The following is a 72089-nucleotide window of genomic DNA, read 5'->3' as shown; positions in this document are numbered from 1 at the left end:
GAAGCCCTAAAAGCCAAGGGTACTATGAACCTCTGAAGAGACCAGGATACTCTGCCTCTCTGAATGGCCTAGGAGATACCTAATCTCTGCAGGCCCAATAGGCCAGGGCAATCTTTCCTCCTAGTGGCCTAATATCCCAGGGCATTCTGACTCTCTATAAAGCCCAGGGCAATCTAGTCCTCCCAATATCGCAGGTTAATCTGACCAACTGCATAGCCTAAATTACACTGATCCTGCGCATTACACTGGATAGTCTGAACCTCTGCATGCCCAATGACTTAGGTACTCTTACCATCTACATTATACATAGCCCAGGGTAGCCTGACACTGTGTATAGACCAGGATACGCTGACACTCTGTGTAGGCCAGTTTCCTCTGAACCTATGCAGACCCACAATTCCACGGTACTCTAACTCTTTTTAGCCCAAATTCCTCTGCCCCTCTGCTTGCTCAATCGCACTGGATAACCTGACTCTTCACAGGCCCAATAGCTCAGTGTACTCTGTTGCTCAACTGGCCCTTTAGACTTGGATGCTCTGACCGTCTACAGATCTAATATATATATCCCAGGGTACTCTGGCCATCTACAGATGCATTAGCTCATGGTACTCTGACCCTCTGTCGATTCAATAGTCCAGGTATTCTGACCTTGTACTTAATCAGCAGCGCAGTTACTCCAACCATGTACACGCCCGACAGTTATGTTAGTCTGTCCCTCTTTATACATAAGTGTACGCTGATCATTTTCAGGCACAATAGCTGGGGTACTTTGACTTTCCACAGGCTGAAAGTTGAGGGAACTCAGATCAGTAAAGACAAACTTTCCCAGGCCCCCTGACCCGCTTAATGCCCAATATCCCAGGCTCACTGACCTGCTTAGTGCCCAATGTCCCAGGCTCACTGACCCGCTTAATGCCCAATATCCCAGGCTCTCTGAGCAGCTTAATGCCCAATTTATCTGCGTACTCTGACTTTGTAAGACTCCAATATCCCTGCGTACTCCTATCATGTGCAGGCCCAAAATCCCAGTGTATTCTGACCCTCTACATATTCAATTCCCAATGTCTTCTGGTCCTCTGCAGATTCGATAGCTCAGGGTACTATGAACCTCTACAGGCCCAATAACGGGATACACTGACCCACATAGGCTTATTTGCCCGGTGATCAGGCTCTCTACTTATTCAATCGCTCAGTGAACTCAGAACCACTTCAGTCCCAGTGTGCCTGGTTCTCTGACACACTTAATGTCAAATTTACCATGCTCTCTGAACTGCTTAATGCCCAATATTCCAGGCTCTCTGACCCACTTAATGCTAACATCCCAGGCTCTCTCACCCACTTAACGCTCAATATCCCAGGTTCTCTGGCATGCATGATGCCCAATTTCTCAGCGTTCTCTGACCTTCTACAGTCTCAATAGGCCAGGGCATTTGACACTAAAAGCCCAGTAGCCCAGGGTTCTCTGACCCACTGATTTACCCAGAGTGCTCAATGGCTCCATAGTCCAAAAATCCAGGGTACTTTGGTCCTCCAAAGGCCTAATAGCCCAGTGTAGTTTGGGCCTCTGATGACACTATATCCCATATAACAGAAGAAAGAAGAGAATCCTTTGTGACTCAGCTTAATTGCCCAAGAGGTTTATTTATCAAATCATAATCTTCCTACTGTCACTGTGGGGAAATATTAACTTAAAATTAAAAAACTTAAATGTAATAATATCCAATACCTTTAAATTTCATTCAGTAATATTAAAGTTGTTAATTGGTGAACTTAAACAGCTGTCAGTGGAGGGAATTATCTACTTTTCAGTTTTTTAAGAAGAAGGAGCGCAACCTTGTCAGGCGCTCGCAGTTGCGTCACTTCACGTAAATTAAAAAAAAACTTTCCCGATCGAAAAAGTTTTCATAATTTAATAGGTGAGTTACCCTTAATACTTCCAATTTAATTCAGCTCAATATTTTATTAACTAAACCCGAACAGAATAGATAAAACAAAACAAATAGCACATGCTTGCAGAAACAGTAAATTACGTCATATTTCATACTGTCCTTTCTTCACATATTTTCCAAATGACTGTAAATAAACTTAATACAAATGGAGAAAAAATAATTTTTCACATTTTATCAAATCAAACAAAGCTGCTTTAGAAAATTTCACCATCGCAATCACGATTCCAAGTTTAACACTTTGACTGAAACTTAATCTTTTATTAAACAAAATTTTAGTTTTTCTTCTCTGTTTATACACACCTGATTAACTTAAATTGTAGTTCAAAGTTGTTTTCTCAATTCTGGGTGCACAATCTTATTTGCACATTCTTAAAACTTCCAAAATCTAAGACAAGACAAAAGGGTTAAATACTTTTAACACAGGGAAGTGGGTGGAGCTAAGACACACATAACAGACACATTTTTTTTTAAAGACAGACTTTCAGAGAAAAGGGATACTATAAATTCTTCAAATTTCATAGCCAGGAAAACTTCTACACTTTAACACACACTTTCACACAAACTGAAATTCCAGCATTTTTTAAGGTTCCTTTCATTCAGCAAATCTTGCGTTTTTTGTGTCTCAGCACTGATGTTAATAACTTCCACGTTGTTAAAATTTTAATTTTCTACTTTTTTTTCCCTTTTTTATAAAATCAGCGTCTCAGCAGCTTTTCCTGGTTTTCTGAATCCCTGTTTTTTCCTTTTATTTGCTGAGTTTTCAGCTTGATTAGTCTGGGTCTTGCTCTTTCTTTCTCCTGCACTTTACGCTTCACCTCCTTCAGGCTATCTATCAACTGTTCCCGGTGATATGCCAACGCCATTTTATTTCTGGTTCTACTTTTTAACACGCTCTTTCCCACTCGCTTCTTTCAGAGATAAAATTACCCAGTCTAAGCAATGATCACGTGCATTTGACCAAGTCCCTCCGTTCCCCCCAACTGGAACCTTTCAACGGCCAACTCATTTGTTCCCCATCCTATTGTCCAACTATGATGTAGTGGCTACTTATGACAGCCCTCTCACAGCCTAATGAGGTAATTTTCCTCCTTATCTCTGTTCTAATGATCTTGCTGCCCTCCTGTAGACAGCTTGTTTATCCTACAGCTCCTTGCTGCATCGTTTATCAGGCCTTGTTATGCCCACTCGAAGGTCTGTTTTAGTGTTCTGACCTTGTAACTCAACTCTCTGTACACCTAGTTTTCTGTCATGACTGAAATCTTTCTGTGTCATCAACTTAGGAAAACTGCTGATCTAGCGAACCCTTAACAGACTGTTATTTCTTTCAATGCACGATTTCTTTCAAGGCCCACTATCATTTCATTACTCGAGGCTACTTTGACACTTTGCTTAGCTGAGTGTACTCTGACTGCTTACAGGCACAACAGCTCAGGTACAGTGACTTTCTACAGGCTCAATAGCTGACAGAAATCTCGCCCACTTAGTGTAAAGCACAGGGTAATCTAACCCACTACAGACTCAATAGCCCAGCGTACTCTGTACGACTGCAGGGCCATTAGCCCAGCTTACACTGTCACTCTACAGACTCACTAGCCAAGATGATCTGTCCTTCTACAGGGCATATAGCCCAGGTACTATGATCCTCTATCTAGCCCAGGGTACTTTGACTCTATTCAGTCTTAATATCCCAGCGGTCTCTGAAGCTTTTTAGGCCCATTAGCCAAGGCTACTCTGAGAGTTTACAACACCAATAGCCTAGGGTAGTTTGAGTCTCTACCGAATCAATAGCCTAGGAAATCTGTCCCTCTATAGATTTCAACAGTGCAGTTATTCTGAGCCTCTATAGAATCAGTAGCACATGTATTCTAGCCAACTGCACGTCCATTAGCCATGTTAGTCTGACCCGCTTCATAGTCAGTGTATTCCGGTCCTTTACAGATAACAATGACTGAACCTCTGAATTGAGCAAAGGAACTCTGATGTTCCACAGGCTCAAAGCCTAGTTTTCCAGATTCTCTGACCTTCTTAACGCCTGATATCCTAGTGTAATCTTATCTTCAGTATAGCCCAGGTTACTCTGATCCTCTGCATAGCCGAGAGTATGCTGACCCACTACTGGCCCAATATCACACGGTACCCTGAAACTCTGCAAGCCCATTATTCCAGCTACTCTGACCCTCTAGAGAACCAATAGTCCACGTTATCTGTCTCTTGACAGACCCAGCAGCGCAAAGTAATCTGAACGCTGTAGGCCCAAAAGACCCAGGGTAATTTGACAGGCTACAAATGGAAATATGCAGGAAACTCTGATCCTGTAAAGACCCAGTTACCCAACTATTATGAGTCTAAACAGAATGAACCTCCCTGGGTATTCGGACAATCATCGTTATCCAATTTATGCTGGCTCTGTACAGATTCAATAGCCCAGCAACACTGAACCTCCAAATTCCCAATTGCGCATTGTGCACTAACCCTTCACAGATTCACTAGCAGTGGAGCACTATGAACCTCTGCCCAGCCTAGGTTGCACTGACCCTTTGCTGGCCAAAAACAATGGTGCTTTTAACTTCTGCACAGCCCAGCGCACTCTGACATTCCACAGGCCCTATAGGTCAAGGTAATCTGACCATTTGCAGGCCTAATAGTTAAATAATCTGACCTTTTACAGGCTCAATGGCTTTGGGAACTCAGATCCTCCAAAGGCCAAAAGTCCAAGGGTCATTGGTGCTCTAAACGACAGCGTTATCTTATTTTTTTATAGCCCAGGATGCTCTGACACGCTGTATAGTCAAGTGTAATCTGACCATTTACTAGCCCAATTTGGCAAGGTACTCTGACCCTGTAAAGGCCCAATGTTCCCAGTGTGTTCTGAAAGTTTGAATGCTCAATATCCCAGGATAATCTGACCCTCTAAAGTCCAAATATCCCAGGATTACCTGAGCCTCGGTAGAACAAATAGCTCAAAGTGTTCTGACCCACTCCATGCCCAATAATACAATGTACTCTGAACTGTTGTAGGCACAAAGGCCGTGGGTATTTTAAACGTCTACAAGGCAAATATCCCAGGACACACTGAGCAAACATATTCTGACCTTATAGAGACTCAATAGCCCAGTGTTCTCCGACACTCTACACAGACCTGTATATCCTCTCCCTCTATAGATAAATAGCCCAGGAACTCTAATCATCTACAGATTCAAATGCCCAGGGTACTATTAGTTGCTACAGATTGAATAGATCAGATACTCTGGCCATCTACAGGCCCAATGGACTGGTTACTCTGAGCGACTGTAGGCCCAATTTCCCAGGGTACGTTGACCCTCTGCAGTCCCACTAGCCCAGTGTAATCTGCGCCAGGGTATAGCATAGGTTAGTTTGATCCTCTGCAATCCCAATATCCCAATGCACTCTGACCCTCTGCAGTCCCAACAGCCCAGGGTACTCTGATCCTCTGCATCCCAAATAGCCCAGTGTAATCTGGCCCTCTGTATAGCCTAGGTTACTCTGACCCTCTGCAATACCAATAGCCCAGGGTACTCTGACCGTCTACAAACAAAATCGCCCAGTGCAGTGGCTGTGGCAAAAAACTTCGATGCTTTGAAAAAGGAAACTAGACGAGTAAATGAGATAACATGGAATAAAAAGATATGCTGATAAGATACGTTAAGGTAGATGGAATAGGAAGAGACTCGTGCGAAGTTGAAACACTCGCACAGACTAGTTGTAATAGAGAAAACTATCTGCCCTGGTGGGAGAGTCCTGAAGAACGGGCAGAACCTTAAAATTAGAGCTAGGCCGTTGAAATACGATGTCATAAAGCACGTTGTCACACAAAAGCTATAGGAAATATGGAACACTCTCCGGAAAACATTGTGTTGAGGAAAAGTCAATTGAACATTTCAAAACTTAGCTGGTGATATTTTAGTTAGGCAAGGGTATTAATGGTCACAGAACCAAGGCGGCTAGATAGAGTTAAGAGACAGATCAGTCGTGATCTAATTGAAAGGGGGAACAGGCTGCAGGGGCTGCATGGTCCCCTACTGTTCCTATGTTCCTGGATCCGAATGTGTTAAATTTAGAAAGAGGTAGATTTGGTTCAAAGGTGCCATTAAATGCTGGAAAAGGACAATAATTGCAATCAGTTAACGTGTTAGCTTAGAGAGTTCACTGTGTACTTCGCTCTGGTGTTTGTTCCAAATAAACTAATAGCAATCTTTGTCCTTTGCCTTCTGTGCCTTTGTATAGATCAGTAATAAACAGGTTTAACGATTAGTAATTAAATGGAATTGAGAATATGGAACTGATTCTATCAACACAACCAAAATTCTAGGTGGAGTATTCTGAATCACAGATGTTAAAGCCAGTGAACATATTACAATTAGTCCCACACAAAGGGACAATGTTTCGTGTAATACATCCCTAATTGATCAGATCATTTCAATTGTACAGGCGGTGTATGATTCAGATCCAGGCCTGTACCAGAGAACAGGGCGGAGAGGGGATGTACTGATCAGGCTGAAGCTCAGGTTTATGACTGTCATGTGTAACTGATACTTACCCAGGGTATGTTGATTAACCCGCAGAAATCACAACGCTAATTTACCCAGTCTCTCTGGAAACAGAATCAGGAGCCGGAGCACAAGGTAAGGACCTGGATTACACTGAGTACAATTATCGTGGGTCCAGAGTGGAGCCACCGCCAATTATTACTGCAGTGGTGCAACGATATTGAAAAGATCAGGTAACATTCATGGATAAGGTCAGAATTTTCTTTTAGAAATTAACTTATTTATAGCAGCGGCATTTTACAGAATGAAACTTCCAAATGTAAACTCACCCGTTAAGATTCTGCAGTTGTAAATAGGATTGAAATCTATTGGTCATTTATGACATGTTTACGTAGAAAGAATTAGAGATTGATAATTTTCAAAAAATAACGTAGCCCCTCATTCTCACAGAACCCAATTTTTCTAGCCATGATGCAGCTAATCCTTTGACCTGCATTGATCTCAGATTACTAGGACTGCCTGGTACTCTAGGCCAGCCAACCATGCTCTGTGCTCCGTCAACATGGGACGATCCAAAACTCGGTTACCCGTGTCCTAACTCGCACCAAATCCCGTTCACCCATCATCCCCGTGTTTGCTGACCTACATTGACAATCGGTTAAGCAACGCCTCGATTTAAAAATTCACAACCTTGCCATGGCCACGTCCCTCCCCATCTCCGCAACATCCCCCAGCCGTAAAAATATCTGAGATATTTGCAATGCTCTAATTTTGGCCTCTTGAGCATCCCCGGTATAATCACTCCATCATTGGCCGATGAGCCTTCAGTGGCCAAGGCGTTGACCACTGGATTTCCCGCCCTTAACCACTCTGCCTCTCTATCTCTCTTTCCTCCTTTAAGAAGCTCCTTAAAACCTATCTCATTAACCAATCTTTTGGTCATCTGCCCTAATATATCATGTGGCTTGGTGTCAAATTTATTTGTACGACACTCATGTGAAGCACCATGGGACGGTTTACTATGTTAAAGGCGCTATATATAAACAAGTTGTTGTTGTACTAAAACGAGTCAAATGCTGCATTGTCATCTCTTCACTTGCATTTAACTCTTGTATCTGTGAACAATTCTTGGTCCGAGAATTTCAGGCATCACACGAACAGAGCATCTTTGAGCAGATTGTTAATGAGTGAGTGTGGCTTGTTGATGCTAATGATGAGTCCATCCATCATTTCCTGATAATTGTGAAGTGGCTCATAAAGCTATAATTACTGGATTCAGACTGTCCTTAATATTGCAGGTAGGACATGTTTGGACAACAAAATCATATCAGTAAAGCGCAGAAATTCCACTTGTACAGTCAATCAAAAATGAACAACCTGTGAGATAAGACACAATGGCCTAGAAATTCCCTTGGGTTTGCGCCCATTTAGGGGTGCAAGAGTGGGTTGCGCCGGAAGTTGCGTCGCCGCTGAAATTAGGTGGGTATTTAAATCGGCGTAAGCCGGTAGCGCTGCGCCGGCACCGATGACGTCATCAGTGTGCGCAGCGCCCCAGTACCGCCCGAAACCACGCCGATCCCCATCTTCAGTAGCGGCCGCCTCTTCCCTGGCGGCCGCTAACAATGTTTTGAAAACCTGGCCGTCCTGCAGCCTTAGCGGCGCTAGTTAAGGCGGAGGTGCGGCCGGCCGCTTTTTCGGCGGCCGCCTGGCCGCACCTCCTTCCCCGGCCTCCTCCACCCGCCCCCCCCGCGGCATTGCCGGCTGGTTTCCCTGGAGCCCGGCACTTCTCCGTTGTGCCGGGCTCTTTTGCCGGCACTTGGAACGGGGCTCCGGCCGTTGCAGGCACCTCCCCCTTAAGAGAAGGGGGAGGCCTGCAGTACAGCAGCCTGCCACACCGCATCGGGAGGCGCAGTGGGACCGGGAGCGCTGAAATTCACTTTCAGCGCCCCAAGCGGGGCGGGCACACCGTGTTCCAGTGCCCGCTTCCGCTTTGGGGCGCTGAAAGTGAATATGGGGCGGGCATAACTGGCTCCGCGGCGGGCGGTAAATTTCCAGCGGAAACGTGCTGGCGGGCCGAAACCCAATTTCTAGGCCAGGCCTAGAAATTGAGTGGGCTTAGCGCCCATTTTGCGGCACTAGAGGGCATTGCACTGGACTTACAGCCGGTTTTGAAATTGACTAGGGCCCAACATCGGCGTTACACCGGTAGCGCTGCGCCGGCACCGATGACGTCATCGGTGTGCGCAGCGTCCCGGTTGCCGTGGTGACGGGCCCCAGCGCCGAAATTCAGTTGCGGCCGCCTCGCCCGTGGCAGCCGCAACTAAGACTCTGGCAACAGAGTCTTGCACGACTTTGCGCCGGCGCATAAATGTGGAGCGGCGGCCGGCCGCTTTCCCGCCGGCCGCCTGCCCGCACCTCCCTCCCCGGACTCCCCCACACCCCCCCCCGCGGAACAGATGCTTCTCAGCTGCGAGCCCGGCACTTCCCCGAGGTGCCGGGCTCATTTTTGTGGCGATTTAACCGGCCAACGGGCGGGTGCAGGCAGCTCCTCCTTAACTGAAGGAGGAGGCCTGCACTTCCCGAGCCTGCCGCACCGCATCGGGCGCCGCAGCGCCGGAATAGCGCCGCAATGCGGCGCGTAGCGCCAGTTTTCAGGCGCAAACAGCCTTCAGTAGCGCCGGCAGCCGTTTGGGCGCGGCGCTACTGAATTTTTGGCGCGCACAGCGCGACTTAGCACCGGCGCTAAATTTCCGGCGTTAAGCCCCGGCGCAGCGCAAACTCAATTTCTAGGCCAAAGAGTACAAAAGCAAGGAAGTTATGCAAAATCTTTATGAAACATTGGTTATGCCTCGGCTTCAATATTGTGTTACATTATGGACACCATACTTCAGGAAGACTGTCAATGTGTTAGAGTGGGTGCAGATGCAATGTACTAGAATGTGACCAGGGATGAGGGAATGTATTAATCTGTAGAGCAGGGAGCAGCTGGGGTTGATCTCCTTAGTGCAGTGCAGGTTGAGTGGACATCTGCTAGGATTGTTCAAAACCTATGTTTTCATAGAGTAAATTAGGAGAAACTGATTGCAGTGCAAGAAGGGTAGCTAACCAGAGTACACAGATTAAAACGTAATTATAATTAGAGGGGAAAGGAGGAGAAGTTTTTTCACTAATATTGTTGTCATGATCTGGAATGCATTAACTGCAATGCTGGTAGAAGCAGATTTCACAGAAACTTTCAAAATGTAATTGGATAAATACTTCAAGGAGTAAAACACGGTTTGAGGAAAGAACATGGGAGTGGGATTCATTTGGACAGATCTTTCAAATAGCCAGCACATGCACGACGGGCCGAATGACATCCAAATGTGCTATAACTGTCTATGATTCTATGATTATCACTTGGGTATCGGTGGCATCTGTGAACAGGGAAAGCAACAGCGAGCTTCTTCAAACAATTAGGTTGAAATATCCTCACTGAGCCACGACATCCAAACTAGTTAGCAAAACCAGGAAATATAAATTACATTTAAATCATGTACTGGAAGCGAAATAAAGATTGGAAAATAACAAATGTTATGCTTTATGTGTCTATGGAATACTTAACTTTTTATTTTCATGTTCTTTAATAATTTGATTTCGGCATTCCTCTTTTCTTCATTTTTTTCCTAATATTTTCCTAACCTATTGTCTTTCCCTTTTTGCGCTCTATTTTACCATTTATATACTTAGTCCGCCTTTAAATTTACTTAAAGTTTTAACCTTATCTACTTATTAATTACTGGTATCTCATTATTGGCTAGCTTGTTCTTTTTTAGCGGAATGTATCCCTCCTGAAATCTATTTATCACTTCTTTTATAAACAAATTCCTATTGTTGCTCTGGATCTTTTTTTGTCAAGTTTGTTTTCCAGTTGACCTTCTCTGGTTCCATACACGAAGACTCCTCCCCCTTTATTAACTTTCTACTAATGTATTTATTTGGTTTCTGTCTGAGTTATGTGGCTCTCAGTCATTATTTTAATTCTTCTTAATTTGTGATTGATTTTGCCTGGGTACTCTCCTAAGCACTTACATCTGATTTTTCCAAAGGTTCCTGTTGTTATTTCGGATTTCCAGCATCCATAGTATTTTGCTATTGTACATCTGATACCTGCTCTGTTTCACTTCCCATTATTAGATCCAGCGGTGATTCCTCTCATGTTGGGCTTCTTACATAATGGTTACGAAACGCAACCTTTGCACACTGTAAAAAATCCTTTCCCATTTCACAATTCACTATTTGTTCTTGCGCCTGTACTTTGTGTGCTTGAACATTGCACAACTGTATTTTACGGGACTTCACCCTGCCCGCTTGTATATTGTGTTCCTATATGTTGTGCACACTTAATATCCTGTGGCGGAGAAATTCGTTGGAGCCGCAAACCGGGCGGCAAGCTCGCCTGTGCACCGGAATTAGCGCAGCGATCGGAGCAGTTGTGACCGCTGGAAATTCAGTTTGAACGCAGCAAGAGGGACACGGGGCGAGGCGCGAGGCGCTCCGCATCCCTCTTAGGGTGCTGAAACTGAATATTGCAGTGCAACGTGCCGCAGCGCCACATGCTGCAGCACAGCGCACTGCAGTACTGCAGGCCTTCCTCCCATTCTTAAGGGGGAGGGGCCTGCACCAGCGCGATTGGAGATCGCGAGTGCTGGCAAAAGAGCCCGGCACTGAGGAGAAGTGCCCGGCTCTCGGAATAGAGCTGGCACTGCTGCAGCGGGAGAACAGGAGGCTGGGGACGGAGGTGCTGGCAGGCGGCCGCCGAAAAAACGACTGCCCCGCAAATCCACCTTAATTTGCGCCACTGCCGCCACAGGTGGGCCCCGTGAACCAGGCGCGAGTTGCGAACAGTGCTACAGAGGCGGGCGCTACCGAATATCGAGATCTGGGTGGTAGCGGGGCGCTGCGCACACTGATGACATCATTGGTGGTGGTGCAGCGCAACAGGCTAATGCCACCATTAGTGCCCCAGCTAAATATCGTGGGAGGCGTGGCCAGTGGCGCTAAAGCCACTGAGTGCACTCTTTAGGCGCTATCTGGTGGCGCAGCCCACCGAATTTCTAGTCCTGTGTCTCTACACTGTGCAGATTTATATTGTGTATTGTGTGCGTGTGCATTGTGCACTTGTACGTTGTGTGTCTGCGCATTGATTACCTGCACATTGTGCGCACTAGCATTGTGCAGTTATACATTGAGCCCCTGTATACTTTTCACCTGTATAAGGTGTGTGATTACATGGCACACCTCAAAATCATAATCATAATCAACTTTATTGTCATTGTCAGTACACAAGTGCAGTAGAACGAAATGTAGGCTTGTGGCTCCCGAGAGTGTAAATTTTGATTAAGACATTTAACATTCAACATTCATTTGGCTTGTAATACATAAACATAAACATAATAAAGTGCATTGGCAGATGTGCAGGCTTTAGAGTTTATTCGTAGAGTTCAGTAGGATGACAGCCCTGGGAAAGAAGCTGTATATTTGCTCAAACTGACAACCACTGTAATTAATAAATGAGTGAGGCCATTAAGGTTTAACCTAACTTAATTTAGTGTCCAATGTAGTATTACAGAGTCAGAATCACACAAGCGGTAGTAAATGTAATTTAGCCGCCAATTATACACCCGCCCTATTTTCCTTTCCATTCACTTCAATCGGGCAATGTGCATAATGAGTGGACAATTCGAAATCGCCGGTTTTAAACAATTGCTGAACATTAAAATGACGCTCACGGATATCGTGTTAGGTGCATGTGAGTAGCAGGAGGTAGCTTCGATATATACATGGGATGATACATTTGTTTTTTTTTACCAGACGCCCTTCATCACACAGATAAATATTCCTTGTTGCTGATGAAAAGAGATGGGCTGTGGGATTTTCAATAAGGTTACATTTCTACAATTTCAGTGCTGGAGCCCTCATCTCCAGCAACAAGAGCGAGGAGCTCATGAACCTCTTTGTTGCAAAGATTGAGACCATCGGTTGAGCTGCCGCTGCCGCTTCCCTCCCTTCCCCTAGCCAACCAACCGAAACGTCCTCTAAGATTCTCCCCTGCCCTCAACTCGTATTTGTGTCTGTGTACTCTCCTATCTAGCCCCTCGCACTCTCCGAGGTCATCTTGTCCATGAGACTTAGCTCCTGCTCCACCGATTCTATTCCCACGAAGCTGCTCACCACCCAACTTCCATTCCTGGCCATCATGTTAGCTGATAATATTCCCAGTACTCTCTTCTCTGGTACAGTCCTCCTCCCCTTCAAACCAGCCGCCCTCACACCTTTCCTCAAAAAACAACTCTCTATCCATCTGTTCTTGCAAACTACCGCACCATATCCAATTTCCCCTTCCCCTCCAAAGTCCTCAACATGCTGTCGCCTCCCAAATTCTTGCCCATCTTTCCTGGAACTACTTGTTTTAATCCTCAAATCAGGATCCCGCCCCTTCCACAGTACGTAATCGGGGCTCTTATCAAAGTGACAAATAACATCATATGTGATAAAGTACAATTGCTTGTCCGTATCGAAATTTCTGCATCCTTTGAAACCATCCTCCTCTAACGCATTTTCTCCGTCATCTAGCTGGGTGGACAAGCCCCCACCTGGTTCAAATATTATCTCTCCAGTCATAACCACAGAAAGGCCTGTAACGGCTTCTCTTCCCACTCCCGCACTGTTGCCTCTGGTATCCTCAAAGGATCTATGCATGTGCTCCTCCTACTTCTCAACTATATACTTCCCAGTGGCGACATGATCATAAAAAAACGTCAGGTTCCACATGTACGCTTATGGCACGCAGTTCTACCACACCACCACCTCTGTCGACCACCTGCACTCCCCACCCCGCCCATTGTCTCTAAATTGGCATGCTACATGTCGCACATCAATACTGGATGAGCAGAAATTTCCTCCAACTAAATATTGGGGAGATCAATACCATTGTCTTCAGTCCCCTCCACAAACGCCATTCGCAAGCCTCCAACTCCATCATTCTTCCTGGCAACTGTCTGAGGCTGAAGCCGACTTTTTGCAAACTTGGTGTCGACTGTGACCCCGAGATGAGCTACCGACCAGATATCCACACCCTATCTAAGTCCGCCTATTTCTAGCTCCATTATTTCGACTGACTCTGCTGCTGCCTCAGCTCATCTGCTGTTGAAACACTCGTCGATGACTTGGTTGTCTCTAGATTTGACTATGACAAGGCACTCCTGTCCGGCCTCCCATCCTTCATCACCCTACATAAATTTAATATCATCCAAAACTCTGTTGCCTGTATTCTAACTCGCACCAAGTTCTGGTCAACCATCACCCAAGTTCGCTGATGTCCATTGGCTCCCGGTTAAGCAACGCCTCGATTAAAAGAGTCTCATCATTATTATCAACGCCCTCCATGGCCTCGCTCTTCCATATATCTGTAACATCCTCCTATCCCACAACCCTCCGAGATCTCTGCGATTCTTAAATGCTGGCCTCTTGTGCATTCCCAAATTTAATCACTCCACTATTGTTCATCAAGCCATCATATACCATGGCCCTAAGATCTGGGATTCCCTCACTAAACCTCTCTGCTTCTGTAGCTCTCTTTCCTCCTTTAAATCACTGCTCGAAACCTAACTCTTGGAGCAAGCTTTTAGTCCTGAAATCACCTGTGAGCATCGGTGTCAAATTCTGTTTGATAATGGTATACAGTCTGGAAGGAGTGGCCTTGGGAGAGTTCAACATTAAATCCGGACCCCATGAATTCTCATGGCTTCAGGTCCAGCATGGGCAAGAAAACCTACTGCTGATTATCACCTAACGCCCTCCCTCAGCTGATGAATCACTACTCCTCCATCTTATCAACACTTGGAAGAATCAGAGTGTAGCAAGGGCACAGAACTTACTCTGGGTGGTGGACTTCAATGCCCATCACCAGGAATGGCTCGTAGTGTCACTACTGACTGAGCTGGCCGAGTCATGACGGAAATGACTACCAGTCGGGGCCTGCGACAGGTGGTGAGAGAACCAACATGAGGGAAAAACCTACTTGACTTCGACCTCACCAACTACCTGTCACAGATGCATCTATCCATGACAGCATTCGTAGCAGTGAAGGCCACACGGTTATTGTGGAGAAGAAGTCCCGTCTTCACACTGAGGCCATCCTTCAACGTGTTGTTTGGTACTACCAGCGTGCTAAATGGGATAGATTCAGAACAGGAACAGCAGATCAAACTGGACATGCATGAGGCGCTGTAGGCCATCAGCAGCAACATAATTGCATTCCAGCACAATCTGAAAGCTCATGGCCCGGCATATCCCTCACTGCCACTCCCATCAAGCCAGGGGAACAACCCTGGTTCAATAAGAAGTGTAGAAGAGCATGCCAGGAGCAGCATCAGGCGTACCTAAAATTGCAGTGCCAATCTTGGAAACCTGCAACACAGGACTACATGCATGCTAAAAAGCAGATGCAGCAGGCCATAGACAAGAGTTAAGCGATCCCATAATAAAGGGAAAAGTTCAAAGCTCAGTAGTCCTGCCACATCCCGTGAATGGTGGTGGACCATTAAACAACTAACGGCAAAGGAGGCTCCATGAATATCTCCATCCTCAAAGATGGTGGAGAGCAGCGCATGAGTGCAATAGACAAAGCTGAAGCATTTGCAACGATGTCCAGCCTGAAGTGGCGAGTGGATGATCCATATCGGCCTCCGCCTGATGATCCCAACACCGCAGAACCCCGTCTTCTGTCAATTCGATTCATTCCATGTGATATCAAAAGGACTGGATGAGGCAAAGGCTGTGGACCCCGACAAGATTCCAGCTGTCGTGCTGAAGATTTGTGCTATCGAACTCGCCGCTCCTCTAGCCAAGCAGTGTTCGTACATCTTTAACTCTGGCATCTATCCGGCAATGCAGAAAACAGCACAGGTATGTTCTGTCTGCAAAAAGCAGGACAAATCCAATCCAGCCATTTACGATCCCGTCAGTCTACGTTCATTGATCAGCTAAGTGATGAAAGGTGTCGGCGACAGTTCTATCAAGCATCACTTACTCACCAATAACCCGGTCACTGATGCCAAGTATGGATTTCGCCATGACCACTTGGCTCCAGACGTCATTACAGCCTTGGTCAAAATATGGAAAAGAGCTGCATTCCAGAGCTGAGGTGAGAGAGACTGTCGTTGAAATCAAGGTAACTTTTGATCGAGTGTGGCATGAAGGAGCCCTAGTAAAACTAAAGTTAATGGGAGTCGTGGGGACAAATCTCTCACTGGCTGGATTCATACCTAGCACAACAGAAGATGGCTGTGGTGGTTGCAGGCCTATCATCACAGCCCCAGGAAATCTCTGCAGGAGTTCTTCAGGGCACTGTCCTAGGCCCAACCATCTTCAGCTGCCACATCAATGACCTTCCCTCCATCATAAGGTCAGAAGTGGGGATGTTCGCTGGTGATTGCACAGTGCTCTGTGCCATTCACAACTCCTCAGTTATGACGTAGTTCATGCCCGCATGCAGCAAGGCCTGGATGACATTCCGGCTTTTTGCTGATGAGTGCCAGGAAATATTCGCAACACACAAGTGCCAGGCAATGACTATCTCCATAAAGCAAGCATCTAACCACCGTGGCTTGACATTCAACGGCATGAAATCGCCGAATCCCCCACAATCAATTCATGATTTTTGCCACCGACCAGAATGATTACTGCAACAGCCACATAAATACTGTGGTAAATAGAACTGTTCAGAGGCTAGGTATTCTGCAGAGAGTGTCTCACCTCCTGACTCCACCATCTACAAGGCATAAGTCAGGAACGTGTCGGAATATTCTTCACTTTCCTGGAAGATTGCTGCACAAACAACACTCATAAGTTCGACACCATCCATCACAAAGTAGCCCGCTTTACTGGCACCCCGTCCAAGATTTAAAACTCACTCCCTCTACCACGAGCGGTACTGGGTGCGGTGTGCACCATTTATAAGCTGCACTGCAGCAACTCGCAAAGGCGACTTCGGCTGCATCTCCCAAACCCCAGAACTCTACCACCTAGAAGCACAATGGCAGCAGGTGAATGGGTACACCACAACCTGCGAACTCCCTGCAAGTAACACACCATCCTGACTGGGAAATATATCGCTGTTCCTTTATCGTCGCTGCATCAACATCCTGGAACTCCCACCCTAACCTGAAGTAATCCCGTTAAATTGTGATTTCCCACACACTCTTGGCAGGATCGTGATAATTTGTGAAAACCCATATACAGCTGCATGAAATGTGGTACACTCTGAATTCCCATTCACATCTGCCAGGATCCTAATTAGCTGTGAATCTTTGGATACACTTGGCAGGATTCTGATAGATTTCAAAAACCCATACATATTTCGCCTGGTTGCACTGCACTGTGAATCCCCATACACATATGCCATGGCCTCGATATGCTGCAAAATCCCATGCCCACCTGGCAGATTCACGATACATTGCGAAACCCCATACATATCTGGCAGAAGCCTGTTAGACCACAAAACCCCATACACAACTGGTTAGATCCCAATACATTGTGAAACCCCATGCATATCTGGCAAGATCTCGATACACTGTGAAATGACATATACTTGTGGCACGATTATGATAGACCGTGAAACCCCTTGCACAGCTTGGAAAATTATGGTACATTGAAACCCCATACACCTCTGGCAGGATCTGATATATGGTTATACATGACACAGACCTAGCAGCATCCTGAGTAACCTTGGAAACCAATAGAAACTTGGTAGGTTCCGGGAATACTTTGAAGCTCGTTACATACTTGGCAGAATCCCGATAAACAGTGAACCCATATCCTGGCAAGATCCAAATATAATACACGTTGCCATGGAGAAGCTGGTGTTTATTCTCCTTAGAGCAGAGACGGTTAAGAGGAGATTTGATAGAGGTGTTCAAAATCATTAACGGTTTAGACATTGTAAAGAATGATAAAGAGCTTTTCGTGCCAGCCGAGTCGGTCACCAGATAACACATATTTAAGATGATTGAAAAACGAACCACAGCCGACATGAGGGAACTTTCTTTTGATGTCGTGAGTTGTTCTGATCTGCACTGCACTGCCTGACATGGTGGCAGAAACAGATTCAATATTAACTTCCAAAATGGAATTGGATAAATACTTACAGGGATTTTACAGGTCCACGGAGAAAGAGCAGGCCCGTGGAACTAAATGGATAGCTCTATCAAGAGCCGGCACAGGCATGGTGTGCTGTATAATTCTATAATTATCTGATAACAACTTGAAATGGCATTATAGGTTAAGTGTAGGAAGTGTGATATGCGGGAATTTTACAAAAGTAATAATGCATATGGGATCATGGGCTTCACAAATAGAGGCATCAACTGCTGCCGCTTGAAAAAAACAGGGGCAGAGTTTATGGACTGCAATTGTGGAACTCAATTGAGTCCAGAAGACTGTAGGGTTCCTAATATAATAATGAAATGCTCTTCCTTGGAAACGTGTAAGAGGCCGAGGACAGAGAGGTGAGAGTGGGAGTGGAGTGGAGAATTAAAGTGACAGGCAACCGGAAGCTCAGGGTTAACCTTACGAACTGAATGGAGGTGTACCGCAAATCGGTCACCCCATCTGCTTTTAAATTTCCCCAAGGTACATAAAGAAGCTGGGGTTGTTCTCCTTGGAGCAGAGAAGAATAAGAGAAGATTTGATAGTGGTCTTTCAAATCATGAAGCGTTTAGAAAGAGTAAATAAATGGAAACAGTTTTCAATCGCTGAAGCATCGATAAAAATGGTAACGCCTAGTATTACTTAAATGATGTAAAGCTAGAAACGAAGTGGAGGTCCAAAGAGATTTAGGTGTCCATGTACATAGTTCATTAAAATGTTGTCGTCAGGTATAAAACAATTTTAAAAACGCAAATGGAATGGAATAGAAGTCTAGAATATAAATGGAAGGAAGCCCTGTTTAGAACACATTTGGAGCATGGTATACAGTTCCGGGCACCAAAAATTACGAAGGATATATTTGACGTGGAAGGGGTGCTGTGCAGATTCACTTGAATATTACCAGGCTTCCAAGGTTTGGATTATGTTGAGAGATTGCATAATGTAGGCTGGTTTTCCTTGAAATTTGGAGGTTAAGATGTGATTTGATTGAAGTCTTTAGGTTTCTGATAGGGGTTGATACGGTAGAGAGCGAGAAACCTTTTGCGTTGGTGCAACAGTCTAGGAAAAGGGTACATAACCTTAAATTCAGAGCCAACGCATTAAGGAGTGAAGTTAGGAAACAGTTCACGTGAAGGGTGGTAGGATTGTGGAACTATCGTGCACCAAAAACATTAGTTGCTGGTTCAAGTAATAACTTTAAAAGGGTGATTTTTTTGACGGTGTCTTAGACTCCATCTGAACATGCGCTCAATTTCATCATTGCGCATGCGGTCTCACATGCGCACTCGATATGACCGCGCATGGACAGTACTATCTATGAAGGCGGAAGTGGGGTCTGCCGAACCACTTTGCCCACCCAGGAGGCTGAGCCTGAGCCAGTCTGGAGATTGAAGCATGAGCTTGAGACTGAGTCTGCTAAAGCATGCTCAAAGTTGCTGAATCATGACACTGCGGGATCCTGCTGGGGCCTAAGGACAATCCCCCCTCCCAAGAATCTGTCTGGTGAACCTTTGTTGCACTCTCTCTATGGCAATGATACACTTCCTTAGGTAAGGAGAATAAAACTGTACACAATATTCCAGGTGAGGTCTCAGCAAGGGCCTATAAAGCCCAGTAAGACGTCTTTACTCTTATACACAAATCCTCTTGTAATAAAGGCCAACATATCAGTGGCTTTCCTAATTATTAACTTCCAGTGATTTGTGTACAATGATATCCATGTCCCTCTGAACAACAACATGACCAAGTCTCTCACCATTTAAAAAACCTCATTAAATATGTTTAGGTTTTCTTCTTCTTTGCCAGTCCCTCGGAACCGAAGATGATGTGCTTTGACACTAAAAATGAGTTCTCAAATGACTGATGAGTCCAATGCGGGACCAACAGTCTCTGTCACCGGTGGGGCAGACGTAGGTTGAAGGGGAGGGTGCGTGGGGTGCTTGGGTTGACGTGCGCTCCTTGTGCTGTTTGCGCTTGGCTTCCACTTGCTCCCGGTGAAGAGTCTCCAGCTGTTCGGCGCCTTCCTGGATGCTTCCCCACTTTGTGCGGTCTTAGGCCAGGGATTCCCAGATGTCGCTGGGGATGTTACACTTTTTCAGTGGAGGTTTTCAGGGTGTCCTTTAAGGGTTTCCTCTGCCTATCTAGGGCTCTCTTGCCGTGTCGGAGTTCTGAGTAGAGCATTTGTTTTGGGTGTCTCAAATCGTGCATGCGGACGATGGAGCTGATGAAGCGTGGTCAAAGCTTCGATGCTTAGGATGTTGGTCTTAGCGAGAACACTGATGTTGGTGCGCCAACCTGCCAATGGATTTGCAGGATCTTGCAGAGGCAGCGTTGGTGGTACCTCTCCTGCACGTTGTGGTGCCTGCTGTACATGGAGCACGACTCTAAACTATATAGGGGGGCGTGTATCTCTACTGTTCTGTAGACCATCAGCTGGTTGCTGAGTTTGAGGTCCTGGCCTTCAAATATTCTCTTCCTCAGGCGACCGAAGGCTACAATGGCACACTGAACACGGTGTAGGACTTCGTCATCGACATCTGCCCTTGTTGACAGTATGCTCCCGAGATATGGAAAGTGGTCCGCGTTGTCCAATGCCTCGTCAAAGATTTTGATAATCAGGAGCAGTAACGTGTGGTAGAGGACCTTTGTCTTACGGATGCTTAGTGTAAGGCCCATGCTCTAGTATGCTTTGGTGACGTTGTTCATGATGTTTTGGTGTTCGACCTCAGAGTGTGTGCAGACGAAAGCGTTGCCTGCATACTGCAATTCGACGACAGAGGATGCAATTAACTTGGATCTAGAATGGAGGTGACAGAGGATTAACAGTTTCCCCTTTGTTCTGTAGACTAGCTGCAATGCAGCGGGGAGCTTACTGAGGGTGAGATGGAGCATTGCAGCCAAGAACATCAAGAAGAGTGTTGGTGCGATGACACAGCCTTGCTTGACCCCATTCCGTACATGAATTGGGTCTGTGTTGAATCCGTTAATCAGGATCATGGCTTGCAGGTCGCCGTGAAGCAGATTGAGGATGGTGACAAACATTTGAGGGCAGACGAATTTGAGGACGTCACTCCATAATCCCTCATGGTTGATGGTGTCCAAGCCCTTGGTGAGGTCAAAGAAGGCCATGTACAGCGGTTTGTGCTGCCCCCTGCATTCCTCTTACAGTTGCGGCGTGGTGAAGATCATGTCCATTGTGCACCTTAGTGGGCGGAATCTGCATTGTGACACTAGGAGGAGCTCTTCAGCCAATGAGGGAAAGCGATTGAGGAGATTCTTGCGATGACTTCCCCTGTAGCAGGCAGCAGGGAGTCCTCAATAATTACTGCAGTCGGCCCTGACACTATTCTGGTAGATGGTCACGATTTCGACCTCTCTGAAATCCCCTTGTATGCTCTCCCCTTTCCTAGTAAGAGAAATGAGGTCATGTATTCGTGCCAATATTGCTTCTTCGACATGTTTTAGCACCTTGGCAGGGATTCCATTAACTCCTGAGGCCTTGTACTGCTTCAGTTGTCGGATGGCCTTTTCAACCTTATGCTGGGCTGGGTTTGTGCTGCGGTGGTGGCGGGTAGCCTGCTGCAGGATGGAGTTGAGGACACTCACATCGAAGACAGAGACTCAGTTAAGGAGTTCTTCAAAGTGCTCCTTCCAGCGGATGCTGACTGCCTCTCTTCCTTGATGAGTACCTGTCCTTTCTTGGTTCATAGTGGGGTAGCACCTTGGGTGCTTGGGCCTTAGGTGGTCTTGACTGTGCTAATGAATCCACGCATGTCGTGGTTGTCGGCTAGTTGCTGGATCTTCTGCGATTTCTCCAACTACCATCTGTTCTTTAGGTCACCAGTTTTTTGCTGGACCTCGGCCTTCAGGTGTCTGTAGAGATCCTTTCTTGCTCTCGAGTTCTGTTGCTGTTTCCAGACCAGGAATGCCTTGCGTTTGTGGCTTATTAGCTCCTATATCTCCTGGTCATTCTCGTTGAACCACTCTTGGTGTTTCCTGTTCGAGTGACCGGGTATCTCTTCACAGGTGCTGATTATGGAGGCCTTGAGTGCAGACCAGGCGCTGAGGACACTCTGTGTCTCTGAGTCACTGGGAGTCGTCAGGTTGGTTGTGAGGCGCAGACTGAATAGAACTTTCTTAGCAGAGCCTTTCAGTGCTCTAGCATTCATTTTCCTGCGGCACTGCTTCTGTTGCCACCGCTGTTTTGCGGCTACATTGATGGAGATAACAGAGCGGATTAGGCAGTCGTCTGCATAGCAGTCATCAGCTCTTGTCATGGCATGGGTGATGCGGACGTCCTTGCGGTTCTTGCTTGGATGATGAAGTATTCCTGCAGATGCCAGTGCTTGGAGTGTGGGTGTTGTCATGAATCCTTGTACTTTTCTCTCTGATGGAACATGGTGTTGGTTATGACAAGGCCATGTTCTAATCCTTTCATCAGGAGGAGGGTAACGTTGGAGTTGGCTTTCGCTGCCCTCTCTCTGCCGATCACATCTCCGCGGAGGTCTGTGTCCTTTCCAACTGTGGCATTAATGTCACCAAGGAGGATTAGCTTGTTGCCCATTGGGACTCGGGACAGGGATTGTTAGAGGCTGGAGTAGAATTCCTCTTTTGTCTCATCTGTGGTTTGCAGTTTTGGGGTGTACGCACTGATGATCATAGCGCACTGGCTCTGGGCTAGTGTGTGCCGTAGAGTGATGAGGTGTTTGTTTATTACACAAGATGTGTCTCTGAGATGTTCAACTAACCCATTTTTTACGGCAAAGCCTACCCCAAGGAGGCGGCATTCTACTTCAGCTTTGCCTTTCCAGAAGAAGGTGTAACCAGCGCCTTGCTCCTTGAGCTGGCCTCCCCCTGCCCACCGCATCTCGCTTAGGGCGGCAATGTCCATGTCAAAACTTCTGAGCACCCGGGCAACGATAGCAGTATGGCGTTCTGGTCTCTCACTTTTTTGATGGTGTCCATGAGGGTCCTTAATTTCCAGGTGCTGAACTTCATTTTAAAGGGTGGAAGATTCCTGTGTGTGAATTATTTTAATGAGAATTGGTTGTTGCACACCAGCTACCACACGGGCAAGACGGAGCAAGTTCTTGGCCAATGGCAAGGGGATCACTGCTACATCGGCATAGCACACACACACAACCATACTCCTACTGTCCTCCCCCCTCCTTCCCGCAGTTACTGTCTGCCTGGATTTCATAGGTTTCAGTGTGGTCCTCCTGACACCGCTGCTGGTCCACGCTGCGCAACTCCTGGGCCTGGAGCTCGCTGCTGGGTTTGCTCACGCTCCTGGGTCTCGTCCTGCCTCCTGGGTCCTGAACTCGCTCCGAGGCCCCCTCCTCGCCCCGGGCCTCGTCCTCGCTCTTGGGCCTCGACCTCTGTCTCATGAGTGTGTTCCGTGGTGTCTCCTTCCCGAGAGTGTGTCCCACGTTGTCTTCTTCCAGTGAGTGTGTACCGCGGTATCTCCTTCTAGTGGCTGTGCCCCGCATTTGTGTCCTTCCAGTGAGTGGGTCCCGCTGTGTCTCCCTCTAGTGGCTGTGTCCCGCAGTGTGTCTCCTTCCAGCGAGTGTGTCCCGTGGTGTGCCTCCTTGCAGTGAGTGTGTCCCGTGATGTCTCCTTCCAGTGAGTGCGTCCCATTGTTTGTCTCCTTCCAGTGAGTGTGTCCTGCCGTGTCTCCTTATAGTGAATATGTCCCGCGGTGTCTCCTTCTAGCTATTGTGTCCCATGGTGTGTCTCCTTCCAGTGAGTGTGTCCCGCGGTGTCTCCTTCCAGTGAGTATGTCCCGTGGTGTGTCTCCTTCCATTGAGGGTGTCCCGCGGTGACTCCTTCCAGTAAGTGTGTCTTGCACTGTCTCCTTCTAGCGAGTGTATCCCGCCATGTGACTCCTTCCATTGATTGTGTCCCATGGTGTCTCCTACCAGTGAATATGTCCCAGGGCATATCTCCTTCCGGTGAGTGGGTCCCGCGGTGTCTCCTCTTAGTTTAGATATTATTACTGTTATGAATAGGAGCATTGTATGTATTCCAAATTAAACTTTTAGGCAACCGTGTTACTGATAAACATTAGTAATTAAACTGTATCTTAAGCATGGTGCTTACAATGCAAATTCGTTTAATGATACTGTTTTAGTCCACACGAATATTTGTGCACCACAAAAAGTTAACAAACTTGAACAACTGTATTTTTAGATTACTGAAAACCTACAATTAAGATATCCTATGAACGATGTATATTCCTATTCAACTCAAGTGTAAAGTATTCCATTTCAATGTAAGATACCACGCCAATTCGAGTATTTCAAAGGGAAAATATGCTTCTGGCAATCTAGCCTAGACAGACACACACATGCACCCCCCACTCATGGACTTCACACAAACACGACCCTTCATTTGGAATTAAGGAATCCCTGCCTCACCAGAACCACGCATGCGCACCTGACTTTGCGGCAGCTGCAGAATGCAGCCTCAGCAGGCAGGCTTCCCTCGGCTCCCTGTGGAGAACTTCAGAGATCGGATGGCGGGCTTGTGAATGTCAGGAACTCAAGGAGGAAAGGTCAGAAGCATGGGCGGGGTTGTGGTTTGGATTCAGTAATCCGGGGAGTGAAGGTGTGGAATTCGGCCGGAGAGAATATCAGGAACACTTTGGGGGGCTGTAGGCCAGGGAAACTGGGAGATGGTCAGCAGATCGCAGTGGTTGGGAAGGTCAAGAATTTGATGGGAGGAGCACTGTGAGAATAGTGAGGAGGGTGAATAATGTGATCCAGGTCAAAAGATAGAGGATGAGAGCAAATACGTGATCCAGATGGGAAGATGGATCTCGTTCTCCCGCCCACAGTTCGGTCTGGATCACAATCTGCATGTCCCACATAGGCCGCAAATTCCCTTAAAGGAGCCGCGCACCACAAAAATAGCGGGGACATTGATTGGCTTATGGCCCACCAACAAGTTGATTTTAAAATTCTCATACTCATTTTGAATTTCTTCCATGGCCTCACACCTTCCTCTCTGAACTCGGCCGTGTGCACGATGTGAGACCTCGTAACTCTGTCTGTTAGTTGCAAACAGTAGTGTTAGTAGTGTCTGCACCCCGATTGTCACAGTGAATTGATCAATTACACATTGCAAAGATGCCGATTACTCTGGCAGGCAGGATCTAATTACAAATTCCAGGTAAACTGCTGGGTGTGTCTTGTCCTCCCAGGTGACCAACCAGAAATATGGTCTTGTACTCCAATGGTCCAATCAGAAATTTGGTGTTGCAAATACAGACGACCTGATACTAAACCTGATTTCGATAGATTTTTGCAAGCCAAGTGTATTAATGGATTGAGAACAACGTCGATTTTAATGAGTTAAGATACAAATAACCATGACCTCATTGAATGGCGGAACATGCACGAGATTCTGAAATGCCTACACCTGTTAGAAAATTGACGTTAAATCGCAGGATATAATCTTAACATCGAGGGAGGCCTTTCGAGCAATCGTTCCTCTGCTGGGTTATAGGAAGTGCTAGACAATTAGTAACACTCCACTGCTATTTCTGCAGATCCATCATTTTGCAAATCAGGAAACCAAGGCTAAGGGTTAGCTGAGTCTCTCCGTGAATGCTAAAGCATTATGATAGCTTTGAAATTCTATCAAGCCACATATTGCCAGATGGCGCAGTCTCTAAGGACACGTTTTCAACATCCCATATGAATTCTCATAACGGGATGGATCTATCTGTAACTATTGGGGTTATCTTCAGCTTATGGAGCTAGTGTAAAATGGATGATATGCAATATCGATAGGTTTATCTCTGGGTCACTATCGCCCATCTTAAACGATCGGCAAAAGCTAAAACTACCCAAAGTTTGTGCTGGCACAGTTCCCTCACTATTAGAAGGCTACGGTCAAGGGGGTACGTGACCACATCCAATTTCCGTTTGAGCAAGAGACTTGTGGATATATGGGAAGGAATTTCGAGCAGATATCAGCTAATTTTGCAGACAAGTTTAGGCTGGATAAGTTCACAATCCAACTTGCTCACCCTCTTCTTCATTCATTTAGATGTTAAATGGTTTTTCTTCAATTTTTGGCCATCTGCTTGATCATGGCGCTATGGGGAAATAATGCGTATAAATTTGTCAGGTGGTGGATATTGATCCTGCCGCTGCAGTAGACGGCCCCTGCCACATTACTGTCAATAAAGGGAAGAGATTACTTTTATTAGCTGACAAATTAAGTCCAGTTAAATCACAGCAGGATCCCGGTTAATTGAGGAACGTCAAGAGGAAGCATCGGTGCCGACATTGAGAAAGGAGGGAAAAGCAAAAACAACGAGACTTATAAGGAGGGAGTGAAGCATGGGATGTCAAAAAGTAAATAAGATGAAGTGGGCAGAAATCTGGAGGAAGCAGAGTAAGGAAGGGAAGATAATTGTGAGTGAAGTTGGCGTTGATCATCTGGGAGTGGGATTGAAAAGACAAACGGAATAATGAGGACCGTGGTTTATTGCATAAAACCTGAGTGGTGAAAAAGGTGCTGAAGCATGAACGGAGTGACCGAATAACCTTGCAGGTAGTAAAGGCCTAATGTGGCCTCTGATTCCAAAGGATGCTACTTTCTGTATTGCGGTTGAGGCAATAACTAACAATGAGAAATCACAATAAGTACCTGACACAGCAAATTGATGAAAATATGATTCATATCTGCAACATTAATTCTTTATTTTAGAGTGTTTATCTGCATTGTATTTTAAAGATCATCTTCAGCTTCCACCCATTCGGAGTCAAAGTATTCCCCTACTTCTCAATTGCACTATTCCCGTTATTTTTTTGTAAACTTGCTTCCACTGTTAACAGGATCGGCGTTGTTTGTTGTGATAACATTTCAATTCGTATATTTCAAACACGGATATTTATTCATAAGTCGTAGGGATATCGAATGAACAAGGTTTAGCCATCTGAACTGTTCCTAAAAATGCTGGTAAAACCGCGGATTTAAATATAATAATATATTTAGTCACAAAATAAAGATGCACAACTAAACCACGAAAGATTGATACATTTACAAGTGTCACTGAAGAGACATCATTTTAATAGCCGATTTCAGAACCGCTTCCGGTTAATTCAGTTTTTTAATCAATGGTTCATAGATTTCAACCAGCTGTTATATAACAATGTTAATTTGAATTAGTGGGTCTTTCGTGGGGAATCAGGAGCAAGCGCATATCTCTAAAAGTACATCCTTCTCTTGTAGGAATATAACTTGGGAAAATGCAGTTTCTGCCTTTAAGCAGACCAATCTTGTAGTATTGTTTCGATTTCAATTATAACTGGAAAATCCCAAACGAGTCAGAACCCAAAAGAAGAACTAAATGGCGATCAGTATTGGCTCGAATATATTACAGAGTGTACATTGTTGTGTGACAATAATGCTAACTTTTGAACTAATAGATGGAAATAAGTGCAGAGTAAACTCAGCCACAATTTGCATTCGTCTCTGACAAACCTCTAGGCAAAACCTTATAATCCAGTTTTTTAGGCAAAGTGTAGAAATGCACAAGATTGAGATTATCTGACAAAGAGAAACTGTAAATACAGCAGAGGATATTAAAAAGTAAACTGAACAATGTGGTACGCTAAGGATAAATGGAATTAAATGCACCTGCAGCTTTTAACATTTGTTTAGATTGTTTGGACTGTCAAAGAATACTTGAATAACAACAGCTCGATACTTGTTCTATAATTTACAGTGATTGGCAATAAAGCAATAATGGAAGAACGATGCATAATTCCCGCCGTATGTACAGGCATCACTGCAACAGTGTTGGGAGCAGTAGCAGTCTTTCTAACTTATTGGTTGTCAAACCGGAAATATCATTGCAGAAATGATAACACACAGCTGGGTAAGGAAAACAATGCGGGCTCTTGGCCGGGCATTAATGATGCAGGAAATACAAATAGTGAAGAAGAGAGCTACGTATTCGATGCAGGTAGAGGTACATGCCTCGCACTCTGTTATTCCCTCCCTAAACATCGCCTCCTCAATAGCCCGGTTAATCCCTTAAGGGTCCGCTTAAATCCCACTTTTTGACTACAATTAATGTAAGTCTTCCTGAACTCTTACAATCTCTTTGTTCGGCAAGCATGCGTGTGTCCATGCCTCATTAAAAGTTCCTTAAGCGCCTTGGAATACTTTTTTTTCAAGTTAAAAGTGTTGTTGTTGTTGATGATGAGGTATTGTCTTTATTTAGTAGAGCTACCTCTCACGACTTACTCCAACAAGCTCCCCGCCCGTATCTTTAATGTTTTATGCTCGGATTCATTTAATTTTGGCTTTTGGCTTTACAATAATATGATTTCTCAGTTCCTGCTTCACAATTTAGTTTTCCTTGAAATAAAGGAAGAAAATGGAAGCACGAATAAAGTTGCATTTAGTGTTTCATATTAATAATCTCTGTATATTATTTATTAGCTCTTCAGGCAAACGTGTGAAAGTCATGACTATGTCTAATTGCTCAACAGCATCTGCTGATTCCAAGGAATTAAATCTAACCTGGAGTCTCAGATCACCGTCAGGAACAATTACAGGTTATTTTTTTGGACTTGCACTTCCATATGAATGTTTGCTGCTACTTTATCCATGCTTTTGTGTGATTTAGACTCGATTCCGCAATTGACAGTTTTGCATAGCCCGTTATAATCTCCAGCTTGTCCACATCTCTATTGTTTGATTCAATAATTCACCCTCTGTTCCACTTATCCATAAACCATTTGGTCACTGATGTATATTCATTTCTTATCCCAAACTGCTAACATGTAAAATTGTCCTACTAATCATTAGCCAAATCTACAGTGCAGCCCACCTTATCCCTACAGTCTTAAGATCCTTTCTGTTAAACACCTCTCCCTCGCTTTGGTCTCCAGTGTTTCGGTTCTTCTGCGCTGCACCCCAGGCAAAAACGGCAATCCCAAGGACACTCTTCATAAGTACCCCCATCTTACTACTTCTTACTTACTTTAGCCACCTCCGAATATTGCAAGGCCTGCATCGTTCCTCCTAACTATGCAAAAAAGATGTGGAGATGCCGGAGTTGGACGGGGGGGGGGAAAAATGTGAGAAGTCACACAACACCAGGTTATAGTCCAACAGCTTTATTTGAAATCACAAGCTTTCGGAGCGCTGCTCCTTCATCAGGTGAAGTGAAGAGATGCATATATGCACAACATATATAGTCAGAGAAAACTGCCAGATGATTACAGGTAATCTTTCTAACTGCCCTTTATTACACCTCGGCGGAGAGAAAATCACAGCAATCAAAGGTGTGAATGGTGTCCAAACAGGTCAGTCAGGAAAACATTATATCAAAGAACAATGAGGTGGGGTCACAAGGGGTCAAATGTTGCAGATGCTGGGGTCTGTATGAAAAACAAACAACAAACAAAAAACAATAACACTCCTGCCTGGCGATTGTTGTGCGGTGTCCGTTTATCCATTGTCGTAGTGTCTGCATGGTCTCGCCAATGTACCATGCTCCGCGGCATCCTTTCCTGCCATGTATGAGGTAGACAACGTTGGCCGAGTCACATGAGTATGTTCCATGTACGTGGTGAGTGGTGTCCTCACGTGTGATGATGGTATCAGTGTTGATGATCTGGCATGTCTTGCAGAGGTTGCCTTGACAGGGTTGTGTGGTGTTGTGGTCACTGTTCTCCTGAAAGCTGGGTAATTTGCTGTGAACGATGGTCTGTTTGAGGTTAGTTGGCTGTTTGAAGGCGAGTAGTGGAGGCGTGGGGATGGCCTTAGCGAGGTTTTCATCATCATCGATGACATGTTGAAGGCTGCGAAGAACATGGCGTAGTTTCTCCGCTCCAGGGAAGTACTGGACGACGAAGGGTACTCTGTTGGTTGTGTCACGTGTTTGTCTTCGGAGGAGGTCTATGCAATTTCTCGCTGTGGCCCGTCGGAACTGTCGATCGACGAGTCGAGCATCATATCCCATTCTTACGTGGGTGTCTTTCAGCATCTGTAGGTGTCCATCACATTCCTCCTCGCCTGATCAGATCCTGCGTATTCGCAGGGCTTGACCATAGGGGTTGGCTTCTTTAACGTGGTTAGGGTGGAAGCTGGTGAAGTGGAGCATCGTGAGGTTGTCCGTGGGCTTGCGGTAGAGTGAAGTGCTGAGGTGTCCATCTTTGATGGAGATTCGTGTGTCCAAGAATGAAACCGATTCTGAGGAGTAGTCCATGGTGAGTTTGATGGTGGGATGGAACTTGTTGATGCTTTCATGTAGTCTTTTCAGTGATTCTTCACCGTGGGTCCATAGGAAGAAAATGTCGTCGATGTATCTGGTGTATAGCGTTGGTTGGAGGCCCTGTGCAGCGAAGAAGTCTTGCTAGAACTTGTGCATGAAGATGTTGGCGTATTGGGGTGCGAATTTGGTCCCCATGGCTGTTCCGTGTGTTTGGGTAAAGAACTGGTTGATGAAGGTTAAGACATTGTGGTCAAGGATGAAGCAGATGAGTTGTAGGAAGGCGTCTGGAGATTGCCTGTTGTTGGTGTTGAGTACTGAGGCTGTCACAGCGATGCCATCTTCGTGGGGGATACTGGTGTAGAGTGCCAAGACGTCCATCATGGCGAGGAGTGTTCCTGGTCCAACTGGTCCGTGGTTGCTGAGTTTCTGTAAGAAGTCTGTAGTGTCGCGACAGAAGCTGGGGGTTCCCTGTACGATGGGTTTCAGGATGCCCTCGATGTATCCAGAGAGGTTCTCACACAGGGTTCCGTCGCCTGATACGATAGGACGTCCGGGTGTGTTGCCTTTGTGTATCTTCGGGAGGCAGTAGAAGTCTCCCACGCGGGGAGTATGTGGGATGAGAGCACGTAGGATGCTTTGAAGGACTGGATCGAAGGTCTTGTTCAGTCTGTTGAGTTGGCGGGTATGTTCTTTGGTCGGATCTGTGGGTAACTGTCTGTAGTGGTCCTGGTTGTCCAGTTGTCGATATGCTTCTTTGCAATACTCCATTCTGTTCTGTATGACGATGGCACATACGTTGCAGGAAAGAATGCCACGGAGTATGGTACATCAGCGAGACCATGCAGACATTGTGACAACAGATGAATGGACACTGCACAACAATCGCCAGGCAGTAGTGTTCCCTCCCAGTTGGGGAACTATTCAGCAGTCAAGGACATTCATCCTCCGATCTTCCGGTAAGCATTCTCCAAGGCAGCCTTCGAGACACATGACAACGCAAAATCCTCGAGCAGAAACTGATAGCCAAGTTCTGCACCATGAGGACGGCCTGAAGCGAGATCTTGGATTCACGTCACGCTACATGTAACTCCACCTGACATAGAATCATCCGGACTCGAGTCATCGCTGGCTTGTTCTCTCTACACAGAGGTGGCCGGACCTGCTGTGATTTCCAGCAATTTTTTTTCGTTGTTTTATGTTTGTATTGTTTTTCATACTGACCCCAGCATCTGCAACATTTGACCCCTTGTGACCCCACCTCATTGTTCTTTGATGTAATGTTTTCCTGACTGACCTGTTTGGACACCATTCACACCTTTGATTGCTGTGATTATCTCTCTGTCGAGGTGTGATAAAGTGCAGTTAGAAAGATTACCTGTAATCATCTGGCAGTGTTCTCTGACTATGTATGCTGTGCCTATATGCATCTCTGCACTTCACCTGATGAAGGAGCAGCGCTCCGAAAACTTGTGATTTCAAATAAAGCTGTTGGCCTATAACCTGGTGTTGTGTGAATTCCCACATTTATGCCAAAAGGAGATAGCATTAATTTTTAATTCCTCACTGTGAGGCGCCATTGGCGGTGTCACTGAATGAAAGGCTTTATTAAACACTGTTGCTCTAGCAGTTAATTCAAATTATGCATTGCTTCTAAAGTAGCACTGTATTTTAGTCTGTTCTCATTTACAACTTGACTTCACATTCAGATATTGAAACCGTTCCAATTCTGCAGAGACGCCTGGAGCTGCGGAGAATTGCCGAGTGCTACCGGCAGAGACTAGAACATTCAATTGAAGAATTTCTGGAGGATATTAGTCAGACGCTTTTGGATGTAAAGGTGTTTACTGAAACAGAACATGAGGTATGCAACATATATGGGTGAATCTTATAGTATTAAATGAGTCATACGATTGGCTATTTTGATTAACTCTATTCCGAGCAACCCAACAATATAAGCAGTAGTCCATAGTGACGCTGAAAATCACTCCTATGCCAATGTAAAAAACATTTGAACTACTCCTCTGAGATAACTCTGTGGTAAATTAATTTGCTGTATAATTTTCAATTAAAGCATTAAGTAATAAGAGAACAACATCTTATGGTATAACTATGTTTGCTTCATGGCAGTGCCATAGGCCCAACTATCGTTAAGTGATACTTCAATGGCTAGCCCTAATAAGGTCTGTATTGGGGCTGAACTCTGATGATTGTACAGTGTTCAGCTCCATTCCAAATTCCACCATAATGAAGTGATCCATCCCTGTATTTAACAACAACTGGACAACATCCAGGTTTGGCCGGATAACTGGCAAGTAACTTTTGCGCAACTCAAGTGCCAGGCAATGACCATCTCCACCATGAGAGAGTGTCATCACCTCCCCTTTACATTTAATGACATTACCATCGGCGAATCAGCAACTATCAAAATCCTGGAAATCAGGACTAAAACCAACTCTGTGAATTCACAGTGAAACGTCTCGGCCTAAAGGGATTTACAATGGCCGCATTTCTGCAGGGGATGGGTTTACTCTAGTTTCTGAAAGCGCACATGAGGGCGTTATATCAATTCATCAATTACCCCAAATTACAGGACTGCCCGGGCCAAGCCAAGACGAATCGAATTTAATAAGTTAATAAGTAACCACTAGCAGAACATTCATCATCCTTCCGCAGCACAGCACCAGTGGAAACCCCGGAATAAATAAAACATTAATAGCGACATACTTCCAATCTCACGTGAAGAAATTAAATGATATATAAAAGGTAAGGTGTCGGAATTAAAGCCCTTGTGTTTCCGTCCATTCTCTATCAAAGCAGCCCTTTGTTTTCAGTGAACCATCTGATTGGTTTCAAGCACTGCCGGTGGTGTGGATCTCTAGAGATTTCGAGTGAACGTATGCAAATCGGTATGTCAGTCCTCTCCTCCTTTGCTCTTCACAGCATGGCTGCCTCTCTCTGCCTTTCTAACACCTTCCCTGCCGCTATTTTTACATCGAGCTAAACACTTCCTTAATTTCTAAACACTCACAACCTGCATTATCTCACGTATCACCAAGGACTCGCAACATTAATCCAGTCTATGGTATATGCAACCTACTGCCTCGATTCCTGGCCAGCTCAGATCATGTACATTCTTCGGTTCACTGCTCAGTGTCATCACTAATACTAGCCTCCCCCCAGTCATCATCGTCTGATGTCAAGATTGCCATAATTCCCCATTACTTAAAAACAATCTCTGGACGCATCTATAATATCCATATGCTTGCTTTTCTGAATCACCTTCTACAATTACCTCACACATGTATATACAAAGTATTCCGAATATAGTTGCTTAGTTGAATGCGCAGCTTTACTGGGGATAGTCTTTAAATTAAGATATACAGATGTTAATAGCTATCTCGCTTATGTAAGGACAGAATTAGCAGCTAAACTGTCATTATGCTAATCATTAATGGGGCATAAATATTTAAAGAAAACAGGGAAAATATATTATTAAAAGATTCAATTGCAGCAGGGGAAATCAGGAATGATATAAGGAGTGCTTCGCAAAATTAATCTGTATGTTTTGGGTTACAGAATAATAAAGGAGCTATTACAATGCATTGAATATTGGGAAATGGATCAACGTAGATAAATAGAGGAAAAATGGAGAAAGTGCAGCAATAACATTAACAGAGAGATTGGTGACTTTAACTATCCAAAGGATAGAAGTAACATAAGTGTGTGAGAAAGGGCGTGGTATTTGAAGCCTGTCCGGTATGTTGTTAATATTACTACAGTTTTAGGCAACAAGGAAGAAATGAATATTGGATCACTTTCTAGAAATGAGGAGGGACTAGTAGATAATCTAATGGTAGGGGAACATCCAGGAATATATGATAACATTAGGATTCATATGAACTCTAATAGTTAACGTAACAATCAAAGCAATTTACATTTTACAAAAATAAAATAAATGTTAACGATATTATAGCACTAGCCCAAATATATTGGCATGTTAATGATTAGAAAAGGCCACGGAGAAGCAAGAAGAATCTGCCAAATGGGAGAAGATTGCCGTAGAAATTACACAAATTACACGAGAATAAAAGAGGTGCAGCACAAACGAGAATTGCTTGACCGTGCAAAGAAAATGAACTAAAATGAGATTTTAAAATAAAGATAGTGTAGTAGGCATGATTAATTAAAACAAATCAAGGAAACGTTCAAAATATATGAAACAGGTGTCAGAAGTAGAGAAAATTATCATATTTCATAAACTCCTAAAAAATTATTAATCCAAGGACAGAGCTGTTTAGAGATTAAAACTACTCGGTTCATATAGAGCATGAAGGAGTGATTGATAAGCTTTTGCTGCTGATGCGACGAATAAAAGTGATACTTGGAATGAATGAAAGGCTAATTGAATTAAATAGAATGAACATCGGACGCGGTATAAATTGGGCCATGGATTCGCTATCAGCCCCCTTCCTGCTGGTGGCCAACAAAAAAATTCACACACCAATTGATGTTTTTCAATTTCTGCAATTTAAGTTTCTGAAACCACGTTGTGAGATTTCCAATATAATAATTTCATTAACAACCAATAATACTTGATTTTTGTCGAATCCTATTCCTGCAAAATTTATTTTCCCCCTTTTATTCAGAACTTTACCCTTTTCAATCTATCATCTGAGAAGTTAAGATTTTCCTTAACTAGCTCAACGATGCTCCTCTCTGTCTCTGCAACTCTAGGTGATCTCTGTGCTCATCAAATTCTGTGCATTTGCTCCTCTCCGATTTTCTTCGCCTCACCATTGGCAGCAGAGCCATCAGCTGCCTTGGCACTAAGCTCTGAAATTCCTTCGCTAATACTCTCCTTTAAGAAACTCCTTTATCTGTCCACTTTGAGCAAGCTTCTTGTCACATGATTGTGAGATTTTCTATTCATTCATCTCATAAATAGAGGGCGAAAGAGAAACGATTTTCCTTATTTCGTTATTGTGTTACATGGCTCAATATGATTTCATCTTTTAGACAATCAATACCTTTGTTGAAAGACACCGCAGAGAAGATGCATCTCGATATATTTTAAATACTGTGCTGGGAAAGGGAGCTCTGGTACTAAGAAAAATCTGGAACATATTTCATCAACTGCAGGACACCAAATGCCGACTGAAAGAGATTCTTTCAGAAAAACAGAACAGAGGTACAGGGTTAGAAAGTAATTTGGAAGGTACGTGGTGTCCAAATTTAACTTGCAAAAGATCGTGTTTTCTGTTAGAGAAACAAGGTTCATTATTAATCGCAAAAACTTTATTTTAACTTTGTCTGTGAGGATGAAATTCTACATGGGCAGGTAAACAAAACAGGTGGATTCCCATTTGCCGACCGTTATAAAACACACCCGGTACACAGTTCTATTCAAGGTTAAGAGGGGAAGTGGCAAAGTAAATAGGAGGGGCAAAGGGAGAGGATTAGAATTGACTGGCAGCTAACATAAAAGGGAATCAAAACGGCTTCTATAGGCATTTAAATAATAAAAAGGTATTAAGAGAAGGGGTGAGGCTGACTAGGGACTAAACAATGAGTCTAGACATGGAGGCAGAGGGCAGTACTCTGGTAATAAATGAGTACTTTGCATCTGAATTTAACAAGGAAGATGATGTTGTAAATGGCATGCTGAAAGAGGGGGTAGTTGCAATACTGGATGTGATAGACATTGATAAAGAGGAGCTACTGGAAAGGCTGGCTGACCGGATGGGATGAAACCTCAGATGCTGAGGCAGCTAAGCATGGAAATTGCGGAGGTACAAGTGGCCATATCTTTCCAATCATCCTGAGAACGGAGGGTGGTGCTAGATGACTGGAACATTGCAAATGTTACACTCTAGTTCAAACGAGTGTGTAAGGGTAAACCAAGCAATGACAGAACAGTCAGTTTAACCGCGGTAATGGGAAAGCTTTTAGAAACGATAAATTGGGCCAAAATTTGCAGTCACTTGGACAAGTGTGGATTGATTAAGGAACGACAGCGCGGATTTTTCAAAGGTAATTCGTGTTTAACAAACGTGATTGATGTTTTTGATGCGGTAACAGAAAGGGTGGGGTAGGGTGGATGGTGAGGGCAATGCAGTTGATGCGGTGTACATGGACTTCCAAAAGTTGTTTGATAAAGTGCCACTTAATAGGCTTGACAGCAAATTTGAAACCGAGGAATAAAAGGGACAGCGGTAGCATCGATACGAAATTGGCTAAGTGACAGGAAACAGAGAATATTGGGGAATGGTTGTTTTTCAGACTGGAGGAATGTGTTCCCCAGGTGATGGTACTAAGCCTACTGCTGTTCTGGATATATAGTTATGATTTGGACTTGGGTGTACCGGGCACAACTTCAAAATTTGCAGATCGTACATTACATGGAAGTATAGCGAACTGTGAGAAGAAAAATGATAGACTTCAAGAGAACATAGACCGGCTGGTGAAATGGGTGGATACATGGCAGAATAAACTTAACGCAGGAACTTGTGAAATGACACATTTTGATAGGAAGAGCGAGGAGAGGCAATATAAAATAATGGGTACAATCCTAAACGGGCTGCACGATCAGAGAGACCTGGGTGTATATGTGCACATATTTTGAAGTTATCAGGGCTGTTTGAGAAAGTGCTTCAAAAGCATTTGGGAGAATGGGCTTCATAAATAGAGGAATAGAGTACAAAAGCAAGGAAGTTATAATGCAACTTTATTAAACACTGCCTCGACCTCATCTGGAGTATTGTGTCCATTTCTGGGCACCGTGCTTTTGGAAACATGTGAAGGCCTTCAAGAGGGTGCAGACAGGATTTACAAGAATAGTTCAAGGATGAAGGAATTTGGTTATGTGGATATACTGAAGAAGCTGGTTTTGTTCTGCTTAGAGCAGAGAAGGTTCAGAGGAGATTTTATTGTGGAACTATACTAGCTACATTCCTGTCTAAGCTAAAGTATTTGTCAATGTGTGATTATTTTCTATTGATAATGGAAACTATTTTCCCAAAGTTTTGTATCCTGTTCTCGGTGTATTGATATCCATAAAGTTTAGTGTGACTGCCTATTGGCTTCACAATATTTCCATTTCTCAGGTCCTGTGTCACAATTTAGTCTTTGTTAAAAAAAGGGAAAATGGAAGCACGAATGAAGATGCATTTAAAGTTTCTCACTATTAATCACTATGGCCTAAAAATTGGGTATATGCCCGCTTGAGGCGTTAGAACTGGCGCTGCGCAAAGTTTATAGCCAGACAAAACTTATCACCGCCTGGCACGATATTGGGTTGCATCACCCCCAAAGTGGATTGAGGCGTGAATTCAGACATTGCACGGGCCTCCTAAGGTGCAAAACTTCCAGCGCTATCCAATATCGGCGCGGACGGGTGCAGCGCATGTGATCTCAATTACCGATAAGCACAAGACTTCCAGGCGCCGGCCGGCTCTTAAAGGGGTGGGTCAGTCAGCCAAAGCTTCCACACTCATCACCCTGTAGGCCTCAGAATCGGCGCTCGCCTTTCTCTGGCGCAAAAACCTTGGTCAAGATGGAGAAGGTGAGACAGAGAGCAGAGCGCGTCAGCACTGAGGCTCTGGAGTAGTTGGTGTCTGCAGTAGAGCGCCGTCAAGATGTTCTCTATCCTGACAATGGCAGGAGGCCGAATCAAAATGAGTACCGCCGAGCTTGGAGGGATGTTTGTCAGAGGGTCAACTCCAGCAGCATGGCGACCAAGAGCCCTGTTCAGTGCAGGAAGAAATTCAACGACCTCACTCGGGTCGTTACAGTGAGTGTTGTTTAAGCAAACTTCTGATTCCCTCCATCTGCACCTGAATTCGTGCACACTGTAGCCATGATGCCCCAATAGCCATCTGTCAGCAAGCACGCATGGCCCTTTCTGGGCACACACATACACATTTGACTCAAGGCATCATGTAAGGGCTTTTGCACCATGGGGGGCATGAGATGGTCACTCAGGGCATCATTTAAGTACTCTTGCACCATGGGGGGCATGAGATGATCACTCAGGGCATTATGTAAGGGCTCTTGCACCATCGGCGCATGAGATGATCACTCAGGGCATCATGTAACAGAACTTGGCCTTCTTTCCCCTGCAGTCCAAGCTGGCGACGATCCGCAAGGACCAGCTTCGAATCGGTGGCGGACCTCCACAAGTGGTCACTCTCACGGATCTCGAGGAGAGAGTGCACCAGATTCTTGGAGGACGTCTGAGTGTTCCTGTTACCACTGCAGCTGCCGACCACATTGTCGACAGCGATGGTAAGGTTCTCCCCTTTTACACCTGTCTCCTTCCACTTGGTCCCCCCGCAAGCATGCTTTCTCATTGTGGAGCCATGTCAGAGCCTTGCTGCAATCTGGCATGCCTTGCCGCCAACCTGTCCTTTTGCTAAAGCCACTCTTTGACCTCCCTGCTTTCAGATGCTGCATCACCAACTCGGGATCCACGCACTGAAGCTGCCAGTGCCAGTGCCTCCAGAGGCGAGGATCAGGAGGAAGCCGAACCATCTGTTCCAGCCTCATGGGAGCCTACACATCTGCAAACTGGGGATAGTAGCTCCCTGGAAGGGAGGGGTGGGCTCTGATGAGGAGCCAGTTGCTGGAACAACCGGCCTGCAGTTACGCGAGGGGGGTAGGCAAGTTCGGGTGCGGGCTCCCGGAGGGCAAGGCAGGGAGCGATGACTGCTGCACAGAGTGTAGAGGAGGTGCGTAGTCTGGCTGAAATAAGCACCCACGCCCGGCTCAGGCACACTGAGCTTTTGGCTGCAGTGGGGAGGATGCCTCAGTCGATAGAAACACTGGCAAAGAGTGTGCTGGACTTTGGGGCAGCAATGGGGAGCACTGTCCTGAGATTCGGGCAGCAATAGAGAGGACTGTCCAGGGCTTCGAGGCCGCTATGGAAAGGACTGTTCAGAGCTTCGGACAATCCCTGGAAAGGTCTGTCCAGGGCTTGTCCGAGGCAGTGGAACCGACTGCTCCGGCATTGTCTGAAGCAATGGAAAGAACTGTCCAGGGCCTCTCCGAAGCACTGGCACCTGCCACACAGGTCCTTACTGCTGCCACGCAGTCACTTGCTGGCCTCGTCAACACCCAGATTGAGGCAACGCGATCTTTCACTGCTGCCACCTTATCTGCATCAGCTAGGATCACCCCGGGCCCTTCCAGTACCACATGAGGCCAGGAATCAGTGAAGCAGTCGATTGTGATGGATGAGCCGTGCCGGTCTCCTCAGAGAGCCCATGTGTCGCCCGACCATGTTGCAGGTGTCCTCTCTCGGCAGGTGACCATTGCTCATGCCATCGCTGCAACGTCTGCAGTGCAGCTGCCACCATCTGCAGTGCAGACTGCTTCCAGCCATGGCCAGATCAAGCAGCCAGCCTCTGCACCCTCGAAGGCCAGAGCTCATCCAGGCCGTCCCTCAGGGGCTTCTGCATTTCCACACAGTCAGCAGGCATCCCCCAGCCTTGACGCCGCCACTGGGATTCAATTACGTAGGAGCAGCAGGGAGGGAAGGGGCCGACCGCTAAAGAGAATTCGGTCTCCATCAAGGGGCCAGCAGTAGAGGGAGGTGCTGAGACGTTTCTTTGCCCAAATTCAAGGACTCCCTCACCTGTTGTGATTGTTGGAAATGGTTTGTTTAGTTTTGCGGCTTTGCCAACCAGTTAACTGTTATTTTGGTATTTATGGTTTCTGTTGACATGACGTTGTTATGCTGGAAGGAAGGACTTTTTTGACAATAAAGAAAAGATTTAATTTACAATGGTACTCGTAACTATTTACAGTCATGGCGGCCTTCAGAGGCTTTGAACGATCCGAAGTGCGCAGGATGATTGACACCCATCATTCCGTCAGAGGGGCCTCAAACCGAGTCCTGATGAGCCTCTGGTTTAAAGGTCCCAAGTATTCGAAGGCTAAATCCAAAAAAAACTGCTCAACAGTAGCTCACCAACTCTCTGCAGCAATGATCACAATGAACAGGCCAAGTGGCTGCAGCTTTTATACTAGAGCTGTCCCCTTTAAATAGCGCCCCCCGACTCCGAGAAGGGCCTGGGAATGTTCCTTCGAACAGTAACTAATAGCGCTAGGCGGAAAGGTTCCGGGCGCCACCGAATATCCGGTCAGGGGCGCCAAAAAGGGGTTGCACACTGAAATGATGCCATGATCTGCCTGCGCACGTGGGCGCGTGCTAACAGTTAGCGCAGGTGCTAAATGTATAGTCAATATGGGAGGGGTCGCTATCTTCATTGCCCCCACCCGAACATTGGGTAACGCCCCACTTTTCAGACTCATTAGGCGCTAATCGCTGGTGCTACCAACCGAATTTCTAGGCCTATATGTTATATATTCGCTCTTCAGGCAAACATGTGAAAGTCACAACGATAGACGTTTCTGTGGCCGCTGACGTGACTCCAGGAGGGCATGTTACCTCCGTGGTGCCAGAGTCAAGGATGTCAGTGAAGAGCTGCACCGTATTCTGAAGGGGGAGGGCGAACAGTCAGAGGTCATGGTTCACATTGATAACAACGACTTGGGAAGAATGAGGGATGAGCTCCGGCAACAAGAATTTAGGGAGCTAGGTAGCAGATTAAAAAGCAGGACCTCAATGGTTGTAATCTCTGGATTATCCAGGAGCCACCTGCTAGTCAGTATAGGAATAGGTGGATGGAGCAGATGAATGCGTGTCTAAAGAGTTGGTGTAGGAAGGAGGGCTTTAGTTTCCTGGATCATTGGGTCTGCTTTTGGGCAAGGTGGGACCTGTACAAGTCGGATGGGTTGCCCCTCAACCGGACGGGGACCAACATCCTCGCGGGGAGCTTTGCTAGTACTGTTGGGGGGAGTTGTTTAAACAACTTGGCAGGGGGATTCGAAACGGAGTGCAGCTTTAGTAGGGGGTGATATTCAGCCAAATATAGAGGAAAGAACAAGTCAGCCTGGAAGGCAGAGCAAATATATAACGGCACACGGGAGTATGGCAAGGCTGGATGGCGTTTAGTTTAATGCAAGGAGTCTTGCGAATAAGGCAGATGAATTGATGGTGTTGATGAACACATGGGAGTATGTGATTGTTGCTATCACAGAGACATGGTTGAGCGAGGTGCAGGACTGGCAGCTCAATATTCCGGGGTATAGTAGCTTTAGGCGAGACAGAGTGGAGTGTAAAAGAAGAGGGGGTGTCGCAATATTAATCAAGGAGTCAATTACTGCTCTAAGGAGGGTTAATATGTTTGCAGGTTCCTCTAATAACGCCATATGGGTAGAACCTAAAAAAAAAAATGGGTAGAAGCACTTTGCTGCGAGTGCACTTTAGGCCCCCAAACAGTCAGGGTGAGATAGAGGAACAGATATAGAGTCATAGAGTCATACAGTACAGAAAGAGGCCTTTCGGCCCATCGTGGTGGCTCCGGCCATCAAGCCCTGTCTATTCAATCCCATGTTCTAGCACTTGGTCCGTAGTCTTCTATGCTATGGCGTCTCAAGTGCTCATCAAAATGCTTCTTGAATGCTGTGAGGGTTCCTGGCTCTACCATTCTTTCAGACAGTGAGTTCCAGATTCCAAACTCCCTCTTGGTGAAAAATCCCCTCTAAACCACCTGCCCCTTGAAACCCCATACACAACGATTAGGATCCTATTACACTGTGTAAGCCTATACACACGTGGTTGGATCCTGTTACACTGTGAAACCCCATACACACCTGGAACGATATCTATACACTTAGAACCAAAAACACAACTAGCAAGATTCAAGATATAATTTATAAACCCTTAAACATGTGGCAGAATCATGATATAATTTAAAACCCCATATATATTTCGCAAAATCTCATAAGAACATAAGAACATAAGAAATAGGAGCAGGATTAGACCAATCGGCCCCTCGAGCCTGCTCCGCCATTCAATAAGATCATGGCTGATCTGATCCTAACCGCGAATCCACTATCACAGAATCATCTCCTGAACCTAACAGAATTAGACACATGAAATAGGAGCAGGATCAGGCTACACGGCCCCTGTGCCCGCTCCGCTACCACAGGGCCATGACCGATCCGAACCTCGACTCATGTCCAAATTCCTGCCCGCTCCCCGTAACCTTTAATTCCCTTTACTTCTAGGAAACTGTCTATTTCTGTTTTAAATTTATGTAATCATGTAGCTTCTACAGCTTTTTGGGGCAGCATATTCCATGGACCTACCACCTTCTGAGTGAAGTAGTTCCTCCTCATCTCAGTTTTGAACGAGCAGCCCCTTATTCTAAGACTATGCCCCCTAGTTCTAGTTTCACCCATCATCGGGAACATCTTCCCCGCATCCACCCGATCCAGCCCCTTCACAATCTTATATGTTTCAATAAGATCGCCTCTCATTCTTCTGAACTCCAATGAGTAGAGTCCCAATCTACTCAACCTCTCCTCATATGTCCATCCCCTCATCCCCGGGATTAACCGAGTGAACCTTCTTTGTACTGACTCGAGAGCAAGTATGTCCTTTCTTAAGTATGGACAACAAAACTGTACGCAATATTCCAGGTGCGGTCTCACCAATACCTTGTACAACTGAAGCAATACCTCCCTATTTTTATATTCTATCTCCCTAGCAATGAAAGCCAACATTCCATTGGCCTTCTTAATCACTTGCTGCACGTGCATACTAACCTTTTGAGTTTCGTGCACCAGGACCCCCAGATCCCTTTGTACTTCAGTACTTTCCAGTTTCTTGCCATTAAGATAATAACTTGCTCTACGATTTTTCCTGCCAAAGTGCATAACCTCACACTTTCCAGTATTGTATTCCAACTTGTTACAATCGGAAACCACAAACATACCTGACAGGACCCTTATACGCTGTGAAATCACGAACATTACCAGCAGAATCCTGATAAACTGCGAATACTTATACACACCTGACAGGATCCTGATACAGTGTTAAATCCGTAAATATCTGACATGATACTGACAAAATGTGATACACCATACATGCCTGGCAGGAGACTGATACGCTTTGAAAGTACACACACAACAGACATATCATGATAAACATTGAAACTGCATACATATTTGATAGAGCTGTACAAAATTGTGGCGGGTTTGGTTCTGATAGAGTGGGAAATGCTGTTCCAAATAGTTGATAGTTAAAGGACTAGGGGACACAGGGTTATGGTTTCGTGTAAGAGGTGCAGATGGTAAGTGAGGAAATACGTTTGCACACAGCAAGTGGTGAGGACCTGGAACTCCGTGCTGACGGTATTGGTGGAAGCGGGCACACACAATGTTTTCAAGAGGAGATTGGATAGGCTCTTGAGGGAAATTAACTTGCAGGGCAACAAGGAAAGAGCGGTGTAATGGGACTGACTGGATCGCTCTACAAAGAGCCGGCACGAATTCGATGGGCCGAATGGCCTCCTTCGCTGCCGTTCTGACTCTATGAATTCATGACTCTGTGACATAACATTCAGGATACTGATGTAATTGGAAACCCCATTAACACCTGCCAGTTCCCTCACACGCTGTGATACCCCATACACACCTGGCAGGATCGTGATACATTTTGAATCTCAATACACACCTAGCAGGAACTCGATACAATGAGAAAAAGCCAAACACACCTGACAGGATCCTGATATATTGTGAAACCCCATACACACCTGGCTGGATCCTGATACTCCCTTAAAATGGAAGAATGTAGACACGCTGTTAATCATTGAACACAAATTGGAGGATCCTGATGCACTGTAAATCCCCATAAGCAACTGGCAACTATAACAACTTATACTTAAATAGCACCAATAACGAAGTAAACCATCCCGAGTTACTTCACACGAGTATTAGCAGACATAATTTTACACCAGAACTTATACTGGATTTTAGGGCAGAAAGCTTCGTCAAATATTATTAACACACGCCAGATTATCGGTTCAAATAAAGTCAATGGATCTGAATATTGAGCGGAGCTAATAACAGGGGTCGATGCAATAACAGTTTTTTTGCGTCAGTGCCCATGGCCAATTTCACCCCATATCACTTATAATTGACAACTCTGTAATTACAGTATTCGCAAACAATGTCATAAGATTGAATGAGGTCAGTACGGATTATTTTGACTTGTTTCACAGAACTTTATTGTCATTGCACAATTTACATGCCATATTTCAGTAAACTTATCGAAATGCAAAATTTTCATGTGGCAGTGCATGTAGGCAAGCTGACTGAATGTGACTTATTGTGAAATTGATTAGTTTGACAACATGTGGGTGAAAATTGAATTGGGCGGGGAAGCAAAATGGGCGTTATTGCAAATGCCGCCCGTTATGCACTCAGTCCAATGTTGCCTTCCATTGAACAATAGTAATGAATATTGGGCAGCCTGACTTGATGCCGTTGGTGTCCTGCTGTGGTCTTGTAATGTGTTTGCATATTTGGAGCAGTGGTTTCAACTTGTACATTACTACCATCTGTAGGTATAAGAAATCTCCACTGCGCTTCAAAATATGGTAAATTCATATTTTGATACCAATGTTTGTTTACATCTGTATTTTTTGTATATATATATATATATGTGTATGTGCAGACATATATAGAAAATAATAGCAAACTTCTTGAAAAAAATCAAGGTAGTATTACAGACTGATACGCAAAAAAGCAGATTCGTCACCAAACATAATGGCCCAGAAATTCGGGTCCCCACAGGGCCCGATGGAACTGCCGGTTTCCTGCATGCACTGCGCATGCGCGGGAAGCCGACACTTCCATTCCTCTGAACGAAGAGGTTCAGAGGTTGAACGCGTGCACAGGGGAGGCTGCGCGTGCGCATTAGACTTCGTTTTTTTTTTACAGGTTTTCACGTGAGGGTAACCTTGCAGGATTTAGAAATATAAAAAGCAGGCGTAAGGCCTGCTTTTTACAAGGTAAGTGGTGAATGAATTAAAATTAAAACATTTTTAAATACTTTAAAGCAAGGTAAGTTTATTTTTAGCTGCGTCAGAATATAAAATTATTTTTTTCAAAAATTTAGATTATTGTTTAACATAGTTATTTAACGTAATTGATAGTTTATTTAAAAAACGTGATTTTTAGAAAAAAAATATTTGAAGGTTTAGTGCTATTTTGGGGCTGTAGTATTCATGAGTCTTGATAGCACTTCCTGTCAAACCTTATGAATGGAGCATTACCAGCTCAGATTGGCTGCCCATGGCCCAGGTGATTCCAGGGGACGCATGGAACTAACTGCGACCATGGGATACGCAAGCACTGCACGCCGGCAGCTGGACCAGGCCCCGGATCAGAATGCCACGGGGCCCGATAGCTCAATAGCCAGCGTGCAAGGTACGTGCAGGGCGGGATGTTGCACCAGCGAGGAGCCCCGACCCGAATTTCTGGGCCAGTACACCCTAAAGTCTGACCATAACAATATGAAATTTCCAGACATAACAAACAGTAAAATGATGGATTTGCATCTGCTCTCCATCTCTGGTTCTCTGAGATTCTCCACACTGTTCAGACCCCGGAGACTCCTGCGGGCTCCGCTGGCCACTAAAATGTGTTTGACGGTACAAGCGTTGAGCAGCAGAATCAGAACAAATGGAATCCCCGGGGTTAGAATATAACGAAGGTATTAGTTTTCTGCGCGGTTCCCCAACATCGTTTGTTACATGATGAAACCAGAAGTCGTTCATAATAACCCAAACTGAGCTGTGCAAATAAAATACCAGCAAGATTTACTTTGCAATTTATATCGAAGTTTAAATTCTTCATTACTAGAAGCTCAATTTCCAACAGCAAACGACCCACAATCCTCAAGCTTGCTTCATGCTACATTTCCCTCGCACTTCAGAAATTCTATTTTTTTATTCCAGGCGTGTCTGCGCAACAACTTGTTTAATAATTAAGGCATCCCTCATTGATGAGATATTTTAGATTTTTTTTATATTTATTGACGATTAGTTTATCTTTCATAGCACTGATCTGTTAAATATTTGTCTCCTGAATAAACTGACTACACCATTGACGTTGTTCACATTCAAGAGATAGAACTACAGCACAAACACACTCTCTGCAAAAAGAACGAGAAAATAACAGTCATATCCACTGTGGAAAAAGATGGATCTCGAAGATTTCGTCTGGATGAAAAATATACTAAAGTAATGATTGTTGCTTCCCTGCGTGAGCGGAGACTGGTAGAATGTGAACTGAAGGCCCGAGGTAGAGAGCGTCAAGAATTACAGAGGAAAAACATCGAGAATGAACTGGAAGAGATTCAGCTAGATCAATTGATGAGTTTCGCTAAAACAGGCAGGTCCGGGGCAACTGCGGTAATTGGGGCCGCATGCATTGGGAAAAGCACCATGATACAGAAGATAATCCATGATTGGGCCACAGGGAAAATATGCCAACAATTTAAAGTTGTCTTTCCTTTTAAGGTTCGAAGCTTAAATGTAATTGAAGGAAAAACATGTCTAAATAGACTAATCCTGGATTTCTACCCCGATTTCGAAAATGAGTTGGAACTTTTGTGGAAAGAACCCGGAAATATATTGTTTATAATTGATGATTTAGATCAATTCCTGCAAACCATCGATTTCACAGATATTCAGAGAAACAACGAATCCCAAAATCAGTGTTTCGATCCCGAGTGCTGCTGTGATGTGCCGGACATTGTACGCTGCCTCATACAGGGCGAGCTGCTCAAAGGCTGCTCAGTACTGATCACAAGCCGGCCGTGGAAACTGGAGTCTCTAGTAAAGGCAGAAATATTCGCAACGGTCGAAATCCTGGGTTTCACATCTGAGAAAATAAAAAAATACTTTGGTCGTTATTTTGGAGATCAACAGTTTTCGACAGATGTAATCGAGGACATTGAGCAGAATGAGATATTGTATACCATGTGCTATAACCCTCTGTACTGCTCGGTCCTAGCTTCATTATTAAGGGCACCCCGGACACAAGGAGCGCGGGAGAGACCATTGTCCATCACAACCAGCACACAGGTGTTCTCCGCATATGTCACAACTCTTTTAGAGAGATGCGCCTGTGACGCAGAAACCTCTCGCGACATGTTGCTGAATCTGGGCGAGTTAGCCTACAAGGGAGTTTGCCACACAACCGTTGTGTTTAATGAAAACCAAATCAATCGCCACAGACTCGAACTTCCCAATGTTATCTCTGCGTTTATGATGGAGATTCGAGACAAAGAATTGTGTAGTTTTGTCTACACATTCACTGACTGCATTATACAGGACTTTTTCGCTGCACTGACAAAAAGTTTAAGCACACCAGCAAATCGACTGACAGCATTGCTCAATGAAGTTTACACGTGCAGTGATGACAGATTCAAATTATTTGCACGGAATTCAACTGATCACCTTGAAAGACAAATGGGGGAATTTCCTTCTGAAGTAACCGGGTGTTTGTCGCATTGGCTCACAGAAAATGTCAAAAGACGTGTTCAGAACTTGGATGTTGGGCAAAGCCAAAGGACATTCTTACAGATATTGCATTATTTTTTTGAATTTGGGGACATAAACCTGATGAAGGCCGCAATAACACCGATAAAGATCATGAAGTTTACACAGTGTCGTCTTAAACCTACTGACTGTGCGGTTCTCTCAAACGCACTAATGGCCGTTGAAATGATAGAGGAGTTGAATCTCAATACATGTGGGATACAAGATAAAGGCATCCATCAGCTTGTGTCCGTGCTACACAAATGTGAAACACTCAGGTAAATCACGGAAACTGATAAATAGCATTATCAGCAAGTAGGTTTTTACTGGCTTCCGGGATAATATTAGGTAAAAGCAAACACATGTACTGAATTCGTTCATTTAATGAGCACATTCTCTCATTCCACTCTCGGCTGTGCTAAGCTGAACTTTAAGAGACAGCACCAGAATGTCTACTCGGGTAATAACTGAAAGTGCTGTGGTGCTCCGTTAATTAGATCAGATTTGATGTTAGCAATGTTACATCCGAATCCATCGCAATCTTCGCACCACGGGGAAATCTGGATTAATCAGTGAGATGTACTCCCCTACCCTTTAATCATGATATATTAGATCGCTTTTCGTAAAAAGACACAATTTCAGAGATTCAAAGAATCATGCAGTGTAGAAGGAGGCCATTCAGCCCATGGTATCTATGCCGGCTTTTTGAAAGACCTTTCCAAATAATCCCATTCCCCTGCTCTTTCCCCATGGCCCTGCAGATATACCCGCTTTAAGTATATATACAATTCCCTTTGGAAAGCGACTATTGCATGTGCTTCCACCAGCCTTGCAGGCAGAGCATTCCAGATCAAATCAACTCACTCCATAAATGTTTTTCCTCATGTCACGTCTGGCTTTTTAGCCAATTACCTTAAATCGGTGTCACCTGGCTACTGAACATGTGCTACTGGAACATTGTCAGCAACAAAATATCTGTTTTATTTTAAACTCTAAAGAGATAACATTGTTATATTTTAAAGTTTCATTAATTTACAAGCGAGTTTTAAGATTATTTTTCTAAATTTTCCAATCCCTCCAGCAGTTCAGAATTGCTGAATCAATATTGCTGTTGCTGAGCTCAATGATGCCAAGTAAGGCAGTTAGATGTGGATTCGCGTCTGCGATTCCTCAAACTCTGAGTACTCCTTCCAGCCACACTGCTGTGAGGTCCAGAAGGAAGAGAGAAGAGTGGGAATATCCACCTGCTCTGATGCACATTCGAACGATCTGTTATAACCCCCATCAGCAGATTCTCCAATTGATTTGGGCATGGTTTAGCGGCATTTCTGAACCTCAGTGCATCAAATAGATAACTTCCCTGAAGTAGAGACAAGATCAAAGGGACGGTATCTAATTTCACCCTAAATTCGCCTATTAATGAAGAGTATCGCCCTGTGAGAGACATATGTCGTGGATTCCTCTTCGTTACAGACCACGAGTTTACAGCATTTAATCTGCCAACTTCTCTGTGCCTACATTAAATGCAATAATTTTACAATGTATGGTTAAATCATGACCACGGGCATTAGAGTAACTTTTGGTAAAACAACTACACTTTGTGATCATCACTGTTTTGAATGCATGCGCTTTAATTACATAATGTAATGCAAATCATAGAATTGAATTTGAATTACGGCTCTTTTATATGTGTCTTGGATGCACAAAGTGTCCCACGTTAAATGCGTTATTTAATTACAAATACTTATACCTGTTGCATTGCTACCTGTTAATTAATGATTTTGATTATTTGTGTGTAGACTCAATGAGAATGAACTGGGAGATTCGGGAGTGAAACGGCTCTCTGCCGTTCTGATGAGAAATGATTGTAAAATACAGAGACTGGAGTGAGTAATTATGCTTAATGTATTGAACTGTACAACTAGAAAGTTATTTATCTATAATAATTCTAATTAATGTGGGAATGATGATCAGGCAGCTTACTTTTCAATTTACATTAAGTCGGAAATAATTTAGAAACAGAAATAAATACATATATAATAAGTTTTCTGCCGCGATTCAGGAATTTCAAAGTAATTATAAGCAAGTGGTGATTTTTTTAATGTGTGTGCGTTTTATATAATTTCTGCTTATTGTTCGATCACTGCAGTTTAAAAGCTAACGATATTACAGATGATTGAGTGGAAAATCTGGTCTCTGCTCTCTGTGAAAATGGTTCACTGATGGAGCTGGACCTGAGTAACGATAATCAGGATAGCGAATGGGCCAACAGACTGACTGACAATTCTGTTCCGCCGTTGCGCCGTCTCATCCAGAGTAGAACTAATCTCCAGCAAATCAGGTGACTTTCCGGGTTAACTCTTTAGTAATTAAATCTTCCTCCATGTGTAAAATGTATTTTCGGTTTTTTAATTTGAATGAACTAGATGTGGGAAGAATGAAATAATTAATTGTGGCGAATTTATCTCCTTCACATGAGTAAACACATTTATTTTATATGAATTTACTAACATGATACTCACAGTGAGCGGAAGATTGCACTTCTTACTGATAACTACTTTTTCGTTATTTTTTTTTTCAGTTTGATGAACAATCAATTCTCTGCAGAAGGACTGAAAAGTCTGAAGTTGGTCAATGTATCGGATCATTTGACTGTAATTACAGAATGAGGGAATGCTTATGATTGTGTAATGCAAATATATTAATTAGATGATACTCTATAGAATCAGTTGAATTTTTGAACTATGCGGTCTCCGATGCAGTAGGGAGTTCAACTGCAGAATCAGTAATCTCTTTGGGGAACACATCTGTTCTCTCCACAAGTGTGACCCTGAGCTTCTGGTCGCTTGCCATTTCAATTCTCCATCCCCATGTGACCTCTTTGTATTCGGGCAATGAAGCTCATCGTAAGCACCAGGAATAGCACATCATCTTTTGATTAGGCACTTTGCCATCTTCCGGACTCAAGACTGAGTTCAACAATTTTAGATCATAGCCAATTTTCCATTTTTTTATGACAGCAGGTGCCGGTAATCGTCCTGCTTTTCAATGAGGAGTATCCCGCTGGATGTTCTCACATAATTCAGACCCGGAGCTCAGGTCTCTACTCACTGCAATTGGTGATGGAACTCTGCACCTTATGATTCAGAGGCAAGAATGTTGCCGTGAAATTGAATTCCTGAAGTGAACAGGAGTTATCACCAGGGGTGGCCAGATTTAATGCAGTCCCAATTTTAAATGCGTGAATTCTACTTTTATTTTTATATTAACATTTTGAATTGATATTACATTTGATACATAATAACAAAACTATAGATCATTTAGCTTGCAGAGAGATAAAATTCACTGATGCCATGGGTTTTCTCTGCAAGGAGTTGGATAATGTAATCGGGAGGCGCTGCACCACTGCCACTGGGCAGCGGTTTTAATTAAATGTTAATAGCTATATCCACAGTGTCAGTTAGAAATGTAGACATCAGAATGTATAATTTACCTGCATAGAGACATAAGAATTTTTAATGTATTACAAAAGTATCTAATCCACTAATTATTGAATTAATAATAAAATTACCGCCATTTGCAATGGAGACTGAATTACATGTGCTTGCACTGATTTATTTCTGCAAGGTAAAAAGTGATTGTGTCTCGCACTCTTCAGAATGTGATCATTCAATAGCCAGTGCAGGACTGCTCAGGAGTGTAAATAAACTGATTTTGGCGACATCCTGCATGTCTGAAATAGAAAAACAGGAGTCACGGTGGAGCGTCTTCCTGAGTTCACGAAGTGTCTAGCAGATACGGGCTGTATGTCTGTGAGTTCGATTGTATAAGTGACTCAGAGGCGAGTTCTTCTCGGTAATATCGTGGCAAGTTGGAGATATGGCTACAGACGGGGTTCGATTTATATTTGCTGACACTTCAGCGCAGTGCTGAGGAAGTGCTGCACTGTCTCAGGTGCCATCTCTTCGATTAGACGTTACATCGAGTCCAGGTCTCCCTTCTCAGCTGGACTTAAATGATCCAATGGAACAATTTGAAAGAAGAGCTGGGGAGCTCTGCCCGATGTACTGCACAGTCCGCTGGAGTGTCGGCGTCCACAATGTTCTGACGTCTCTGGAAAGATGGACACTCATCAAAAGCGGGCCAAAATGTACACATATACACCTTTACGTAGTTTCCTCCCCTCCACTCAGAAGTTCAGGCTATTACCAAATGTCCCAGATCCAACTGAAGCTGAAGCACGTGCAGTGTTCCGAGCTTTCTTTAGTGTTAGACCACACCGCATGTTCTGTGAGGGAGAGTAAATTCGAGACAATTGATTCTGGAATGACAGCAACTCAATTGCAGTTTTAAGCAGTGTCCACGACACAGTGATCAGGAGAGGGAGGCATGGCTGATTGATAGATCCTCTACAGAAGTGACGCTCCTAGACACTCTGGTGCCTCTCCCACGTGGCTACCAACTAACGTTGCATAGCCCAGGTGTCGTATTCTCTGTAGGGTGAATAGCTCTGGATACTCTGAGCCGCTACAGGCCCATTAACGCAGGGTATTCAAACCCACTGCAGGGTCAATAGCCCAAGATAATCTGATACAATGTGGGCCCAAAAGCGCAGATACTCTAAACCTCTACAGACCCATGATTCCACGGCATCTGACCCTCTATATTGCCCATGATACCCTGACCCTCTAAAAATAGCCAATGGAATTCTGATCCTCTAGCCCTTTCCATAGCCGAGCAAATCCGACCCATTACATAGCCCAGGGTCCTCACAAACTCTTCACGCACCATACCCCATGGTACTTTGAGCCTCTGCAGACTCGATTGCCGAGCGTACACTTAGCCCCTAGCAGCCCTATGACCTAAGCTACACTAAGCTTCTACAGTCCCAATAGCCGCAGGTATTATGAACATCTACAGTATCTCAACCTTCCCGGGAGCCCAGGGCACACTGATTCTCTGCAGATGACGGGAGTCTGACGTTCTGCAGGTTCAGCTGTGCTGGTTAGTCTGACCCTCTGCAGGCCCAATATCCCAAGGTACCCTGGACATCTATATAACCTACTCAAACAATCTACAGATGAAATAGGACAGGGACTATGAACCTCTGCACAGCTCATGGTACGCTCAGGCTCTACAGGCACAATTGCCTCAGGGTAATTTGTCCCTTGCGGGCTCAAGGGCTCAGATTACTCTAATGCTTTGCATACCCCATCTACATTCCCAATAACATTTTTTTCATTCGGTACCAGGATGTTGACTTCATTGGTAAGGCCATCATTTATTGTAAACCCCTAATTTCCCTTGGGAAGGTGATGGTGAGCCGCCTTTTAACCGCTGCATTCCGTGGGTTGAAGGTACGCCCACAGTGCTGTTATGGATGGAGTTCCAGGATTTCGAACCCAGCAACAATGAAGGAAAGACGACATACTTCTCTCAGCTACTATAATGGAATGTCGACATATTTCTATTTCAGGATGTTGTGTGATTGGAGGGTAACTTGGAGGTGATGGTGTTCCCAAGTGACTGCTGTTGTTGTCCTTCTCGGCAGTGGAGCTCGCCGGTTTGGGAGGTGTTGTGTCCGTGTGTTAATAGAGACACTGAAGGCAGGAGTTGGTTTCACAGGTGTTTACTGAACAAAGTCTGGAGGAGAACTAACTGAAACAACACAATATACAGGCTTATATAGCCCGAGTGGCCATTACCAGCATTACAGTACACAGGGGGCTCTTAAAGGCACATACACTACAATTCCTCCCCTTTTAGCCAACCAGTACATAATATTTTAAGTAATCACTAATTACATATTCCAAGAACAATAATCTACACATTGCTGCAGTTAATCAATTATAAGTCAGTCTCTCTGGAGGCTTCCTGACTCGGTCTGGATAACGCCTCGGTGGTGTAGTAGTTTCTGGTGGTGTAGTAGGTTCTTTTGGCAAGGCTGATTCGGCTTGAATGCCAGTGTCGGGTTCATCTGGTTCCAGTATCACCGGATCGGAGGTAGATACTATGGGTATCTTTACTTCATCATTAGGCATATAGAGTTGTGGTGTAGGTTGTCCCTTTTCGGATGACTCTATGATTTGGTCAGCATGGCGCCTTATTATGCTTTCTCCATTGTCCACGGTATACATCAGCGGTCCTAGTCGTGTGCAGAGAGTTCCAGGCTGCCATTTCTCGGTACGGTAGTCCCGGGCCAAAACTTGTTGACCTATCTAAAAGGTTCTAGTTGGCCTTTCATTCATGCCTTGAAATTGTCGGTTCTCCACATCCCTTCTGCTGTTTGGCTTGATCAAATCCAGCCGGCATCTTAGTCTTCTATTGAAGAACATCATGGCGGGAGTTTGGTTTGTAACCATATGTGTTGCATTCCTGTATGCAAACAAGAAGTTATCCACCTTACGCTGAAGTATTATGTCTTCATTACCCATGGCCTTTATGGCCTTCTTGAAGGTCTGGACAATCCTTTCAGCCAATCCATTGGTGGCGGGATGGTATGGGGCAGATGTGTCGTGCTTAACCCCATTGTTTTTTAAGAACTTCCTGAAATTTTCACACAAATTGCGGTCCATTATCAGAACAGATCTGTTCAGGCAGCCCATTCCTGGCAAATATGGTCCTTAATACTGTGATGGTTTTTTCTGTGGTGGTGGAGGACATCTTTATTACCTCCGGCCACTTGGAGTGTGCATCAACCGCGATTAAGAACATTGAGTCCATAAATGGACCAGCAAAGTCGATGTGTACCCTTTGCCATGGAGATGAGGGCCACTCCCATGGATGTAGAGGGGCTTGTGGTGGAGCGTTTTGGACCTTCTGGCATCCTAGGCAGCTCTTGGTCATTTCTTCGATGTCTCCATCGATACCTGGCCACCATACAAACGCCCTGGCTAGGTTCTTCATTTTCACTCCAACCAGATGCCCCTCGTGAAGCTCCTTTAGAAATTTATCCTGGAGTTTGGGTGTAATCACCACTCTGGATCCACACATCAAGGTTCCTCAGCACACTGACAGCTGTTCTCTTCTTTGCGAGAATGCTGGCAACAATGGTTCGCAATGTGCTGGCCATCCCTTCACTGTTAAATCGTAGACTCGTGAGATAGTCGGGTCATTTCTCGTTTCCCTTTCAATGGCAGAATTTGTTACTGGTAGACATTCGACTATGGTAGAGTGCAACATCTCCACTGGGTCTACGGTAGGTGCCTCTTCTACCGTTGGCAATGGTAGGCACGATAAACTGTCAGCATTCCCATGCTGTTTTGATCCTTTATATTCTATATTGTATTGGTGTGCCCCGAGAAAAAAGGACCACCTCTGTAGCCTTTGCGCTGTCATAATGGGAATTCCCTTTTTAGGGTTGAATATGGAGATGAGGGGTTGATGGTCAGTCAACAAGGTAAATTTTTGTCCGTGTAGGTAATGGTTGAATTTCTTCACTCCCCATACCAGGCTGAGTGTTTCCCTGTCGATTTGGGCATAGTTACGCTCAGCTGAGTTCAATGAGCGTGACGCAAAAGCTATCAGCCGTTCCGAGCCATCAGGGAATCTATGCGGTAATACCGCTCCTACGCCATAAGGGGATGCATCGCACGCCAGTCTGATTGGCAGTGATGTGTTGTAATGAACCAAATCTTCCTTGGACTTGATTAACTCGTTGCATTTATGGAAGGCACGTTTACAGTCTTCGCTCTATTTCCAAATTACTCCTGTTTGTAGCAGTTCATTAAGAGGGTGCAGAAGAGTTGACAAGTTCAGTAAAAATTTTTGACAGTAATTTATTAATCCCAGGAACGACATTAATTGTGAAACATTTTCAGGTGCTGGGCCTTTTGTGACCGCTTCAATTTTTTCAGGTGACTTATGCAACCCTTCCTTATTAATTTTGTGGCCACTATATGATATTTGATTCTGGAAAAATTCGCACTTGGGGCGATTTGCTCGTAGGCCCCGTTCTCTCAGCCTAGTGAGCACCTGCTCCAAATTGGCAAGGTGCTCGTTGTCGTTTTCTCCTGTTAAAAGGATGTCGTCTAGGTAGCATTGAGTCCCCGGAATCCCTTGGAGGACTTGCTCCATAGCTCCTTGCCAGATTGCTGGAGCTGATGCTACTCCGAAAACCAGTCGATTGTACTGGTACAGGCCTTTGTATGTATTTATCGTGAGATACTTTTTAGAGGCCTCTTCAACCTCCATCTGTAGATATGCCTGTGCCAAGTCAATTTTGGTGAAACGTTTCCTTCCGGATAGTGAGGCGAAAATATCTTCTGTCCTCAGAAGAACATACTGTACCATGTGAAGGACCGGGTTTACAGTCACCTTGAAGTCTCCACAGATGCGAATTTTTCTCTGTTCTTCAGATTTATAATTAATCAACGTTTTCTTCATGACCGAGACGATGGGTGTTGCCCACTCGCTCCAATCTATCTTGGATAATATGCCTGCCTGTTCCAAATTCTCCAGCTCTGCCTCGACTGCTGGGCGAATTGCGTATGGCACCGGCCTTGCCTTAAAAAACTTGGGAATTGCCGCATCTTCCACTTTTATTGAGGTGGTGATGCCTTTCAAGGTTCCTAGTTTCTCTTCAAACACTTCCTTGGCGTTGGCCAAGATGTCTTTTAATCGTTCAGGTATGACGTCATCATCATTTTTTTCCTTACTGGTCACCGTCAGTGCCTGAATGGAGTGCCAGTCTAAACGTATCTTCCTGATCCATTCACGTCCCAACAGCGGTGGACCACCATCTAGTAGAACGTATAAATAATACTTCTGTATTTCCTTGCCGTTGTATACAACAGGCACCCTTATTTTTCCTTTGGGGTATACTTTCTGCCCCGTTTATGTTTTCAAGATAATGGATGTGTCTTTTAAAGGTATATGCGGAAATAGCCGCTCGTAATCCCATCGATTTATGACGGTCAGAGCTGATCCTGTATCTAGCTCCATTTTAACTGGGGACACTGCTATCGTGAGGGTAACCCAAATGGTCTGGTAATCTTCTTTGGGAATTACATTATGTAATTTGAGACAGCTTAGTCTCTTGTTTCCGGAGTCGCTATCGCTCTTCTGGTCTTCGGAGCTACTGTCCATCATCATTTGTACGTTTCTGTACTTTTCTTTATTGATTTTTTTTTTCCTGTCCGTGGATTTTTTTTGTCCAGATCGGCATACCCGTGCAATTTGTCCAATCTTTTCGCATTGCCTGCATGCTTTGTCCTTGAACCACCAGTCCCTCTGGTCATGGGTGGATCTGCCGCAGCGATCACATCTCTCAAAACCCTGTGTCATTTCATGGGTGCCGAAGTCCTGTGTCTTTTGCTGTATCTCTGCAGCTCCTCTTGCGGCTGCTTCGTATGATACAGCCATACTGAAAGCCTTGTCCAGTGTCAAATCTTTCTCAGAAAGCAGCCTTTTCTGTGTTCCTTCACTTAGGAGACCGCAGACGAAATTGTCTCGAAGAGAATCTGCCAGTCCTGCCCCGAATTGGCAGTGCTTTGATAGCTTTTTAATTCGGTGTGGTAATCAGCGTTACTTTCATTCTTGTGTTGATTCCTCTTGAAGAATTTGAATCGTTCCGCTATCATCAGCGGTGTTGGGTTTAAGTGCTCCTGTAGGGTATCAACAATTTCCTTAAAATTCTTGTCCTTTGGTTTGGCTGGAGTGATTAAGTTTCGTAACAGCCCGTAAGTCTTTGCGCCCATTAGATTTAGAAGTACTGACGCATTTTTATCATTTTCTATTCCATTTGCAGTGCAATATACCTCCACTCTTTCCACATATGTGGTCCAATCCTCTATATCGTTATCAAAAGCATCAATATTGCCAGCCTTAGGTATCCTGGAAAAAAATGGTGCTTCCCGCGCTTTTCTTTCTTTCCTGCAGAAAAGATATGGCGCTTCCCGTGCTTTCCCACCGCTGCTGCCGATGACAATGCTGTTCTCCGCGGTTTTTTATTTTTAATTTTTTTATTTACAGATGGAGATTCGTTCCCGCCGGACTCTCTCTGCTAGGTCCGAACGCCGGCCTGCTTGCAGCGCCGGCCCTCTCCCGAGTGCTCCTCCCCCGTATGTTACTGCTTGCCTCCGCCTTCGATGCTTGGCCTCGCTGCAGAGCCAGCCGATGGAGCCCCAGCCTGCCACCCAAGAATGATTATTGCAGTACCTCCCACCAGCTCAGCTAGCTGGTGAAAATACAGCTTTTTTTTTTCTTTGCTTTTCTTCGACTTTGGACGTCTGAGGAATCGATGTCCTTGAGGTGCTGCCGAATTGCAGGTAAGTCCGTTTCCAATTCGTCGCCACTGTTGTGTCCACGTGTTAATAGAGACACTGAAGGCAGGAGTTGCTTTCACAAGTGTTTAGTGAACAAAGTCTGGAGATGAACTAACTGATACAACACAATATACAGGCTTATATAGCCCGAGTGCCCATTACCGGCATTACATTATACAGGGGGCTCTTAAAGGCACATACACTACAGGAGGTGCTGTTGCAGAAGCCCTGCCGAGCGGCAGTGCAAATTTTAGATGGTATACGCTGCAGCCACGGTGAAAGATTAAGGTGTTGGATAGAGTGCCGATCAAGCAGACTGTTTTGTACTAGTTGTGTCGAGTTTCTTCAGTGTTGTTACCACTGCACTCATCCAGGCAAATCGAGAGTATTCCATCACACTCCTGACTTCTGCCTTTAGGTGAGACCCTCACCGCAGAATAGCCAGCCTCTCACCTGCTCCTGTAGCCACATATTTAAGTGCCTGGTCAAGTGAACTTTCTGGTCAATTGTCACTCTGAAGATGTTAATGATATTCAATGTCAAGGGGCGGTGGTTAGATGCTCTCATGTTGGAGATAGTCAATGCCTGGAACGTGTGTGGTGCGAATATTACTTGCCACTTATTGCAAGCCTGAATGTCATCCAGGTCTTGCTGCATGCAGGCATAGACTGCTGCATTATCTGAGCAGTAGCGAATGGAACTGAACATTGTGCAATCATCAGCGACTATTCCAACTTCTGAGATCGGATGGAGCGGATCTGGAGGCAGCACAGCGAGAGCGGAACACATAAAAGGGGCAGTTGTCTACATGGATTGGGGAAGGCGGATGACAAAGTGCCTGATAGAAGGCTGATTAACAAAATTGAGGCTCATGGAATAGATAGATCAGTGCCAGCTTATATAAGGAATTGACTTGAGGACAGAAAACAGCGAGTTATGGAAAATGGCTGTTTTTCAGACTGGTTACTGGTAGAGAGTGGTGTTCCCCAAAGGTCAGTGCTGGGGCCACTGCTTTTTTTAAAAATATATAAATGACCTGGATATTGGAATAAAGAGCAGAATTTCTAAATTTGCGATGACACCAAACTTCGGGGTGTGTGCAAAAAGTAATGATGATACAATCGACTGCAACAGGACATGGAAAAGCTAGCAGAATGGGCAGACTAGTGGCAGATGAAATTTAATGCAGAGAAGTGTGAGGTGATATATTTTGGCAGAAGGAACAGGGAGAGGCAAAGCACATTAATGGCACAATTTTAAAGAGTGTGCAGGGAGAGAGGGAACTGGGAGTTAATGTGAAAAGTTCCTTGAAGGTGGCAGGACATATTGAGAGAGTGGTGAACAAAGCATATGGAATCTTGGTCTTCATAAACAGAGGTATTCTGTTCAAAAGTAAAGAAGTTATGCTGAATCTTTTTATAAAGCACTTGCTCGGCCACAACTGGAGTATTGTGTCCAGTTCTGGTCACGACACATTAGGAAGGATGTGAAGGCCCTTGAGAGGGTGCAGAGGAGATTTACCAGAATGGTTCCAGGGATGGCGGATCTTAGCTACAAGGACAGGTTGGAAATGTTGCATTTGTTTTCATTAGAGCAAAGGAGGTTGAGGGGTGATTTGATAGGTGTGTACAAGATTATGACGGGTTTGGATAGGCTAGATGGGGAAAGGCTGTTCCAACTACTGGAGGATACAAGGACTAGCAGACACAGACTCAAGAGATACAGGGGGGATGTGAGAAAAATCTTTCTTATGCAGTGAGTGGCGAGGACCTGAAAGTCGTTGCCGATGGAAGTGGTAGAAGCGGAGACACGAAATGATTTTCAGGGTAAACTGGATAGGCTTTTGAGGGAATTAAGCTTGCAGGGCTACGGGGATAGAGTGGGGGAACGGGACTGACTGAATTGCTCTGCAGAGAGCCGGCATGGAATCGTTGGCCCGAATGGCCTCGTTCTGTGCCGGTATGACTCTATGACTCTATGAGTAGGGGGCCAAGGATAGATCCCGGGAAGGGGTGCACCAGAGGTAACGGTGCGGGAGCGGGAAGAAAAACCATTGCAGGTGATTCTCTTGCTACAATTAGATAGATAACAACGGAACCAAACGGGTGCAGTCCCACCCAGATGGACGACGGTGGAAAGGCGTTATAGGAAGACGGAGTGGTCAACAGTGTCAAAGGCTACAGACAGGTCGAGAAGGACCAGGAGAGATGGTTTACCTTTGTCACAGTAACAACGGATGTCTTTTGAGATTTTGACAATAGCCGTTTCAGTATTGTGGCTGGGGCAGAAACTGATTGGGTTCTGATAAATTGTGAGACCCCATACAAACCTGGTAGGATTCGATAGAATGCAAATCTTCATACACAACTGGCAGAATCCTAACACACTCTAAATCCCCATATATTTCTAGCAGGTATCCTGACACACTTTGGAACCGCAAACACACCTGGCAGGATCCTGATACACTGTGATACCCCATACACAGCGGGCAGGATCCTGATACACTGTGACGCCCCATACACAGCTGGAAGGATCCTGATACACTGTGAAACCCCATACACACCTGGCAGGATCCTGATAAACTGTGAAACCCCATACACGCCTGGCAGGATCCTGATACACTGTGAAACCCCATACACACCTGGCAGGATCCTGATACACTGCGAAACCCCATAGACACCTGGCAGGATCCTGACACACTTTGGAACTCCAAACACACCTGGCAGGATCCTGATACACTGTGATACCCCATACACAGCGAGCAGGATCCTGATTCACTGTGACACCCCATACACAGCTGGAAGGATCCTGATACACTGTGAAACCCCATACACATCTGGCAGGTTCCTGATACACTGAGATTCCCTGTAGACACCTGGCAGGATCCTGATGCGCTGTAAAACCCCATACACACCTGGCAGGAGATTGAAACGTTGTGAAACCCCGTACACACCTGGTAGGATACCGATACACTGTGAAACACCGTACACAGCTGGTAGGATCCCGATAAACTCTGAAACATCAAACAAACCTAGCAGGATCCTGAAACCCCGTGACATCCCATACAAACCTAGAACGATCCCGATAAACTGTGAAACACCATCCGCACCTGGCAGGATCCTGATACATTGTGAAACCCCATACACACCTGGCAACATCCTGATACACTGCGAAATGCCATACACACCTGAAAGGATCCTAATGCACTGTGAAAGCCCATACACATCTGGCAGGATCCTAATACACTGTTGATTCCGCAGATACCTTACATGATCACGACAAAATGTGAAACCCCGTACATTCATGGTATTTCCCTGATGCACTATAAAACCCCACTCAAGCCAGCAGCTTCCTGATACACTGAAACCACATTCACACCTGGCAGGATCCTGATACACTGAAACTCCATACAATACTGTCAGGATCTTGATGCGCTGTGAAAACCCTTACACACCTGATCGGATGCTGATATACTCTTAATATACATAATCACCTGGTAGCATACTGACACATTGTGTAACCCCAGGAGTACCTGGCACGATCCCAGTCAATTGTGGAACCACATACACATTCAGCAGAATTCCAGATTTTCTGTGAATCACCATCAACATCTGTCAGATAGGCAATAACGTATGCATTGCCTTGTAGAAGCTAAGGTTTATCCCCTTAGAACAGAGAATGTTTCAAGGAGTTTTGATAAAAGTGTTTAAAACAATTTACGGGTTTGATATTGTAAATAAGGTGAAAGTAATTGCAGTGGCAGAATGGTTAATAAACAGAAGACACATTTTCAGATAGGCAAAAAGCAGAGGCTGCATTAGTAAACGTGTTTTTATGCAGCGAGTTATTGTGATCTTGAATGCACTGTCTGAAAGTGAGGTGGAAGCAGATTATATAATTACCTACTCAGAGGAATTGGATAAATACTTGCAGGAAAATAATACAGGGCTATGCTGATAGAGAAATTGAGTGGGATAAATGGAAATGTCGACCAAATAGCTGGCACAAACACGATGGGAGGAATGGCCTCCCTTCGTACTACATTATTCTTTGATGAACATTAAAAATGGCAGTGACAGTGCATGGTCACATCTCAGGCAGCATAAGGAGTGCACGTCAACCCGAGCATCCCACCCACCCGCCCCTTCAACAACCCTCTTCCCCACCTGTGACCGAGACTGTAAGTCCCACATTGGACTCATCAGTTACCTGCGAACTCATTTTTAACGTGGAAGCAAGTCATCCTCGTTTCCGAAAGACTGCCTAAGAAGAGAAGACGACATCTGAGAGGAAAGCACAGCTGCAGGAAGTGGAGAGTGTGACTTCCAGCAGAGTTGGGGGAACAAAGAGGAGATGGAGGAGGACGGCATGCAGACAATGGTCAAATGCAACGGGTACGATGTACTTGATACCTATCACGATAAGGAGAAAGACTGCTGATCCAGGCAGAACGGAGGATCAGATTCGAAACTCAGTAGTTATAAGCTAGTCAACATTTAGGGGGATAGATTGCATCCTCTGTACACATGATCTAGAATACCGAAGGATGTGTTGCCTACATGATGCTAGGGTAAGTGATAGCACCATGCTTCTGAAAAGGAATTTGGAAAGTAAGGCGAAGATCCAACTGTTGGTGTCCATGACGGGACCAATGACATAGATTGGACCGTGTAGAAATTCCAGCAGAGGAAGTATCAGGGCTTTGGAGATAAATTAAAAAACAGACCAGGAAAATTAACATTTGGCTGAAGGAGTATTTAAGGGAAAGAGGGGTTCGATTTCGTGGGACACCGTCAACATTACTAGGACAGGAATGAGGTGTACCATTGGGCTTGGCTGCTTCTAATCCGGGATGGGACCAAAATCTTAGCCGAAATGATGAGCAGGTGGAATAAAAGGCTGTAAACTAAAATATGGGAGAAGGACTACTTCATACACATTAGTAAAAATGATAGTTCATTTGTTTTTATAAAGGGATAAAAGCAAAGTTCAGGTCACAGACAGTGATATAAATGCTACACACGAGAGGAATCCTCAAATAACTGAAGTAGCCAAAGGAGGCATGACCAGTAAGAATTGTACTTAATTAAACAGTTTATGAAAAACAGCATTAGGGTAGAAGGATAGGGTAGGGCCTCTTGGCAAAAATCTGACTTATATACTAATGCATGGATTATAAGATGGAGAAATTGGGTGAGTAGCACCACCTGTTAGCGCCTAAAGAGGCAGTCAGTGGTTGTAGCGCCACTGGCTGCGTCTCCCGCGATATTCAGTAGGGGCGCTAATGGTGGTGTTACGCTTTCGTGCTGCGCCGCCACCGATGACGTCTTCGGTGCACGCAGTGCCCCATTCGTGCCCCGTTCGCGATATTTGGTAGCGAACGCCGCAGTTGCACTGCTCGCTACCCGTGCCTGGTTCACGGGGCCTTACTGTGCCGGCAGCGGTGCAAGTTAAGGTGGAGGTGCGGGGCGGCCGCATTTTCGGCGGCCGCCTGCCAGCACCTCCATCCCCGGTCTCCTAAGCCCCCCCCCCCGCGGCATTGCCGGCTGTTTCCCGAGAGCCCGGCACTTCTCCTTGGTGCCGGGCTCATTTGCCGGCACTCGCGATCGGGGATCGCGCTGTTGCAGGCACCTCCCCCTTAACAGTGGGAGGAAGGCCTGCAGTACCGCAGCGTGCCGTGCCGCAGCGTGTGGCACTGCAGCACATTGCACTGCGATAATCAGTTTCAGCGCCCTAAGAGGGACGCGGAGCGCCTCGAGCCTCACCCTGTGTCCCTCGAGCGGCACTGAAACTTAATTTCTGGCGATCGGAATTACTATGATCGCTGCACTAAATCCTGCGCTCAGGTGACTTTTGCGCGACTTTGGCGCCCCAACCCAATTTCTAGGCCATACATTTAGTGAATTTGAGGCTGAAATGCAGCTTCCAGATTGTGATTTGTTGGCCATTACTGAGAGATCGCTGCTAGCTGGTCAGAATTAGGATTTAAATATACTAGATTATAATTTCTTAAGTAAGTATAGGGAAACTGGAAGAGGAGGATTGATTGACTTATTGATTTATTATACTATTACAATATGAGTAAGAGAGGATATAGGTAGGTGAAATCAATCAGCTGACAGTTTGGTTAGAAATTACCAATAAGAGAGGACGTAAAAGTAAAATGGGACTTGTCAACAGACCTCCTGATAGCAACAATGGATTGGTAGAATGTGCTAGTACAAATATTAGAGAAGCTTGTTGCAAAATAAAAGTAGTTTTAATTGGAGAATATAATTTTCAGAAAGATTAAGTAGAGCAGAGTAGGTCAAGTTAGAAAGGTAGGGAATTTACTCAGTGCATTCATGATAGTTTTTTTGGAGCAATGTGTTCGAGAAACAACAAGTGGTAGTATATATTAGAAATAGTAATATGTAATCAGCCAGTCTCAGTTAATAACCTACGAGTAAGAGAATATTAATTCAATCTTAGTTTTCATAAGGAGAAATTAACACTGCCACTAAGATTCTAGGTCGTGCTTCAGGTCGTGGTATTGAAAGAGACTGAAGACAGAAAAATGTTCCAACCTATTATCGGGTAAAACTACAGATAATCAGTGGGAGATGTTGAAAACAAAATTCAGCTTAATGCAGGACCAGTACATACCCCGAAGTGGCAAGATCTCTACTTGTATAAAAAAAACAGCCATGATCGACAAAATCGTTTTGAGATAACACAAAACTAAAGGAAAGAGCATGCAAAAGTGTAAAGAATAGCGTAAATCCAGGGATCAGCATAAAGAACAGCAAAGGAATACTAAAAGTGCTATTAAAAGGGAAGAGCATATGAACATAAGAAATAGGAGCAGGAGTAGACCATTTGGCACCTCGAGCTTACTCCGCCATTTAATGTGATCATGGCTGATCTGATCTTGGGCTCAGCTCCATTTCCCTGCCCACTTCCCATAACCCATCACTCGCTTATTGTTCAAAATTCTGTCTATCTCCACCTTAAATATATTCAATAACCCAGCTTCCACAGCTCTCTGGAGAAGAGAATTCCACAGATTTCCGACCCTCTGCTAGAAGAAATTCCTCCTCCTCTCTGTTTCAAATGGACGACCCTTTATCTGAAACTATGCCCCTTAGTTTTATATTCCCCATGAGGGGAACATCTTCTCTGCATCTACCTTGTCGAACCCCCTCAGTATCGTATATGTTTCAAAAAGATCACCTCTCATTCTTCTAAACTCCAATGAGTATATGAATATGAAAATAAGTTTGCGGGAGACATCAAGATTAACACAAAAACGTTTTTACAAATATATTAGAAGAAAAAGGATAGTCTAGTTGAATCTGTGCCCTTTAAAACAGATGTGGATAACAATCAAAATAAGGCAATAGTAGACTTGTTGGATAATTACTGTTGTGTATGTAATATGTGTGCTACTTTGAACCTATGGACAGGACTGCACTACTTGTTGGGCGCAGTGATACGCAGTACCACTCCTGGCCATAGGGGTATAAATAGTACTGTGGGTACTGATCCCCCTCAGTTCCCGCCTGTGGGCATGAAGTAAAGACCTATGTATAGTCCCTACCTCCAACCAGTAAAGACCTGTTTGAGTTATACGTTTAAGTCTTTGTGTTAATTGTTCAATACAATACACATACTTAACACTGGCGACGAGTCGGTTCGAACCCTGCGGCAGTTATTCCACAGCGGCTTCGTCCAAAGACAGGACGTTGAAGAGAGGTTCCAATCCTCAACACCCCACTGAAAACTGAAGGGCAGCAGAAATCCTGACAGCTTCCAGCGACTGGAAGCGACAGGCATTAGGACCCTGAAGCCTCCATAACCTCGTGGGTAAGCCAGAGCCCGGGAGGGCGCGAGCGGGTAAGCCAGAGCCCGGGAGGGAGCGAGCAAGAGCCGCCGAGCGGGTGAGCCAGAGGCCGGGAGCCGCTTCAAGCGGGAGGCGCTTAGCGGGCCAGCGATCGCACCGGTGATAAGGGCTGAGAACCGTTTCGGGCGGGCGGCGCACCAGCGATCGCACAGGAGATAAGAGACGCAGTCGGGCTGAAAGTCAGCGACGAGAAGGCGGGAAAACCGCCATTGAAGTGGGCGGGGAGAGCGAGAAGCGCGGGAAAGCCGCCATTTTTCGCGGGAAAACCGCTGGGGAAGAAGGCAGAAGCGGGAAAACCGCCATTTTGTGGGCGGAGGACGACGGCAAGAGCGGGAAGCCGCCATCTTGGATAACAGTAAAAAAAAAAATCTGAGAAATTGCAAATCTGATAAAGTACTACAATGCCTAAACACGGGAATATTAGCAACTTTGATAGTGACATCGAAGATTGGGCCATATATGTTGAACGAGTTAAAAATTATTGTAAGGCCAATAAAATTCGTGAGGCTGATAAAGCACTAACATTATTAAATTTAATGGGTGCGAAGACATACGGGCAATTGAAACACCTGTTATCACCAGATGAACCGGCAGATAAGACGTTCGATGAGATTGTTACTGTCCTGAAAGATCATCTAAACCCCACGCCGCTGATGCTAGCGGAACGATTTAAATTTTATGACAGAAGGCAGCTACAGCATGAAAGCAATGCTGATTATTTGCTGCAATTGCGTAAATTAGCGAAATATTGCCAGTTTGGAACGGGACTGACAGAGGCACTTCGAGACAAATTTGTGTGTGGTTTATTTAAACAGGATACACAAAAGCGACTGCTCGAGGAGAATGAGCTGACGCTTGAGAAGGCGGTCACTATGGCAGCAGCACACGAAGTCGCAGCGAGAGGCACGGCAGTAATGCAGCTACGGTCACCGGAGCTCAGTGCACACAAATTGGGTGTGAGTTCTGGCAAATGTTATCGTTGTGGAAAGACAACGCATGATCAGAACCAGTGTTGGTTTAAAAACCAAGAATGTAGAACTTGTGGTAGGCTTGGACATATAGCTAGAGTATGCAGGTCAGGGAAGAAGACCAGCAACAAGAAGTCACCGCAAGGAAAATACGCAAAGGTACACAAGGTGACCGAACAGGAGTCCGATTCAGACGCTAGCAGTAATGAACTGGCTAGCTTAAGAGTACTCAACGCTGGTAAGGGTGCAGACCTCCAGACAATTTGGGTCACTCTTCAGATAGAAGGAGTCCAAGTAAAACTGGAATTGGACACTGGATCGGCATTGACGGTCATAAATAAGAAAGATTACGGAAAGTTATTCCAACATATTCCCCTACAGGATACGGGGATTATATTGGAAACATACACGGGGCAAAGAGTGTACCCCATCGGGAAAATAGAGGTTGCAGTGGTCCACAAGGGCGAAGACAGTCAAATAATGGACTTATATGTGATATCTGAAGGAGGTCCTCCACTACTAGGACGGGAGTGGATTAGGAAAATGAATATGGACTGGCATTTCCTACAAACAATAACGAGTGAGAACTCGGTGAAGATAGTCGGCCCAGACTCTGGAACGGATGATGGTAAGCCCAACTCAGGTGCAAAAGACAAAGTTTCAGCACAGAATTCCACTGAGCAACAACAACATAGTTTAACTGTGGATTCTGAGTCTGGCAAGTCTACTGATGTGCCCATTTCTGAGGGACACCGGGCTCGAACTCAACTCCATTTCAAACTACAACAGCAATTAGAACAAATGCTTCGCCGTTGTGAGCAAGAGTTGAATGCAACGAAAGAGTTCTTTGATATAGAGTTGGAGAATCTGGAAAGACAACAGAAGCAGCTGATGGAGAAAATGGAGCAGGAGCACACAAAACGTCTGATGTCAGAGGAGTTAACGGTCAGCCAACTCCTGCATATGCTGAAGGACAGGACTCTGAAATGGGAAAAACTTGAACACGAACTTCAATATTCAAACGAAAGGGGTTCGGAGCTCTCAAAGGTTATTGGAAGAGCTGAGGTGGCAACAAAGACTGAGATGACTGCAACAGAGCAGCCCTTGGATGCCAAAAGTACGCTGACTCACGTCAACGTAGAACAACAGACCGCTGAAACAGCTGCTCCAGTAGAGGGATTGCATAGTCCGATCAATCAATCTCCAAAGGAAGTTGAAGTATTAAAATCACAAATGAGGTCACTAGTAAACGACTTGCTGAAAGCCCAGAAAAAGCTGGATGCAGAGGTACACATGAAGAAGTCTCTTCAGGAAAGATGTCTGGATTTGGAACAAGAGCTGGCTAACGTCCAGCTGGGTATGGAGGAAATAGACGACCCTCTCACTGGTCTAGCTCAGGACGACACCGAATATTACGATGTCCTGTCCTGCCCAGCTTGTAACTTCGACTCCCAAAGTGCAGAAATCATGGAGGAGCACCAAAAGTCTACGGAACATCGGGAGAAGCTGGCTCTACGACGGAAACAGGAGGAAGAGAAGGAGGAACTGCGCATGCAGCTGGCAGCTGTGGCAGCTGACAATGGAGCCCAGAGAGTCTCCAAGAAGCAGAAAAGGAAAAGTAAAAACAGAAGATGACCCATCTGAACCATTACCACCTCTACCAGATCACACACGTGGTCCCTCCGAACGGAGCCAATTCAGTTCGGAAGTTCAAACTGTTAAATCCATGGAAGGACTATTGAATGAGTCAATCCAGCAACGTGAACCGACTACACCACAGAGATTGAATCTGTGAACTGTTTTCCGCAGAGACTGAATCTGTGATCTGTTTTGACATGAAGTTATCTATGTATCTATGTTATTCTGTTATGTAAACCTGAAGTTATATATGTATATATGTTATTACGTTATGTTAAATGGGGAGATGACTGTAAAGCTAGGAAGGGAGGAATGTTGTGTATGTAATATGTGTGCTACTTTGAACCTATGGACAGGACTGCACTACTTGTTGGGCGCAGTGATACGCAGTACCACTCCTGGCCATAGGGGCATAAATAGTACTGTGGGTACTGATCCCCCTCAGTTCCCGCCTGTGGGCATGAAGTAAAGACCTATGAATAGTCCCTACCTCCAACCAGTAAAGACCTGTTTGAGTTATACGTTTAAGTCTTTGTGTTAATTGTTCAATACAATACACATACTTAACAATTACTACACATCATTGTTCAGAGTAGAGGACATTCTAGGGAAACTAATGGGAACTGGTACTGGGAATCGCTGAACTTATCACAAGCAGAAACACAGCATTATATAAATATAATGGTACTAAGGTCCGATGAATCCCAGCGAACTGTTGGTTTCTATTCAAAGATGTCAAAGTTATTAGGTGTTGAATTTGCAAATGCTTCAGACACAATCTTTCAAAGCTCTTTCGATTCAGCAACTGTTCTTTAAATTGGGAAATTAGAAATGTGACTCCATTATTTCAGAAAGTTGAGAGAGAACAACCAGGAAAGTAAAGGCTTTTAATTCTAACATTGGTTGCAGAACATTATTGGAAACAATAAATATGGGCAGAGTGACTGAGCACTTAGAGAAATTAAATGATCAGCCATGATATCTTTGAATGGCGGAATGAACTCGAGGGAATGACTGACCTATTCCTGTTACTATGTTCCTGATGCTAAATATATCGATTAAATCTTAGTGCCGTAGAAGGGCTTTTGCCCCATCATACCTATGCCATCTCTTTGAACCAGCTAGCCAATTAGACCCACTTCCCTTCTATTTCTCCATAGCACTGCAATCTAGAAATTGTTAACATTCTGTCGTTTATAAAGCTTGCTGCTACTGTGCCAGAAAATAAAACCGGGTTAGCAAAGCCGGAAACTGAGGCCGTGGGTTACCGTGTCTGTCCATGAATGCTGCACTTTTATACGAGCTTTGAACTGCTATCAAGCTACATATGCCAACATGGCGTCGAATCTGAAAACACTTTTTCAACCTCCCGTCTGGATTTTGGTTACTCCGAGAGTGCGACAGCACCGTAACGGTAAAGAGGCTGTGTGGTGGTGACCAATTATCGTTTGAGCAAGAGTGAAAAGGATATTCGAGCGGCTTTCAGAACAAGTTGACGATGGGCCGAGGCTATATTCGCAATCCAACTTGCAAAGACTCTCGCCCATTCGTTTCGCTATTCAGTGCTTTGTCTTTCATTATTTGGCTGCCTGCTTGATCTCGGAGTTAAGATGAAATATATGCTCAAACACTGCCTTGCGGGGGATATCGGAAAGGCTTCCCCCATAAAATTTCTGCGCACCATCCCTGCCAATAAATGTAAAAAAATCACATTTATTATGTTCAGGCAAATCATAGCAGGATCACAGTAAAACGAGGACCGTCAAGATGAAGAATTGGTGCCTAAGTGGAGAAAGGAGTGGAAAGTAACAGCAATGTAAATTATAACGAGGGAGTGAAGCATGGGTGGCAAAATTAAAATAAATTGAAGTCGGCCGAAACTTGGAGGAAGTAGTTTATGATATGGGAAAAGACGGAGAGCGAACTGTGAATGAAGATGTTGTTGATGGGCTGGGAGTGGGCTGAAAATGACAAACGGAACGATTAAGAGCGTGACTTATTGCAGAACAACTGCATATGCACCAGTCAGTGAGCAGAGCGTCTCATAATCTCACCATCGGCAAAGCCCTAATGCTGTCTCTCATTGTCGGGGATGCTATTATCTGTATTCCGTATTTTGTACTAATAAATAATGAGAAATGTAATTAATTTCATAAAAACATAGAAACATTGAAGATAGGAGCAGGAGTAGGCCATTCGGCCCCTCGAGCCTGCTCAGCCAATCAATGAGATCATGGCTGATCTTCCAAATTCAGTACCCTGTTCCGCCTTCTCTCCATATCCCTTGATCCCTTTAGCCTTAAGAAATATATTCAAATCCTTCTTGAATATATTTAATGAATTGGCCTCTACTGCCTTCTTTGGTAGAGAATTTCACAGGTTCACCACTCTCTGGGTGAAGAAATTCCTCCTAATCACTGCCCTAAATGGCTTACCCCTTATCCTTAGACTGTGACGCCTGGTTCTGGACTCCCTTTCCATCGGGAATATCCTTCCAGCATCTAGTCTGTCTAGTCCTGTTAGAATTTTATTGGTTTCGATGAGATCCCCTTTCATTCTTCTAAAATCCAGCGAGTACAAGCCCAATCGACCTAATCTCTCCTCGTACGTCATTCCTGCCATCCCAGGTATCAGCCTGGTGAATCTTCGTTGCACTCCTTCCATGGCAAGAACATCTTTCATCAGATAATGCGACTAAAACTGCACGCAATACTCAAGATTTGGTCACACCAAGGCGCTGTACAACTGCAGAAAGACATCCTTGTTCCTGTATTCAAACCCTCTCGCTGAGGAGGCCAACATACCATTTGCATTCTTAAACGCCTGCTGCACCTGCATGCTTACTTTCAGCGACTGGTGCACAAGGACGCCCAGGTCTCGTTGCAATACCCCTTCTCCCAATCTATTGCCATTTAGATAATACTCTGCCTTCCTGTTTTAGACACCAATGTGCATAGCCTCGCATTTATACACGTTATATTGCATCTGCCATGCATCTTCCCAATCACCCAACCCATCCTGTCCAGATCATCCTGTTGTTTCTCGGCATCCTCCTCACAGCACACACGCCCACCCAGCTTTGTATTGTCTGCAAACTTGGAGATATTACATGTAGACGAAACAAAGTGCTGGAATAATGATTATTATCTGCAACGTTATTATTTTTATTTGCGAGACTTTATCGGTGGTGCATATTAATGATCGTTTCAAGACTCCAGCGATGCGGAATCAAAGTATTCCCAATTCTTCACTTATTCCAATCTCATTACATTATGGTAAATCTGAATCCACTGTTGATAGGATAGGCGTTACATGTCGTGGGTATGTTTCAATTCGCAAATTTGTAATGTGGAAATTTTAATGGGGTTATTGAATATTAAAACAATAACATTCGTGAAAACCAAGGGTGTGCCGAGAATGAGGAACTTAAAGAAATTATTATTCGTAAAAAAAATTACTAGCAAAATTAATGGGACCAAAATTTAGTAAATCCCAGGGACCGGATGACCTACATCCTAGGGTTTTGAATGAGGTGGCCATTGGGATAGTGGACGCATTGGTTGACTTCCTCCAAAATTCTATAGATTCTGGAACGGTTCCTGCTGATTGGAGGATAGCAAATGTAACCCCGTTATTTAAGAAAGGAGGAAGAGAGAAAAAGCGGAATGGCAGACCTGTTAGCCTCACATCAGTAGTTGGGAAAATGCTGGAATCTATTGTAAATGATGCAATAACTGGGCACTTAGAAAGTAATAGTAAGATTGGGCAGAGTCAACATGGATTATGAGAGGGAAATCCAGTTTGACAAACCTATTGGAGTTCTTTGAGGATGTAACTAGTGGGGTAGACAAAGGGCAGCCGTTTGATGTGGTGTATCTGGATTTTCAGAAGGCCATCGACAATGTCCCACAAAAGAAATTGGTGAACAAAATTAGGGCACAAAGAATTGCGGGTAAAATGCTAGCATGGATTGAGAATTGGTTGACAGACAG

At 44.8% G+C, this 72089-nt stretch overlaps 1 pseudogene; it reads left to right on the top strand.

The window, feature by feature from the left end:
* Positions 1-27406: 27406 nt before the first annotated feature.
* LOC147092434 (NACHT, LRR and PYD domains-containing protein 3-like) lies at positions 27407-50013 on the top strand (annotated as a pseudogene).
* Positions 50014-72089: the final 22076 nt, after the last annotated feature.

Source organism: Somniosus microcephalus, unplaced genomic scaffold (assembly GCF_052327205.1).
Source record: "Somniosus microcephalus isolate GS21.2 unplaced genomic scaffold, FLI_Smic_1.0 unresolved_chr2, whole genome shotgun sequence".
NCBI classification, from domain to species: domain Eukaryota; kingdom Metazoa; phylum Chordata; class Chondrichthyes; order Squaliformes; family Somniosidae; genus Somniosus; species Somniosus microcephalus.
The sequence above is the reverse complement of the archived record's forward strand: the minus strand, read 5'-3'. Positions and strand labels throughout refer to the sequence as shown.